At 44.3% G+C, this 72,089-nt stretch overlaps 1 protein-coding gene across 1 annotated transcript; it reads left to right on the top strand.

Moving 5' to 3' along the window:
- The first annotated feature begins 14,800 nt into the window (after nucleotides 1-14,800).
- creb3l3a (cAMP responsive element binding protein 3-like 3a) lies at nucleotides 14,801-61,398 on the top strand. The gene is made up of 10 exons (XM_034180250.1): nucleotides 14,801-14,984; nucleotides 18,152-18,268; nucleotides 18,437-18,680; nucleotides 23,911-24,041; nucleotides 46,189-46,299; nucleotides 46,385-46,491; nucleotides 48,545-48,613; nucleotides 53,143-53,227; nucleotides 55,488-55,581; nucleotides 60,713-61,398. The coding sequence occupies exons 1-10, from the start codon at nucleotides 14,964-14,966 to the stop codon at nucleotides 61,027-61,029; spliced, it is 1,296 nt and encodes a 431-aa protein (XP_034036141.1). The 5' UTR covers nucleotides 14,801-14,963; the 3' UTR covers nucleotides 61,030-61,398.
- Nucleotides 61,399-72,089: the final 10,691 nt, after the last annotated feature.

Raw genomic sequence — 72,089 nt, 5'->3', positions numbered from 1 at the left:
TCCATAGCTTCGTCAGTAGGGGGAGCTGTGGCCCCACGGAGCGCAGGGGCCGTGGAGCGTGGGGAAGGCGGAGCGCGGTCGGAACCGGAAGGGAGAGGGACGGCGCGTGCCCGGCCACGCCCTTCATCTCGTTCCCGCCGACGTTCTTCTAACCGGTTGTCTAACCGTATGACAAGATCGATGAGCCCATCTAAATCCCGCGGTTCGTCCTTAGCCACCAGGTGCTCCTTAAGAACCAAAGACAGTCCGTTTACAAAGGCGGCGCGGAGGGCAGCGCTATTCCAGCCGGATCTCGCAGCCGCAACGCGGAAGTCGACTGCATAGGCAGCTGCGCTCCGGCGCCCCTGTCTCATTGACAGTAGCACGGTTGAAGCGGTTTCGCCTCTATTAGGGTGATCGAACACGGTTCTGAGCTCCCTTACAAACCCATCGTATGTCAGAAGGAGCCGTGAAGTCTGCTCCCAGAGCGCTGTAGCCCAAGCGCGTGCCTCACCGCGAAGCAGGTTTATAACATAAGCTACTTTACTAGCATCGGTCGCGTACATAACGGGACGCTGTGCGAAGACGAGCGAACACTGCATCAGAAAATCCGCGCACGTCTCCACACAGCCTCCGTACGGCTCTGGGGGGCTTATGTATGCTTCCGGGGAAGGTGGGAGAGGTTGTTGAACAACCAGTGGAACGTCAACGCTACGCACAGGGTCTACGGGAGGGAGAGCCGCAGCGGCGCCCGGAGGGTGCGCTTCCACCTGCGCGGCGAGAGCCTCCACCCTGCGGTTCAGGAGGACGTTCTGCTCGGTCATCAAATCTAACCGAGTCGTGAAAGCGGTGAGGATCCGCTGCAACTCACCGATTATCCCTCCTGCGGACGCCTGCGCGTCCTGTTCTTCCATTGGCCGTTCAACAGCCGGTTGACGCCCCTCGGGATCCATGACGCTGGCCGAGATATCCTGTTGTGAAAGTGTAGGAACACGGACCCACAACAGGGGGCGACAATGAACGGACAATGGAGGAATCAAATAACACTGTTTTTACTGTTGTGAAAAAAAGGGCACAACAAATACAACTGATAACAATAGAGAGATTAAGTCTAATTCAAAGGTGTCGTGTGGGCAGGCTCGACGATAGGAGACGTCTGTCCAAGTCGAACCGGAACCAACCCAATCTCCTCCGCCACCGGACCCCGGGGATACTGGAGCCGCCAAGTCCCGAATTCCCAGGTGGCCACTGCCTCCGCTCGCCAGATCCGGTACTGCTGGCAGGAAACAGAAACAGTCAGGTGTGGATGCGGCTGCACCCAGCAACACGGAGGGTGGAGAGTCCACCTCCACCTCTCGTCAACAACAATCAAGAATGTGCAGAGTAAGCAGTTATCTCTCAGGGGGAAAAGGAGTGCAGTCCTAGCTCCCAGTCACCAGCTCCTGCGGTCCAGAGATTAAACAGGTACTCCTGCAAAAACACGTACAGAACAATACTCATGAACGGCTGAGAGTCGTTACCTCTTAGGTATGGCGATATCTCGGCAAATGAGGTGGAGATGCCGTCCTGCTGATATACCTCCGTATTGATTGGGATCAGCTGTCTCTAGAGATGGATGACAGCTGTCGTCCTGGCTGCTCCTGTGAGGCGGCAGCGCCCTCTGGTGCCTGGAGCCCGCACTCCAGGCAGGGCGCCCTCTAGTGGTGGTGGGCCAGCAGTACCTCCTCTTCAGCGGCCCACACAACAGTGATGTGTGAAATGAAATCATTTAGATTATGTGAAGTCAAATATATTAGATGTGATATCTGAACATCATTATTTTTTTTATTTTTTTTTTTTTAGCAGGGTTATACTTTTCACAGTGTACACTGCTGTTTCTGTGTAGGCTCTCAGTTGTCCAGGTGGTTTCCATAGTAGAAAAGCTTGAATCTTCGACTGGACTGGGTTGCTGACGCGAGGACGTTTCGCTTCAAATTGCAGAAGCTTTGTTATGTGGGCCGCTGAAGAGGAGGTACTGCTGGCCCACCACCACCAGAAGGCGCCCTGCTTGGAGTGCGGGCTCCAAGCACGAGAGGGCGCCAGACCCAGAAGAAGTGACAGCTGTCACTCATCGCACCAGCTGTCACTCATCTACACCACTATATAAGCCGGACTGCAACTCCACTTCCCCGCCAAGAAATCAACTACCGAAGAGATAATTTCTCTGCTGACTCAAACCGTTGAGTGATAATCTGAACTTCTTTTGCAGCCGTTATCCTGTGGTGTTCTGCCTTATCTGTGGGATTGGCGTTTGGTGTGATCAGTGACGGCTTCGCGTCACACCCCAAACCAAGATAAGTGGTTAAACAGGAGCTGCACGAGTGTGTGATTGGAGGTGGAGGTGCTCCCTCCTAACTGAGTGCAGACTGTGGATTACTGAGTGTGCGGATTCACACTCATTCATCTTGTCTTTGTTTTCTGCCAGCAGTACCAGGGTCAACAGACGAAGACAGAGGCCACCTGGGGACTCGGGACTTGGCGGCTCCGGTGTTCTTCAGGCCGTTGGTGGTGGAAGCCGTGTGGGACGCGGCTCTTCTCTCATCGGGGGTCTTCTATCTTCGAGCCTGCCCACACGTCACCTGGTGTTAATTGACTTTACTGATTTTGTGTGTTTAGTTGTGTGTTGTCACAACATTAAATTGTTACTTTTGGCTTATTCATTGTCCGTTCTTTAGCGTCCCCTGTTGTGGGTCCGTGCTACGACACCTTCCCAACAGGATTTCTCGGCCATTCGTCATGGATTCCGAGGGGCGTCAACCCGAGCTTGAACGGCCAATGGAAGAGCCAGGAGCGCAGGCGTCAGCGGGAGGCGTGTTGAGTGAGCTGCAGCAGATCTTAGATCGAGCCTTCACGGCTCGGCTGGAATTAGTGACCGAGCAGAATGTTCTCCTTAACCGGAGGGTGGAGGCTCTCACCGCCAGGGTGGAAGCGCGCGATCAGGGCGCTGCTGCAGCCACTCCTCTTGCTGGTCCTGGGCCCGTAACAGACGTTCCACTGGTCGTTCAACGACCCCCCCCCCCCCCACCGTCCCCTGAAGCATACATAAGCCCTCCGGAACCGTACCGGGGCTGTGTTGAGACGTGCGCAGACTTCCTCATGCAGTGTTCGCTCGTCTTTTCACAGCGTCCTGTCATGTACGAGTCAGACGCCAGCGGGGTGGCTTATGTTATTAATCTGCTTCGAGGAGAGGCACGCACCTGGGCTGCGGCGCTTTGGGAGCAGAATTCACGGCTCCTAACGTCTTATGCTGGGTTTGTACGGGAGTTCAAACAAGTTTTTGACCATCCCAACAGAGGCGAGACCGCTTCGAGGGTGCTGCTGTCAATGAGACAAGGGCGTCGCAGCGCAGCCGAGTATGCAGTCAACTTCCGCATCGCGGCAGCGAGGTCCGGCTGGAATAACGTTGCGCTCCGCGCCGCCTTCGTAAATGGACTGTCTCCGGTCCTGAAGGAGCACCTGCTGGCTAAGGAGGAACCGCGGGATTTTGCCGGGCTTGTCGATTTGGTTATACGCTTAGACAACCGTTTGAATGAGCATCGTCGGGAGCAGGCCGGGGGGCGTGACCGGGCACGAGCCGTCCCTCCCCCTTCCGGTTCTGAAAGGGTGACGTCGTCCCCACGCTTCACTGCCAGAGAGCTCTGTGTGGCTACAGCTCCCCCTGCTGAGGAGGCTATGGACACGAGCAGGGCCAAAGTAAAAACAAATGTCAGACAAAGGAGGCTGGCCCGCGGGGAGTGTTTTGTCTGTGGCTCTTGTGAGCATATGCAGAAGGACTGCCCCAAACGGTCAAAACTACAACGCCCGTCCTCAGAAACTGGGCTAAGGGTGGGTCATAACACGCACGCGGGGAAACCCTGCAAATCTGCACGAATCCCAGTAACGATCCTTTGTGGGGATCTAACCCTTCATGCCCCAGCACTGGTAGACATGGGGTCGGAAGGGAATCTGCTGGATAGCAGATGGGCAAAGGAAGTAGGGCTCCCCCTGGTGGCTCTGCCATCACCATTGCAGGTGCAAGCACTAGATGGCACCCTGCTTCCGTTAATCACACATCAGACACAGCCTGTGACCTTGGTTGTGTCTGGAAATCACAGGGAGGAGATCGTGTTCCATGTAACACCTTCTACCTCCCGAGTGATTTTGGGATTTCCATGGATGGTGAAGCACAATCCCTGGATAGATTGGCCGTCCGGGGTTGTGACGCAGTGGAGCGAAACCTGCCACCGGGAGTGTTTAGGATCCTCGGTTCCTCCCGGCATGACGGCTAATGAGGAGGTTAAAGTCCCCCCCAATCTATCGGCGGTGCCAAAAGAGTACCACGATCTCGCTGACGTCTTCAGCAAAGATCTGGCGCTCACTCTTCCCCCGCACCGACCGTACGATTGTGCCATCGATTTGGTCCCGGGCGCTGAGTACCCGTCCAGTAGGTTGTACAACCTCTCACGTCCGGAACGCAAATCAATGGAGACCTACATCCGGGACTCTTTAGCTGCCGGGCTGATCCGGAACTCCACCTCCCCGATGGGTGCTGGTTTCTTTTTTGTGGGCAAAAAGGACGGCGGACTCCGTCCATGCATTGATTACAGAGGGCTGAACGAAATCACGGTTCGCAACCGATACCCGTTACCTCTGTTGGATTCAGTGTTCATGCCCCTGCATGGAGCCCAAATTTTCACAAAATTGGATCTTAGAAACGCGTACCACCTGGTTCGGATCCGGAAGGGAGACGAGTGGAAGACGGCATTTAACACTCTGTTAGGTCACTTTGAGTACCTGGTCATGCCGTTCGGCCTCACTAACGCCCCCGCGACATTCCAAGCTTTGGTAAATGACGTCTTGCGGGACTTCCTGCATCGGTTCGTCTTCGTATATCTGGACGATATATTCATCTTTTCCCCGGACCCTGAGACCCATGTCCAGCATGTACGTCAGGTCCTACAGCGGTTGTTGGAGAACCGGCTGTTTGTGAAGGGCGAGAAGTGCGAGTTCTACCGCACTTCTTTGTCCTTCCTGGGGTTCATCATCTCCTCCAACTCCGTCGCCCCTGATCCGGCCAAGGTTGCGGCGGTGAGAGATTGGCCCCAACCAACAAGCCGCAGGAAACTACAGCAGTTCCTCGGCTTTACAAATTTCTACAGGAGGTTCATTAAAGGCTACAGTCAGGTAGTTAGCCCCCTGACTGCCCTGACCTCCACCAAGGTCCCCTTCACCTGGTCGGATCGGTGCGAAGCCGCGTTCAAGGAGTTGAAACGCCGGTTCTCGACTGCACCAGTTCTGGTGCAACCTGATCCTGATCGCCAGTACATAGTGGAAGTGGACGCCTCTGACTCAGGGATAGGAGCCGTGCTGTCCCAGAGCGTGGAGGCTGATAAGGTTCTCCATCCTTGTGCCTATTTTTCCCGCAGGTTGACCCCAGCTGAACGGAACTGTGACGTCGGCAATCGGGAGCTCCTCGCGGTGAAGGACGCTTTTGAAGAGTGGAGACACCTGCTGGAGGGGGCGTCGTTGCCTTTCAGGGTTTTCACGGACCATCGGAACCTGGAGTACATCCGGACCGCCAAGCGACTGAACCCCAGGCAAGCCCGCTGGTCTCTGTTCTTTGGGTGCTTTGACTTCCGGATCACGTACCGCCCCGGGACCAAAAACCAAAAATCGGATGCGTTGTCCCGGGTGCACGAAGAAGAAGCCAAGGCGGGGCTGTCGAACCCCACCGAGACCATCATCCCCGAGTCCACTGTCGTGGCCTCCCTCACCTGGGACGTGGAGAAGACCGTCCGGGAGACCCTGGCAAGGAGCCCGGACCCGGGGACCGGCCCCAAGAACAAAATGTACGTCCCACCAGAGGCCAGAGCTGCCGTATTGGACTTCTGTCACGGATCCAAGCTCTCCTGTCATCACGGAGTGCGTAGGACCGTGGCAGTGGTCCAGCAGCGCTTCTGGTGGGTGTCACTGGAAACCGACTTTCGGGACTACGTCCAGGCCTGTACCATCTGCGCCAGGGGCAAGGCAGACCATAGGAAGACCTCGGGACTCCTCCAACCCCTGCCGGTGCCTCACCGCCCCTAGTCTCACATCGGCCTGGACTTCATCACGGGCCTCCCGCCGTCCCAGGGCAACACCATCATTCTCACGATAGTGGACCGGTTCTCCAAGGCGGCCCACTTCGTGGCCCTCCCGAAGCTCCCGACGGCCCAGGAGACGGCAGACCTCCTGGTCCACCACGTCATGCGCCTGCATGGGATACCATCGGACATCGTATCAGATCGTGGTCCCCAGTTCTCTTTGCAAGTTTGGAGGAGTTTCTGTAAGGAGCTGGGGGCCACCGTGAGCCTCTCGTCCGGGTACCACCCCCAGACAAATGGCCAGGCAGAGCGGGCTAACCAGGAGTTAGAGCAGGCCCTTCGCTGTGTCACCTCCGCGCGCCCGGCGGACTGGAGTCACCATCTGGCCTGGATCGAGTATGCCCATAACAGCCAAGTCTCGTCTGCTACCGGCCTCTCCCCTTTTGAGGCATGTTTGGGGTACCAGCCCCCATTGTTCCCGCTGGTGGAGGGAGAGGTCGGTGTGCCCTCGGTCCAGGCCCACCTCAGGAGGTGCCGCCGGGTGTGGCGGACCGCCCGCTCTGCCCTGTTAAAGGCCCGGACGAGGACCAAGACCCATGCGGACCGCCGGCGTTCCCCGGCCCCCACATACCAGCCCGGGCAGGAGGTGTGGCTTTCGACAAAGGACATCCCCCTCTGTGTGGACTCCCCCAAGTTGAAAGACCGATACATTGGACCATTTAAAATCGTCAAAATCATCAACCCGGCCGCAGTGAAGCTCCAACTCCCAGCTTCACTGCGGATCCACCCTGTGTTCCATGTGTCCCGCCTCAAGCCACACCACACCTCGCCCCTCTGTGCACCTGGACCTACGCCGCCTCCTGCCCGGCTCATCGACGGGGAGCCTGCTTGGACGGTCCGCAGGCTCCTGGACGTCCGTCGTAAGGGCCGGGGGTTCCAATATCTGGTGGACCGGGAGGGGTATGGACCTGAAGAACGCTCCTGGGTGAAGAGGAGCTTCATCCTGGACCCGGCCCTCCTGGCCGATTTCTACAAGAGACACCCGGACAAGCCAGGTTGGGCGCCAGGAGGCGCCCGTTGAGGGGGGGGTCCTGTTATGTGGGCCGCTGAAGAGGAGGTACTGCTGGCCCACCACCACCAGAGGGCGCCCTGCTTGGAGTGCGGGCTCCAAGCACGAGAGGGCGCCAGACCCAGAAGAAGTGACAGCTGTCACTCATCGCACCAGCTGTCACTCATCTACACCACTATATAAGCCGGACTGCAACTCCACCTCCCCGCCGAGAAATCAACTACCGAAGAGATAATTTCTCTGCTGACTCAAACCATTGAGTGATAATCTGAACTTCTTTTGCAGCCGTTATCCTGTGGTGTTCTGCCTTATCTGTGGGATTGGCGTTTGGTGGGATCAGCGACGGCTTCGCCTCACACCCCAAACCAAGATAAGTGGTTAAACAGGAGCTGCACGAGTGTGTGATTGGAGGTGGAGGTGCTCCCTCCTAACTGAGTGCAGACTGTGGATTACTGACTGTGCGGATTCACACTCATTCATCTTGTCTTTGTTTTCTACCAGCAGTACCAGGGTCGACAGCTGAAGACAGAGGCCACCTGGGGACTCGGGACTTGGCGGCTCCGGTGTTCTTCAGGCCGTTGGTGGTGGAAGCCGTGTGGGACGCGGCTCTTCTCTCGTCGGGGGTCTTCTATCTTCGAGCCTGCCCACACGTCACCTGGTGGTAATTGACTTTACTGATTTTGTGTGTTTAGTTGTGTGTTGTCACAACATTAAATTGTTACTTTTTGGCTTATTCATTGTCCATTCTTTAGCGCCCCCTGTTGTGGGTCCGTGCTACGACACCTTCCCAACAAGCTTCCTCAGCTAAAATTCTTGCTCTGGTAGTTTGAATTCTGTCTTGACTCTTGTAGAGAAGAATAAACAGAAGCCACAAAAGCTGGAGTTTTAAACCTAACCAGACCCCTCCTACCAAGAGGCAGACTGCTATAGGCTAGTGACTAAACAATAGCTCTAATTAGCACCTATTATGCTCTAGTTAGCACCCTCCTAATGACAGGGCAGCTGTCCCTCCTAATGATGGGATGGACGCTTCTCCTGATGGCTCCCTTGACGACTCTCCTGATGATGTGAATGGCTCATTACCATGAACAAAAGACTGAAACTGCTTTGACCTGAGTACCCCATTGTAAACAGGGGATAAAGCATGTCTCAGACCCCGGTTAAGGCTGGGTTTCAACTGTTTCACATAGAATGCCTCCTTGACCCCTCTCTCAAACCATTTCTTCTCTCTGGCTAAGATTTTAACTTTCTTGTCCTCAAAAATGTGGTTAGTGCCTTTAAGGTGGAGATGAACTGCAGACTGAGGTCCACTGGTGCCCTCTCTGCGGTGCTGGTATAGCCTTTTGTGTAAAGGTTGCTTAGTCTCACCTATGTAGTGTTTGTTAGTTTTCCTGACATCTGATAGAATACACTACATTGCTCTGTTTGTAACTAGGGATCCTGTCCTTAGGGTGAACTAATTTCTGTCTCAAGGTGTTAACAGGTTTAAAGTAAACGGGGATGTTGTGCTGTCTGAAGATCCTCTGTAGTTTTTCTCCTACTCCTGCTAAATAAGAGAGAGACGCTCCTCTTCTTCTTGTCTCCGTCTCCTGTCTATCTGGTCTCTTTGTTCTCTGGGACTTCTGCACTTTGTCCAGGGACCATCGTGGGTACCCTCATACTGTGAGGGCTTTCCGGACAAGTTGTTGTTCTTTAGCCCTTCCCTCTGCAGTTTTGGGCACCTGTATGGCTCTGTGTTGAAGAGTCCTGATCATCCCGAACTTGTTCACAAAATCAAGATTTTGTGAACAAGATCAAGGACCTGCAGCTGGAGGCAGATCAAACTATGGTGTCATTTGATGTGACATCATTGTTCACCTGCATCCCCAATGCTGAGGCCGTCTCAGCTGTGAGACAGAGACTGCTGGAGGATGTGTCTCTACTTGAAAGGACCAAACTCACACCAGACCACATCTGCCAACTCTTGGAGATCTGTCTTAACACCACGTATTTCCTGTTTAGGGGGAATTACTACAGGCAGATCCATGGTTGTGCGATGGGGTCTCTGGTATCCCCCATTGTGGCCAATCTGTACATGAAGCGAGTGGAGAAGACAGCCTTGACGTCTTTCACGGGCATCCCTCCCAGTCACTGATTCAGATATGTAGATGATAGATGGGTAAAAATCAAGCAACAGGAGGTTGAGGACTTTACAGAACACATCAACATGGTGGACTCCAATATCAAGTTCACATGTGAGGATGCCAGAAACAACCATTTAGCCTTCTTGGACTGTGATGTTATGATTGGAGAGAACAGGCAGCTCCAGACAGGGATTTACAGAAAACCTTCTCACACTGACCAATATCTGCTCTTTGGCTCAATCCACGCCCTTGAACACAAGTTCGGGGTGATCAGGAATCTTCAACACAGAGCCATACAGGTGCCCAGAACTGCAGAGGGAAGGGCTAAAGAACAACAACTTGTCCGGAAAGCCCTCATAGTATGTGGGTACCCATGATCGTCCCTGGACAAAGTGCAGAAGTCCCAGAGAACAAAGAGACCAGATAGACAGGAGACGGGGACAAGAAGGAGTGTCTCTCCCTTATTTAGCAGGAGTAGGGGAAAAACTACAGAGGATCTTCAGACAGCACAACATCCCCGTTTACTTTAAACCTGTTAACACCTTGAGACAGAAATTAGTTCACCCTAAGGACAGGATCCCTAGTTACAAACAGAGCAATGTAGTGTATTCCATCAGATGTCAGGAAAACTGTAACGAACACTACATAGGTGACACTAAGCAACCTTTACACAAAAGGCTATACCAGCACCGCAGAGAGGGCGCCAGTGGACCTCAGTCTGCAGTTCATCTCCACCTTAAAGCCACTAACCACATGTTTGAGGACAAGGAAGTTAAAATCTTAGCCAGAGAGAAGAAATGGTTTGAGAGAGGGGTCAAGGAGGCATTCTATGTGAAACAGTTGAAACCCACTCTTAACCGGGGAGGGGGTCTGAGACACGCTTTGTCCCCTGTTTACAATGGGGTACTCAGGTCAAAGCAGTTTCAGTCTTTTGTTCATGGTAATGAGTCATTCACATCATCAGGAGAGTCGTCAAGGGAGCCATCAGGAAAGGCATCCGTCCCATGATTAGGAGGGACAGCTGCCCTGTCATTAGGAGGGTGCTAACTAGAGCACAATAGGTGCTAATTAGAGCTATTGTTTAGTCACTAGCCTATAGCAGTCTGCCTCTCGGTAGGAGGGGTCTGGTTAGGTTTAAAAGTCCAGCTTTTGTGGCTTCTGTTTATTCTTCTCCACAAGAGTCAAGACAGAAGTCAAACTACCAGAGCAAGAATTTTAGCTGAGGAAGCGAAACGTCTTCGCGTCAAGCAACCCAGTCCAGTCGAAGATTCAAGCTTCTCTACTATAGTGTACACTGCTCCACGAACATACATGTATACATGGGTATTCAGCCCAGTCTCACATTTTTTTTTGTGCCCGTGACGAAATGAGTCAAATTATCGTGACTTTTTTTTTTTTTACTCCTACCCCCAACCATGACCACTCCCGACCGATCCCCCCCCCCCCCCCCCGCTTCACTTTTAATTGCGTGTAGCCGTATATTTCATGCTGCGTTATCACGTCTTGCTGTGAGACTGCGTTGTGGATATTATGGTTTCATGCAGGCATGCACATGCGACATAACAGTACAAGATGTGAAAATGTTTGCCACTGTGTCACTTAGAGATGTTTTTCACTCGAGACATACGAGGTCTGTTAGAAAAGTATCGGACCTTTTTTTTTTTTTTTTCAAAAACCATATGGATTTGAATCACATGTGATTGCATCAGCCAAGCTTGAACCTTCGTGTGCATGCGTGAGTTTTTTCATGCCTGTCAGTTGCGTCATTCGCCTGTGAGCAGGCTTTGTGTGAGCAGTGGTCCACCCCTCTCGTCGGATTTTTATTGCAAATAAAATGTCTGAACGATTTGGAGCTTTGCTGCATCAATTTTTTCCAGAAACTGTGAGAGACCTCCAGGTGGACGCTTTCAGGGACGATTTTATGGGGATTACACAGATTAAGGAGTGCTCCAGCCGGTTTAAAGACCGCCCACAGCTGCTGAGAGCACGCCGCGCTCCGAGCGCCGATCGACAGGCTGAATCAACCAGATCATTTCCAATGTGAAAGCTTTGTTGATCCGGGACGTTGTCTGACTTACACAAAAATGGCAGAAGACGTGGACATCAGTACTTTTTCGGCATTTAAGACTGGAGTACACAGTGTGTATTTGCCAGAGACTCGACCGTGAGATCGTCGTCTCAAGAGCCATCTCATCATCAGTGGATGCAGAGAACGCCCAGGTTTGATGCATGGTCTGTGAAAGAGGAGGGGGTGAGGTCTCACGCTCGTCAGCACACTTCCTGAGGTACGTTAGATTTTGTGACTAACATTTATACAGTCAGTAAATGTGGTGTCCCTCACACCTTATTATATTGAGCTGTATGTTGGTCATTTAAATCAGCTTCCACTGCAGTGGAGTTTTGTGAACAGGGTGTTCTATGCCTGCAGGGTGGGAAGCTGATTTGCAATTAAGCCAGGAAGTGTTTGCTGTTTGTACACCTTTGAGTGGTCTCTCTGTGTGTTGAGTGTGGACTCACATAATGATTTCTTCTTTCACAGACTCGGTTTGTCGCGGCCACCTGGGGGGTGTCGGCGGGGTCCTTGGGTCCGAACTGGTTCTGGCTCCGGACCGTTAGCGCTGCTGGGAGCGCACCGCAATCCACCACGCCAGACCGCGCACTTTTATATTTTTCACATCACTGTTATGTTTATTAAACTCTGTTATCCTTTGTACCGTGCTCTGCTTATTTCATACTTCAAACGCTGGTCGGTTCTCCGGGCTGCGTCCGACTCATAACAAAACTGCTCCTTTAAAGACAGGACGACATCGAAACACCCATCTTCAAAATGTGCGCAGCACAACAAAGAATATGCGGTCGGTCTCCATAGCGTCCCCTTCGTCAGACCTGATCTTGTACGACAAACTTGCTGAAGCCACGTTTCGCGGAGATTTTCGTCCTGTGGAAACTTGAAACGGCTAAAACCTTTCGCCCTTGTGTTTGTGCAATATGCTGCGACACACTGGTCAGGCATATTGACAAACAATTCCCAAAGTTTCTGCCGCTGAAAAAAATATAGACAACGACCGCCAAGCCTGCAAGCCGATATGGTGTACAGGCAGTGACGTATTTCAGGTTTGGCACTCAGCGGGAAGCTGGTCACGGGGCGTGCACATTTTTCAGGGGCAGGACATTCAAATGTTGTATATAACGGGAGAACCACGCCTATTTTCCCAAAACGCTTAGGTTTTATTACATGTAACCTTTGTTACATGTAATAAGATTATGTTGTCTTTAAGTGTCATATCCACTTTAAGTCCCAGGCATCATCCAAAAAAAATTTTCCCCAGATTAGTAGCCAACATGAAAACCATTTCAAATTCAACTAGTTGAGGGGAAAAATAAATGTCTTTCAATGCTGAATTATCAGGGCTGCTGTCTTGCCGGCTGTGACAAACTTTATAGTGACATGTAACGAGATGACAAGTGACAGGTGAGGTGATTGTGATGAGACACAGCTGTGAAGGAACACCAAGTAACACGGCTATGCCTACAAACACAGAGACTGACAGAGACCATGTAAAACATCAAACCACAAAGAACCCTGAGGTGAGTAATGCCTAAAACAGGGGTGCCCAAGTTTGGTCCTCGAGATCTACCTTCCTGACACTCTTAGGAGTCTCCCTGTTCCAACACACCTGAATCAAATGAAAGACGCGTTAGCAGGCTTTTAATGAGCCTTTCATTGGATTCAGGTGTCTTGGAACAGGGAGACAACTAAGAGTGTCAGGAAGGTAGATCTCGAGGACTGATCTTGGGCAGCCCTGGCCTAAAACAAACCAGTTTCAATTTAATTTATTTTCATTTATATAGCACCAAATCAAAACAGAGTTGCCTCAAGGCGCTTCACACAAGTAAGGTCTAACCTTACTAACCCCCAGAGCAGCAGTGGTAAGGAAAAACTCCCTCTGAGGAAGAAACCTCAAGCAGACCAGACTCAAAGGGGTAACCCTCTGCTTGGACCATGCTACAGACATAAATTACCGAACAATTCACAAAACAAATATATAGGAAATGCTCTTGGTGCACAGGACAGGAGGATCTCCAGCACAGATACCACACCCACCTCTGGATGCAGCTGCACCTTAAACAGAGAAAAAACAGAATCAGACATCAGAAAGACAAGAAATACAGTATAATGCCAGCATTAAACAACAAGAAAAACAGGAAATACTAAGGTGATCGCCAGCCACTAGCCCTAAACTTCACTAAAAGACACAGAATTTAGGTAAAGTTGAGGCCGCGGCATGCTCCATTTCCTAATAAAATGAATTAAAAGAGTCAAAAGAGTAGAACTATACTATGCCAGTATGCTAGCCATACGAAAGGGAAAATAAGTGCGTCTTAAGTCTGGACTTGAAAGTGTCCACAGAATCTGACTGTTTTATTGACACAGGGAGATCATTCCACAGAACAGGGGCACAATAAGAGAAAGCCATAAATACCATAAACCATAAATAATTACCAACCAATCTAAAGGGGAACCAAAAACATGCTGACAACAAAACAAAGGGACAATGGCTGAAAACTCAAGTGGAAATCAAGAAAGGCCAAAGTGTGATATAAAGGGAAAACACAACAACTAACAGACAGGACATGGACAAGGACAGGGGACAGACAACAACAGTTCTCCTTGTGCTTGTGTGGGTTTTGGTGAATCTAAATTGTGAATGGGAGTGTGAATGTGTTTGTCTGTCTATATGTGTTGGTCCTGTGATGGCTGAGGTGAACCTCTACATCTTGACCTGTGACTGCTGGGACTGGATCCAGCCACCACCCGTCAGCTGTTGGACTATGTAGGTTAAGAAAATGAATGGCTGGAAGGACGGATTTTCGAAAGGTTTGAATTGAATTCAGTTGTGGCTCATCTTCTCATGGGGTTTCATATCAAAAGATCAGACATTTAAGTCAAATGCTAAATCTCATTTCAACTAAAAAGTGACATTTGAATATTGACATATTTTCCACTATCTGTGCAACTGCACCCTTTCAGATGGCTTTTTTTTCTACAAGTCCACATTTCCACACAGAAAATTAAATTGAAAAATGAAAATACGACACACAGAGAGAGAGAGAGAGAGAGAATATATGTTTTGGAATGCCACATTGTTTTATATGTGAAAAAATATCTGCTATTTAACTTCTTCCAATCCTTCAAAGACTTTCACATCCTCTTTCTTTTTTCCTTCAATTATTATTTCATATATTTATTTTAAAATGAATGACGCTGTCTTTTGATTTTCAGGACCTGCCATTCTGTGCTCATTGTTATAAATATATGCCAAAGGTCAAACCTGTTCTTTTGTCAATAAACTAGTGAACACAATAAAAAGGGAACTTTGACCTTCCTGATGTCATGCATCCCATGGAGACAGCATGTCCTCTGCTTCCAGTCACATTGACCTGTGTAGTTGTATAGTTTTGGCTGACAATCAGATTCTATCTTGTCATGTAGCCAATGGAGATGAAGTAGACTAGCTGGCTGGGTGTGTTGTGTTGGAGTTTAAACTTTGGACCTGAACAGAGCTCAGAGATACAACAGAGAGTCTTTAGTTTTGGGACAAAGCTCTTCCACAATACAGTGGATTGGATATTAGCTCGATCTGTGTTGTTTTGTGGGTGACGTTGTTGTGCCACCCAAACAAAGACACCATGGATCACTACTGGGATCAGGTAAATTATTCAATGTGTTGCCTTTTCTTTGAGTTATCCCAGGCTGTGCTTTGCCGACATTGACATTCTCAGCAGCCAGTGTTCAAAGTTACAGCAACTCTAACTTCTAATATATATAGATAGATAGATAGATAGATAGATAGATAGATAGATAGATAGATAGATAGATAGATAGATAGATAGATAGATAGATAGATAGATAGATAGATAGATAGATAGATAGATAGATAGATAGATAGATAGATAGATAGATATAGTAGTGTGTTGCCCGTGGGGATCCACTGGCTCGAGATTGGGTTGTATTTATAAAATAGACAGCTGATATTTTTCAAGGGTGGTAAATTACAGAATTGTAGAACCTTAGACCTCAACAGTTATTAGAACTCAACCCTTTTACTTCCTATTAATTACGGAATTTTTTTTAATTTACTGTCTTAATGTATTCATAAATGAGGTTCTTGTTATCATATACACACTATTATTTTATCATTATTGCTATTTTTATTATCAAAATTATTATTATTTTATTACTACTTCTATTTTGTCATATGATTTCTAAATGGACCACAATGGAAATAATTGTTTTCACTTTCTTGTGTCATCCATGTATTTTTAACATATTTACAATTGTACTATGCACTTACATTGAACTTACTAAATAAAATCACACACGCACACTTTTAATATATAGAGGATTTACCGCCCTCTGCTGGAATGGCGTGTGAGTCCAGAATGTTATTATCTATGTCCATTGTTCAATGTTGATAGCTAATATCTGTAATTTCTCCAAAAATATTAGATTATCAACGTTCTATTTTGATGGTGTTCATCTTTGACCCAAAATACATAAGCATACCAAACGGCAAATGTCAGCTCTCCACAGTTTGTCCGTAATCAGAGTTATACACACACAACCATGCACACATGCATGCACACAGAGCTTTTTGCCTTTTCTGCATTCTGCCACAAGCATCTTCTTTTACTTTTACACACCCACAAAACAGAGATGGTGGCAAAAGACGTCAAATGCACTACACTTCTCACTCATGGTAACAGCAACATGACACTTAACTAAACTGACTAAACCAATTGAACTACAAAAACAAATTAATAACACTAACAACACTGTTAAACTTACATGAACCACAATAATATTTCAAACCCCAAACTCCCATGTTGCACTGCAGCACAGCATTGCTCACTGTTGTTAAACAATATCGCTAATTTCTCAAACAAATATTAGTCCTATCAACTTTACATTTTCGCAGCATTCATCCTTGACCCATAATACACAATGCCAGTGCTCCCAGTTTCTCCGCGATCAAAGCCATAAGTATGCATGCATGCATATATGTACACAGAGGCCACTTAATTGGCTATTATTATACAACACCAATTCCAATGAAGTTGGGACGTTGTGTGAAATGTAAATAAAAACAGAATGCAATGATTTGCAAATCCTCTTCAACCTATATTCAATTGAATACACCACAAAGACAAGATATTTAATGTTCAAACTGATAAACTTTATTGTTTTTGTGCAAATATTTGCTCATTTTGAAGTGGATACCTGCAACATATTTCAAAAACCCTGGGACAGTGGTATGTTTGCCACTGTGTTACATCATTTTTCCTTCTAACAATACTCAATAAGCATTTTGGAACTGAGTACACTAATTGTGAGTGTCATAATTGGGTATAAAAGGAGCATCCCTAAAAATCTCAGCCGTTCACAAGCAAAGATGGGGCGAGGATCACCACTTGGTGAACAACTGTGTGAAAAAATAGTCCAACAGTTTAAGAACAATGCTTTTCAACATTCAATTGCAAGGAATTTAGGGATTCCATCATCTACAGTCTGTAATTTAATCAGAAGATTCAGAGAATATGGAGAACTTTCTACACGTAAGCGGCAAGGCCGAAAACCAACATTGAGTGCCCGTGACCTTCGATCCCCCAGGCAGCACTGCGTTAAAACCGACATCATTGTGTAAAGGATCTTACCGCATGGGCTCAGGAACACTTAGAAAACCATTGTCAGTTAACACAGTTCGTCGCTACATCTACAAGTGCAAGTTAAAACTCTACCATGCAAAGCGAAAGCCATACATCAACAACATCCAGAAACGCCGCTGCCTTCTCTGGGCCTGAGCTTATTTGAAATGGACAGACGCAAAGTGGAAAAGTGTGCTGTGGTCTGATGAGTCCACATTTCAAATTGTTTTTGGAAATCATGGACATCATGTCCTCTGGACAAAAGAGGAAAAGGACCATCCAGATTGTTACCAGCGCAAAGTTCAAAAGCCAGCATCTGTGATGGTATGGGGTGTGTTAGTGCCCATGGCATAGGCAACTTACACACCTGTGATGGTACCATCAATGCTGAAAGGTACATCCAGGTTTTGGAGAAACACATGCTGCCATCCAAGCAATGTCTTTTTCAGGGATGTCCCTGCTTATTTCAACAAGACAATGCCAAGCCACATTCTGCACTTGTTACAACAGCGTGGCTTCGTAGTAAAAGAGTGCTAGACTGGCCTGCCTGCAGTCCAGACCTGTCACCCATTGAAAATGTGTTGCACATTATGAAGCGCAAAATACAACAACAGAAACCCTGGACCATTGAACAACTGATATTGTACATCAAGCAAGAATTGGAAAGAATTCCATCTACAAAGCTTCAACAATTAGTGTCCTCAGTTCTCAAATGCTTATTGAGTGTTGTTAGAAGGAAAGGTGATGTAACACAGTGGTAAACATACCACTGTCCCAGCTATTTGAAATGTGTTGCAGGCATCCATTTCAAAATGAGCAAATATTTGCAAAAAACAATAAAGTTTATCAGTTTGAACGTTAAATATCTTGTCTTTGTATTCAATTGAATATAGGTTGAAGAGGATTTGCAAATCATTGTATTCTGTTTTTATATCCATTTTACACAAGGTCCCAACTTAATTGGAATTGGGGTTGTACATATATACGTAGTATATAAAACTACATAATAATTACAGTGATCCATGGTAGGTCATATTTTCAATATGTAAAATTGCAACTTGTTGGTAATAAAAAACCTGTATGCAGCTGTTGCACAGCATAAAAGCTTCACAATGATAATAATAATTTATTGTATAGCACTTTCTAACAGGCATTGCATGGCATTGTTTAAGGGATGTGATGGCACTGAGCTGCTTGACTGGTTGTTTGATCGAAATAATGGAAAGTTCCACCACGAGTTGACAGGACGCCATGGCAGTGATCACACATGGCCGACCCAGGAGCCAAATGCAAGTAACACTGTGGATTCTGCAATGACTCACATACCACAAAGAACTCTGTGCTTTATATCTACTATTGTGGCACTTTGACAGATGATGGACAGCTCTGTTTCTCAATGTGTGGTGTAGAACATAGTGGACAGACTAATTACAGCACTTTGGCTTTTCACCCAGCAGATGCTGCAAGCACCTGAACAACCAGATGATGATTTTCTCAATGTGCTCTTGAGTGGAAGGGATTCAGTGCCAGGTTCACCTCTGTGGTCCCCATCTCCCAGTGACAGTGGGATCAGCGAGGACCCTCCCTCAGACCAGATGGACAGCCCTCAGCGACCAGGGAGTCCACCTGCGGAGGCTCAGTACTTTGGTTCAAAGATGCAAACCAATGCATCCCTGCAAACCAATGTCTCTATGAACCACAGTAAGATTAAAATGAAAAGTAAAAATTCATGGACACCAAGGAGATTATGTTTTTATCCCAGTTCATCTGTCGGTTTGTCCACAGCAGTGTTTATGGAAATTTTGTGGAAAGAGTAGACTTGGTGAAGGTAACAGGGGATTAGATTTTGAAGCTGATGCAGATCAAGGGGTAAAGCTAGGCTTTAGTTTTTCTTCTGCCATTGCAAGATACGGCTGTTCTTGATATTTTTGTCAGTGTCAAAGAATCATGCTGTCTTAGGAAGACACAAAAACAAAACATAAAAGCAACAATGTGCATGCAGTTCCATCTCAACAAATGTGTGTAATTTGGTATGGAACCAGATAATGATCCAGATCAAACATAGCCAATGATTCTTGTACAAATCTTATATTTTGTGTAAAAAGAGCAAATGGACCACATGGAAACACTTTCTTGCAGTGATGTCATACCAATATGTAGCTGAGTTCAAGAGAAATCCATAAGAAACAAATCATTTTGTTGCAGTGATTCAACAGTCACAAATCATATTGAGTTTCACAGCAACACACAAAACCCATTTGCCACATCACTCCAAATGTGCAAGAAGTCAGTATTACCAAGAAATGGCACAGTATGCTACTCCCCAGTCGTAGAGACTTAGGTGTGTGAACACTGCAGGCTGACTGTCGGTCTTCCACGCTCAGGGCTTGTTTGTGTTATTTGGCTCTTCTTCCTCATCATCTCAGCTCTCTGCTGTGATAAGAATGATCAAAATTAATTTCTCCTAAAAAGCTTTATATGTGAAACATAACATTTTTACTCAAAAAGCTTAAACTACAGCTAATTTTTGATATATTTATTACACGAATCTTGAAACAATCATGAAGGCACAAGGTAGAATAAATAAATAAATAAACATACCCAATAGCGGTAGGCAGTATAATGGGTAAATGTACCCAGCTGAACTTTACATTCACAATTTCGTAGTTGTCATTTCTGTTCAGCACAGGAAACATGTGCTAGGCTAACAACAGGTGGCTTCTTCCTCTGGGCTTTTTCTATGCTGCAATTTCTGCTACTCCATGTGTTGCTTCAGAGGTAGCACAATAGCAAAAGCCTGAAGAAGGTCCTCGGTTTTTCATGAAATACATCAGGTAAAGTAATTATTTAACTCATCATCATTTTTCTCAGCAAATATTTTTCTAAAGGTGCTATTGGCATGAAATTTCCAATGTCAGTAACAGCTCAAGTAACCCACACATATAAAGAAAACAAAACAAATAAATACAGAATTTTAGTTATGAGTAATAACGTGAAATGGCACAGGAAAAAGAATTGAACACGTGAAGAAAGGGAGGTGCAACGAGGCATGGAAAGCCAAAACACCAGTTGAAATCTATCATTAATTAGAAAGCAGTGCTGCTCCTTGTCAGTGCAAATTAATATTGCCATCTCATGATGGGATAAAGCAAAGCGCTCTTTCAATATATGTGCAACCTTATTGTTGCAAAACATGTTGCTGGCATTAGTTCCAGAAGGATTTCTAAACTTCAGAATGAGAGCACTTTATGGGCCTAATCCCGAAGTCGAAGTACATCATTTCACCATACACCAGCCATGACCAGGTGCTCCTTGCAAGATTTCTGACAGAGGAGTTGAAAGAATTATTAGAAGAGTTGTCCAAGAGCCAAGGAGCACTTGTGGAGAGCAACTGGACAATGGTTTCAAAGAAAAACAAGAGCAATCAAATTTTTTTGATGTCCGCCAATCCAGATCCGGATTCAGTGGAGTCTTCCATGCCCTAATATCTATCTGTGGTGCAAATTTGGTGAAAATCTGCGAAGTAGTTTTGACGTAATCCTTCAAAGCCATCTTGATCCAGATTCTGGATCCGAATCCAGATGTAATGTACTAGGATGATAAAGATGAAAGGAGGGTGGACATTTCTGGGCAAATAGACTTGTTGAATTCTGGAATTCTTTAGATAGTAATGTTGTTAGCTGCTTTACTTTTAAGATGTTTAAAAATGCTCTAAACAAAGTTACATTTTAATGTAGGGGGAGTTACATTTTATATACACCCCTGTTTTTATGTACCATTTTATTTAGTTATTATGGTGGTGAATAAAGTCTGAATTTCACCAAGACAATGATCACAAACACACAGCCCAGGAAACTTTCAACTGGTTTCAGAGAATGAAAATAAAGCGGCTAGAATGGTCCAGCCAATCACATGATGTGAATCCAACAGAAAATCTATGAAAAGAACTAAGAATCAGAGGTCACAGAAGAGGTCCACAGAACCTTCAAGATTTGAAGACTGTTTGTGTGGAAGAATGGACTAAAATCACACCTGAACAGTGCATGAGACTAGTTTTTCCATACAAGAGACATCTTGAAGCTTCTTTATCAACAAAGGCTTTTGTACTAAGTATTAAGTAAATTTCAGTAAGCGTGTTCAATATTTTTTCCTCTGTATCATTTCACATAATTTCTGTACTCATTTGTTTTGTTTTGTTTTGTTTTTTGCATGTGTGGATTACTTGGGTTGTTACCAACATCTGGTGAAAATGTTACGTTGGTAGCAACAGTGGTGGGCACAGATAACCAAAAAATTACCTTCGATAACAGATAATCAGATAACTGAAAAGTTATCTTTGATAAAGATAAAATAATAAAGCACCCAAAAATTTATCAGAAGTTACAGATAACCGATACATTCCAGCAATGTCTCTGGTATAGTTGCAACTACTAACATACTGATTTTGACCTTTAACACCGGGATTGCTTCTGGAAACATCAAAAGCAACAACAGACCCAAAGGAGTCAGCACTTCTGTCTTTCAGCATCCTGCCCCCTGCTGGAAGCTCCAGTTTACTACATGGCTTCCAGCACAGACACAACTGAGAAGAGCGCGTGCGCATAAAAAAAAAAAAAAAAAAAAACTCAACTCTACCCAATCACAGCTCTGCCATCAGGCCAAGGTCTTGGAAAATAAAGCCCTCCTGAGTTATGGTTTGGTGTATAAATAAAATTAATACTAATAGAATAACTCAATTAATGTCAATTCTGTCATTTGTGCAAAGTTAAGATATAGCATATATCTTTTAATGTTGAATAATGCACTAATTCTGAAGTTTTGTAACAAACAGACAGATGGCATTCTGGGTAAAATGTGCCTCTGCTACACTGATTGGTTGATTAATTCTATTCTACGTTAATGTGAGGTGTGTCATGTGTTGGTGTTAACAGATAAATGTGCTTTTGTAAAATATGCCATTTTTTATTTGTAAAAAAAAAAAAGGCATTTTCAAAAAAAAAAAAAGCCAAGTTGTAATTAGATAACTGTCTGATATAACCGGTATCAAAATAAATAGGACACTGCCAACTACTGGTGCCAGTTTGAGTTTTGGCCCTTTTCCAGCTGATTTTTCATTCGTGTGACAATTTTTTGGATCGTACCGAGTTTCAGGTTAATCGCACGTCCTGCATCGTTTAGTATACATGGAGTAACAAGCTGCGTTTAACATCTCACGACCACCTCCTGATCGGTGATCGTATGGTCAGATGAAAATCAAACCTGTTTGATATTCTTGTGCCTGTGCAAACACTGCAGAGCTGTCTTGTAATTTTTTGTTTGTTTGTTTGTTTTGTTGTGTTTTGTTTTTTAAACTTTGATGTCTCCCATCGAGAGTTTTTGTAAATTAAGTTTGAAAAAGCTTCTGTTTACATTTACGTCGAGTCTGACATGTGGTTTTTGAACATACAATGTGTGTGAGAACATAAATGGGGCACTCTGAACTTTTACACCGTGTGGTTCTGTGGTACAGTGTCTGCTCAGCGTCTGAGCATTACTGGCCAGTAGATGGCAGTAGAGACCTTGAAAACTTGCCAAAACAAAATTCCAAATAATCTGTGTTGCTACTTGCTATGTTTAAGATGCGTGGAATTTAATAAAAGCAAACACAACAAAAAACGTCTATAAACCCAGAGAATATATTCACAAGAGTTTTAGGCACTAGAGTTTAATGCTGTTGTCCTGATCAGAGTGTCTCAAATGCATTCTCCTGTCGTGAACGTACTGAGATTACCGTACTGAGATTACCCTATCCTACCCATAATGCACTGCTGGGCACAGCATGCCCACACTAAAACCTTAAAAATTAGCGCATTACTTTAAAACTAAAACATATATCTGATATTTTCACTTTATAAAACTTCAGATGTGACGTTAATTTAAATAACTTGTCCAAAATAAGTTTAGTTAAAATTTAAACCATAAGTTAAAAATGTATGCCTCTGGATGACTTGGGTGATATTGGCCAAGTTTCAGTATGATGTTAAAAGAAATTTTTTTTTTTTTTTTTTTTAGTGACCAGTTCTCTTTTGCCTGCAGATGATAGAGTGGTTTCTTATAGAAACAGCTCTCGACTGTTTGCAGAGAGTAGTACTGCACGTGTTCACCTTTGTTTACCATGTTAATGGTCTAAAAAATTTTGGACAAAAATTCATCGGAAGATAATTGTTTTCAAAGTTACTTGAAAAGATAACCCAATAATGAAAACTTTATCTTTGATGGTTATTGGAAGTGTGCCCACCACTGGGTAGCACCTTTAGAAATATATTTACTGAGAAAAATGGTGACGTGTCCGGTACTTAGCTTAACCACTGTATGTATTTGAAGATAAGTAATTCCACTTTTGGCTTATTCTAAATTATTATGGAAAACAAATGTTCACATTAAAGAAAGAACTGCTGCTGATTGCATCGTATCGGGTAGAATTGAATAGTTCCATAATAATAATAATAATTGTATTATTGTCTGTGCTTCTAGATGCAGTATATATCTTATTGTTTTACCAAGGGGAGATGCACACCGTTCGTTTCAGTGTAAACAGAAAAATCACTGACAAAAGAGGATGGAACATATATCTGAGTTTCAGTAGCATTTACTTTGGTGTACATCTTGCATGATTTCTTGTATTAAAGAAGATACAATTGGGGTGGGGGTGGGGAAACACATTTTTCATGGTATTTCAAAAGCTTTCAAAGAATAAAAAACACTGCATGAATAAATACTATATTATATGAATAATACAAATGTCAAGGCTAAGACTTCAACATTTTTTCTCAGTGCTATGAAACAAATATTATTTCAACCTTCTAATAATTTTCAGAATCCAAATGTTAACATTATTGAGTCAAATTAATGATTTGTATGTGTATTTTTGTGTCTGTGTGTGTGTGTGCAGATGGCTGGAAACCTGGCCCCCAAGCAGGAAGGATGAAGATGACACATCCTTCTGACGAACACGGTTCACAGCTGTCCTCTGGCTTCCCTCTGACTGTCAAGGATCTGCTTCTGTCTGGAACATCAGAGCCAGTAAGACTGTGCAGGTGGTGGTGGCGGCGAGTGGTTTTACAGACTGTGCACAACGAGGGTGCCATGCAGTTTCAGAAAGACAAATGTTGGAGATCACTTTGGAAGTGAATGGATGGCTGATGTAGCGGATATTGTTGAAACAATATTTAATTAAGTCTGAAATTTCATTAAATATCTTGAAAGGGGCACCAACTGCTTAGAAGCGTATAATGTTAAGTTCAATATTAATCAGCCTTTGATATGAAAGACATAAGTTCTGCAGATGACTGATTAAACATCTGTCTTCAATTGTACACAAGACAACACAACCGGCATAATATTTACACATTTATTTACATATGTACAGGTACAAACACATGTGACTGAGACTTTGAGAATATGACTAATGATTCATAGTTTAATTGTTGATGAGATGTGAAAAGGAAAGGACAAAGCAGTAAATATAGAAATTAATAAGAATAAACCTGGTTAGAATTTAGAGGTGAAATTTGGGTTTGAAGATGAAGAAAATTAAACAAAGAAAGCCACTTTTCATCACTGGCAGCAAAGACTATCAGAACACTTGAAGGTTCACTTACCTAGGTCCCTTGGATTGGGTGGAGTAAAGAGGTTCGGTGCAATCCGGTCCAGTTTCCTGATCAGCCGAGTGCTGGCCTCCTTTATTAAAGAATTTTTGTGAAGTGTTAAGCTTTTGAAACCGCAAATGAGAAAAAACTGAAATAGATTGCAAAAGGTGGTACACCTTAAATGGACAGGCCGACTAAGGTGCAGACATATTGGTGTCCACTCCTACAGAGCCTGCAACTGGGGGTCTGAGGATAAAATTAAATAAATAAATAAAGATTAGAACATGAAATGCCAGATCCTGAATGGTAGACAGTCGGCCCACATAAACACCCAATAATAATGTCTCTAAAACAGGGTGTTATTTTGTATTTCAGTTCCCTGTGTAAGCCTGGCAACTTGGCACAGTGCAGATATTTAACATGTGCACATTAATTAATTAAATGTGGGAAATAGTTGTATGTTCTGCACACACAGTAGTATTTTCGGTGCTCAATAAAACATGGACTCCTTACATATTTATTTCCCTGCACTCTGGAGTTCTGTATGGGCCACAGATGGGAAAACCTGCACAGTGAGGTTCAGGTCCCATTCCTGTTTTGCTGCATGGAAAGAGGCCACACTGCAATGGGTATGCTGTGCTCTATGGTTTGTTTGCAATACGCTGTTTTTTTGTTTGTTTTTTCAAGATGGCGCTGTTGAAGCAGCAGTCTGTTACTTCAGCTCTGCTCCCTCTTTTCCTACTTTTACTATTTTTAATACTTTTTAATGGTGCTTATTTGTTTTTATTTGCAGTGGGTGGTACCCTGTGCAAGTATGCACATGGGAAACCCACTTTTGTTACTCTTGTGATTATTTTGATGATGATTTCTGAACTTTTCGAGGCAACGCGGGGAAATCCCTTTGTTTCCTTTGTTTCCTCTGAATGTCCCATTGTTTATAGCCGGGATCAGCTGCTTGGACTAAGAGACTCAATGTACAGTGGGTCGGGTCCCCGCTATGCTGAGCACCCGGACGTACCTGCAGACATTCAGAAGAAACGTAGGGGCTGCAGGGGCGGCCAGACAAAGCGAAGAAGGACTTATATTCCGTCTGTGGTCATAGGGAATGTAAGATCTCTCCGCAACAAGACGGAGGAGCTAGCAGCGCTAATCCATTTCCAGAGGCTGTATAAAAACTGCAGTCTCATGTGCATCACGGAGATGTGGTTGGATGAACATGTACCGGACTCTTTAATCAACATGGACAGCTTCACACTTATCCGCACGGACAGGACACTGGCGTAGAGCGGTAAAAAGAGAGGAGGGGGGCTCGCCGTTTATGTGAATGAGAAATGGTGCAGCAGGTCTCATATTCACGTGAATGATCAGATCTGCTCCTCGGACATGGAGCTACTCGTGGTGAGCATGAGGCCGTATTATCTCCCACACGAGTTTGGAAGTGTGATTACACTCTGCGCGTATATTCCTCCCTCTGCAGACGCTGCCTATGAGCAGATTCACAGCACAGTCACACGGCTGCTGATGCAACACCCATGCTTTCTTCCTCATCACCAGAGACTTTAATCACACCTCCCTCTCCACCACCCTCCCCATGTTCACCCAGTATGTCACGTGTAAAACCAGGGACAATAGAATACTGGACCTTTTTTACGCTAATGTGGAGGACGCTTACACCTCCACCCCCCTCCCCCCACTGGGATGCTCTAATCACAATCTTGTCTATCTGCTCCCCCAATACACCCCCAGGGTGAGAAGAGAACCAATACACAAAAGGTCAGTGAAACTTTGATCTGAAGAGGCCACTGAGAGGCTGAGGGACTGCTTCAGAACCACAGACTGCAGCATGTTTCAAAACTCTTATGGTGAAGACATCAACAGCCTGACCCAGTGTGTCACTGACTACGTTAACTTCTGTGTGGAGAGCACTGTGCCCACCCGGAGTGTACGGTGCTTCCCCAACAACCACCCCTGGGTTACCCCCGAGCTGAAGACCCTGATGAACCAGAAGAAGAGGGCCTTCAATTCGGGAGACAGAGAGGAGCAGCATAGAGTCCAACAGGAGCTCCAGTGGAAGATCCGTGCAGCCAAGAAGGTGTATGGAGAGAAGATGGAGGAGCAGCTGGCCTGGAACAATGTCAGAGACGTGTGGAGATGCCTCAAGAACGCCTCCGGATTTGGGCAGGGTGCCAGCAGGACTGCAGATGGGGATTCTCGGTTCGCAGAGGAGCTAAACAGCTACTTTAACCATTTTGGCTCCTCCACGCCTGCTCCCGGCCACTCACATGTCTCCAGCAGCCGGCCCTCCAGTCCCTCTGACCCACCACCTTCTACCCCCCCGGTCACCTTCACTGCACCCTAGCCCTCGTCCCCCCCCTGCAACTGTATTCAGCACCAGCCCACCTCAGCTCACACCCCAGCTCCCCCCCCCCTCACTGTAACTCCAAGTGAGGTGAGAGACCAGCTCCTGCGGCTGAAGCAGAGGAAAGCAGCAGGACCTGATGGGATCTCCCCGAGGCTGCTGAGGACCTGTGCAGATGAGCTCTGTGAGATCCACAGCCACATCTTCAACATGAGCCTCAGCCTGGGGGTGGTCCCCACCCTGTGGAAGACCTCCTGTGTGGTCCCGGTTCCCAAAACACCGCACGTAGAGGAACCGACCCACTACAGACCAGTTGCCCTGACCTCCCACCTCATGAAGACCATGGAACAGCTCGTCCTGTCTCACCTCCGCACCGTGGTGAGCGACACCTGGTACCCACTGCAGTTTGCCTACAGGCTCAACATCGGGGTAGATGACGCTGTCATCTAACTACTGCAGCGAGTGCTCACCCACCTGGAGACCACTGGGAGCGCTGTGAGAGTCATGTTCTTTGATTTCTCCAGCGCTTTTAACACTATCAGACCGGCACTGCTGAGGGGGAAACTGGAGGATGCAGGTGTGGATGGACACCTCGCTGCCTGGACCATTGACTACCTCAATGACCGCCTGCAGTACGTGCGGCTTCGTGGCTGTCAGTCTGAGGTGGTAGGGTGCACCACCGGGGCCCCCCAGGGCACCGTCCTCTCGCCTTTCCTCTTCACCCTCTACACCTCGGACTTCACCTACAACATGGACAGCTGCCACCTCCAGAGGTTCTCTGATGACTCCGTCATTGTGGGTCATGTGTCTGAGGGGAATGAGCTGGAGTACCGGTCGGTCATCACAGACTTTGTGGACTGGTGTGAACGCAACCACTTGTGTCTCAACACCAGTAAGACGAAGGAGATGGTGATCAACTTCAGGAGGAAACCACCACCTCATCCACCGGTGAACATCCAGGGGGAGGACATAAAGACTGTGGACACTATACAAATATTGACTGGTGATTTCGGGTAACAGTCATTTTGTCACCCGAGGGAGGTTGCTGTAGCCCAAAGCCGAAGGCTGAGGTCAACATTTGGTCAACATGAGGTCCCTACCCCGTTGATTCTCTAATAGACTAAAAATTTGCAGACTGGGCTTTTATAGGGCACCTTTATAATAAAAATTATTGGTTCAATAAAAAAAACATAGTTGTGTAGTTTTATTTCATTAGGCCAGAACACATTTATACCATAAACTAGAACACATTTATACCATAAACGTAACATATGTACTCTTATTTTAACTGTGAACATTGATTAAAGTCTATTTCTTATTTTGGAACTGATATGGAGCTACAACATTTAGCTCCATGCTTGGATTAAAGTCTTGAAAACACATTAGTCCTTAACAACAATATTGACCACACAATCTTTAATATTGATGATCTTGGAGCAGAGTACCTGTTCCACCTGTGTCACTGGCGACATAGGTTTATAGCTGGACGGCACAGCTTGTACTAGGTCTTGTAGTCCAGGTGAGTGCGTAACAGTGCTGGACGATGCTAGTGTGCTCAGAGCATCACCCATCTGTTTTCTTTTTTCACTTCCAACTTGGCAATAATGTTTCAGGCTTGATTCCTGTTTGTGACCAGTGACACCGATTATATGTCTTGATTCAAATCCTTGCCAATCCAGTGTTGTTATAGTGGTAGCCCGGAGACAGTGATTGGTGTAGGTCATGTGCAAACCGGCCTCTTTTGACAGCAATTTCATTTTTTCACCAAGAGTGTTTTTCCCCAACGGTGCATTCTCATACCAGACAGCATCAGTTGCCTTAGATGCCCTCTTTGGGCACTGAAAAAAACAGGGCACTCTGGATTGAGACGTTTCATATACTCCACTGAGCTGACTGGACACAGGGGCGTGCCAGTCGCATACATCCTCCCACCAGTACTTTCTCCATCATCTTGTAGAGATCCAGGGTGGTTTTTAGTCTTTTTGTCTTTCATCTGAACATACTTTTCTCCATTTTCATCTGCTGTAATCGTGAAGTCATCCTTCTGCATTTCTCATAAATTTTCTCTTCCTCTGTTACCAAAGAAGATCATGATGTCAATAAACACGCGATTTTGCAGAGTTGCAGGTGTATCGGGTGACAGACATGCTGATGTGTACAGTTTATGCATCTCATCTTTTGGAATCGCTGCTTTGTGTTTCATGACTGCTTTACCCTCATTTTTCAGTTTTACAACAACAGCTTTAAAAATGTCATTGGCTTCTATAAAATTACTGTCATGCATAATGTCCACATCATAGGCGACTTGCATATGTTTTTGCAGACCGTAACGCAACGACGAGAGATTTCTTCGAATACAGTTGTCCATTCACCTGAAAGCACAGAAAATTTACTATTTAATGTATGTAATTTAATTTTCATAGTTGTTTATGCCTATAGAATAACTGTCACCTGTGTTCACCACATATTAATAAGCCTACCTGGCGAACTTCTGCGTAGAATCGTTTCAGTGTTTCATCAAGGAGACTGGTGAGGTCATCAGCAGCTGCTAAATTAATATTTCTGGCACTGCAGTAGACATCGAAGGCCTTCTTTGCTCCTTTCACAATTTTTTTAGTGTTTTTGGAATACTTTTCTTCCAGCAGATTGTTTAAATCATCGTCTGTCATCAGTTGAAACCTTGGATTACCCGAATGATCCATATCGACGTGTGTTTACAAACAACTCACTCGCAGAAAGAAGCAGCGTCAAACTGGTTGCAACCAGTCGTGCTTGTTCTACTTTGACACAGGCTAGGATAGTGCTGCATCCTGATTGGTTGATATGCAGGGCTACAGTGCGGGAAATTTAAGAACTGTTGCCCTCCTGACAGGGCAACAGTCACTCTGTATCATGTCATGTGATATCTTCTCAGCCAATGAGAAGACATTATCACAAGTAGGGGTAGAATAATGACAGACTGAGGCACCCTCAGTGCAAGAAGGAACGATACCGCAGGTCGTTCCTCCCTGCTGCTGTCAGACTGTACAATAACACTGTGAAATAACCACATGCAATAATATGTCCACAAATCACGTGCAATATTATTAATATGTCCACATATCATGTGCAATAACAACTCGTTTACAAATCCCTGCACTAATGTCACCTTATCACATCTAAACTCCATTTCACATATCGTAAAGAAGATGCTCCTATCTCTTTTTCAATCCCAATCATGTTTATATATATGCATATATATATGTGTATAGGTATGTGTGTGCATATGGGTATGCTTGTATGGGTATGTATATATATATATATATATATATATATATATATATATATATATATATATATATAATGGTTTCCTTGTCCGTCAGAAGGGTGGAGCCGTCTGAGGAGCACAGGGGTGCTTGCACTTGATGTGCTGGCCCATGGATGGTCTTAAGGGCTTCATAAAAGGAGCACATGTCTCCGGCATCGGCATATATATATGCATCGGCATATATATATATATATATGCCGATGCCGGAGACATGTGCTCCTTTTATGAAGCCCTTAAGACCATCCATGGGCCAGCACATCAAGTGCAAGCACCCCTGTGCTCCTCAGACGGCTCCACCCTTCTGACGGACAAGGAAACCATTATGCAGCATTGGTCAGAACACTTTGAAAATCTCTTCAGTGACAAGCGCACTGTGCAAGAGTCATCAATCGAGAAGATTCCCCAGGTGGAGGTGAAATGGGAACTTGATGACCCCCCAACACTTGAAGAGATCCGAAAGGCCACCACGCAGCTGAATCCAGGGAAGTCTCCTGGCATAGATGGCATCCCAGCAGAGGTGTACCAAAATGGAGGTGAGGCAGTCCTCGACAAGCTTCAGATTCTCTTCTTCAGTTGCTGGGAAAAGGAAATGGTTCCACATGACCTTTGGGATGCGGTCATTGTCTCCCTGTACAAGAACAAGGGCGACAAGTCCAACTGTTCTAATTACCGGGGCATCACTCTCCTCTCAATAGCAGGTAAGATTTTGACTCAACAGGCTTACCCCTACCATAGCGCATGAAAATACTCCCGAGAGTCAGTGCGGATTTCGGGCCAACAGGGGAACCACCGACATGATCTTCATCCAGAGACAGATCCAGGAGAAGTGCAGAGACCAGAACATGGTCCTTTATGCAGCCTTCATAGACCTAACCAAGGCTTTTGACACGGCCAATAGTGAGGGCTTGTGGAAGATTCTTGCACGCCTTCGCTGCCCTCCAAAGCTCCTCACCATCATCCGCCAGCTGCATGAAGGCCAGATGGGACAAGTGAAGTACAACGGGACTCTGTCCGGCAGCTTCCCCATCTCAAATGGCGTCAAACAAGGTTGCATCCTCGCGCCCACTCTGTTCTCCATCTTCTTCAGCATGATGCTTCGTGAGGCCAAAGAAGACTTGACAGACGGCATCTATATCCGCTTCAGAACCGACGGAAGTCTGTTTAACTTGCGGCGCCTTCTGTCCCACACTAAGATCACAGAACAGCTAATCATGGAGCTGCTCTTCACAGATGACTGCGCCCTCGTCGCCCATATGGAGCAAGCCTTGCAGCACATTGTCAACTGTTTTGCTGAAGCAGCAAGAGCCTTTGGCCTCACCATCAGCCTGAGAAAGACAGAAGTGCTATATCAACCGGTCCCCCATACAGCATATACCCCACCCCAAATCAACATCGAGGGTACCAGCCTGAATGCAGTAGAGCACTTCACGTATCTCAGTAGTGTTATTTCAAATGACGCATCTGTTGCCAAGTGTTGGGTATTTTCTCCTCCAAACATTCTTAAAACCTTTAACAAGACAAACAGAGTCAAGAAACACCAGTGAGACAGAAAGTCAAATTTAGCTCGCGAGGAGTGCAAACAGTCCGTACACGTAGTACCACTGAAAGCACTAAGGACTGTTGCGCATGCTCACTCTTTTTATTAGAACAAAGCCCTACCCACATTGTGAAACTTGTCCTAAGGGGGGGGGGGGGGGGGGGGGAGCGCGAGACAAGTTTCTTCCCGTAAAACAAACACATACGTCAATAAGTGCAGCTGCGTGGAAAAACAGTTCCTTTGTTTAATCATATCTTTGAAGGTCAGCACATCTCGTTCTTGCAGGCTCCTCTGTTTGCACTTATCATCTGTTCTGCAAAAGCTTGGAGTGTCCTGTTTAAAACAGTAAGCATTTGTACAGCATAAGGTCAAAATAACCTCCATCTCTTCACTCCCAGTCGTTAGTGGCTACAGAAACAAAGGTTGTGCTGTCAGTGTAATAATAACAAGTACATTCTCAGGGTTACGTTAAGACAGGTGCAAAACAGCTCAATAACATTTCATCAGAACAAAAGACAAAGGAACAAATGTTTAACAGTGATAAAAATATATATATATAAAATCTTTAACATTTCCCTCCTGTTATCGCTTGTTAAACATATAGTAGGCATCACCTAGCTTAGCACTTCTTTTGAGATTTTCACTAAGAGGTTCATCATGGTATGTTCTACAGGCCTACACCCCAGAGGTTATGTCATCATTGTCATCATCATCGGTGTCTGGGTCATCATACTTCCATTGGTCTGAGTACAGGTCATGAGAGCCCTCTTCCTCCTCGTCATCGTTTTGCCCCAGGAGTGGATACGAAGCTGGTCCCCCTCCTGGTCCTGGACCTATTGCTGTGGTTATCATTCTATTTGCAAGGCCTCGAAGACATGGAATACAACAACATCCACACAATGTTAGAATTGCAGCAAATACTGCTATAGACACTAATAGTGAAGAAATCAAAGACCTCCATTTTCCCATCCCTTCCAGCCACCAATCCCAGCCTTCGGTGTTTACTCCACTGTGCTCTTTCATCTTCCTGTTCAACGTCCTCAGCCCGTCGATGGCTTGAGTGAGGCTGCCATCTGCAGCTGTGTTGTTGGGAATGAATGTGCAGCATTGTTCTCCGAACATGGCACAAACACCTCCTTTCTCTGCCAACAACATATCCAGAGCAATACAGTTCTGGAAGGCCATAAGGGACGTGGCTTCTAACTGTGAATGGACAGCCTTAAATTCTTCCTCAGTCCAATTTCCTCATTTCTGCACATTGTAGTGGATGTAGTTTATTCTGTCTACGTTCTTATTAATTGAACACCACCAACAGATGGAGGATTCGAATCCAGCTGCTATTTGATCAACCAGTTTATACTCGTCAGGCACTCCTCTGGGGACTCCTATTGCATCAATATATGTTGGATCTTCCACTCCTTTCCAATCTCTTTTTACTCTATGTCTGGCTATGCCTTTCTGCCAGTCTTCAGGAATAAGAGAGGCTGCATACGCCATAACGTCTTCAGGGGTCATGGGTATAGCTTTAACTGGTAACAATAATGATATTAATGCACAATAACCTGACACATTTCTTGGCAGTCTGTCAAAGATTCTGTTATCACCACACCACCACCATACATCACTCCTACTGACAGGTTTGAATGTGGAATTACTATGGACCACATCCTTACACCAGGCAGTGTGGTTTAAGCTACCCAAAGTCTTACTTGTCCCTGTCAAGTTTACACATGTATGGTTAGCATGCCCAACTTTGCTTGAAAATAAAGGTTTAATCTTAGTCAATTTGGTCAATGGATAGATCTTGTCCCACTTAGAACAATTGTTGTTTGCTGCAATGTATGTCTGTGTCATTACAGTCAGCAGACAGTCTTTGGGTAATGCTGCCGGTATTACCTGTAATATAGGTCTGGGTCCCATACATACAACACAGTCCTTCTTTGTAGCTAGTCCTGCCTGTTCTGCCATTAAAAGCCAATTATTATTTTGTCCACTAATTCCTGTAGTTACTAGGAACCAGTCATCTGTTTTCATGTCTTTTGTATTTCTTATGGATGCACCCTTTGTCCTGCTGAGATCAGTCATAACTGGTTGCTTTAATGTCTTGTTAGCTGTAGCCATGATATTATCTTCACACAATATCAGGGAGAAGTAGGGGTCAGACCCTGTTTTGTGGACCCACAACAAAAACAACCAACATTCTGGATCCGGTGTTCCTGGTGGGATTATGGATTTGTTTTTTTGTATCCACTGCAATCAGCAAGCTATCCTCTGTTTGATACATTTTGAGGAATTGGCTTTGGTACTTAGCCCACCCGGTTTGAGCCCAACTAGGCGTCCATCTGTCATACCTATCTGCCACCAAGGTCTCCCATCTCTTATCCTGTTGATCATTTGTCATATACCAATCATAGCCACTATACCATGATCCCTGTTGATCATCCTGTGTCCGTGTCAAGGATGTAAAAGGGACTTTGATTACTACTGAAGCATTTCGGGGAAAGCAGGCCTGTACACCAAATTGATATGCTCTTTGTTTACTACATCGATGCCCTACAGGTATAAGTGGATTGGGGCCTCTGTCCTCTCTTTTTGGCCTATTTAGTTTGTTGATGTGTCCTGTATTGTCGTGTCCGACACTTATGGCTTTCACTAATAAGCCTAATCCAAAAAAGAAAAGTAGCATAATAAGGACTGTCCATGGGGTCCAGGGACCCTCGTTCTTTTTGTTTTTTACTTTTGTCATTTCTACACACTACAGCACACCTATGTTCAGAACAGTGGTTTCTTAAAGTCTTCTGCTAGCTTTCGTGTCTAACCTGGATCTTAACACCAAGCTCACACACTATTACTAGTCTTATCCTACTGTTCTTACTGTTTGCCTGTGTCTGCAGAAATGACTTTCTTACAGTGAGTTAAATGAATCCATGTACTTCTTTCCCCAATTTTCAAAGCTGTGGGTGTTGTGAGTAGTACTTGATGGGGCCCTTCCCACTTACGTGAATGCCAGTGTTTTCTCTTGATGCTTCTTATCAACACCCAGTCTCCAGGTACCACTTTAGGGTCATCCTGTGGAGAAATGGGATCATCAGTGTTTGAAACTCTCCCTCGTTGTCTTTCTAACATCTTCCTCATGTAATCTGCCAAATTGGCTTCCTCAGGTACATCCCAAATTTGCCCATAATATGGCAATTGGTATTTTCTGCCAAACAATGTTTCATACGGTGTCAACCCCATGGTACTAGTTATGTTTATATACATTTTTACCAAATCTATACAATGTGTCCATGGTCTGCCTGTTTCCTCCATTGTCTTTCTAAGTCTGTTTTTTACTGTCCCATTCATCCTTTCCACTAATCCGGCACTTTGTGGATGATAAGCACAATGATTTTTGAGATTAATCTGTAGCGCTTCTCCTACGTATTGCACTATTGTATTAACAAAATGCGCTCCATTATCTGAATAGACTGTTTCTGGTATTCCAAATCGTGGAATGATGTCTTTGCACAGTGCTTTAGCCACTGTAAGTGCATCTGCATGTTTTGTGGGGAACAATTCTACCCATTTTGAGAAGGCATCAATTATGACTAAACAAAATTCCTTCCCTTCATGTTTACTCAGCTGTATATAATCCATATGAATCACTTGAAAGGGATATTGTGGTGTTGGAAATTTGCCTCTTTGGGGTCTCAAATTGCCTTGTGAGTTGTGTTTTGCACATGTCATGCATGCTCTACAATGCTGTTTTGCATATGCATCGAACCCATAAAGACAAAAAATAGATTGCAATTGCGATATCATACCCCCTGATGAGACATGCGTCACGCCATGGCTCATGATAGCTGCCCATTTAAACATATTTTTTGGCAATATGGGTTTCTTTTGTGGTCATAAGTACAAATCATTTGCATATGTAGCTCCTTTATTTAACCACATTTGTTTTTCTTTTTCAGTTGCCTGCTGTTGCATGTCAGCAAGCAGTGTATGACCTAAATGCAAATCTGGAGAGGTTTCGTGTAGGAGAAAAATAGGAAAAGCTGCTGCTGCCTTTGCGGTTTTGTCAGCGAAATCATTTCCTTTTGAAACACTGTCAGAGCCTTTGGTGTGAGCCGCACATTTGCATATAGCAATTTGTTTAGGCAATTTCACAGCTTTCAGTAGTGCAGTTAGGAGTGTGGCATGAGTCACTGGTTTTCCAGATGATGTCACCATTCCACGCTCTTCCCACAGTTTTGCAAACACATGCACTGTGCTGAAAGCGTACTGGCTGTCTGTATAGATTGTTACAGCCTTTCCTTTAAATAAATGACAAGCTGCAGTTAGAGCTACTAATTCAGCTGCTTGCGCTGAGAATGATGATGGCAACGAAGTAGAATCCAATACTTCTGAAGTTGTGACAACAGCATATCCAGATTGTGTTTGTCCATAAGCATTTTTAGTGGAGGATCCATCCACATACACAATTGTACTGTGTGGGATGGGCGTATCCAAAAGATCAACATGGGCCTTCATACAGACAGTTGCTACATCAAGACAATTGTGCGGCTCACCATCCTCAGGTAAAGGTATCAATGTGGATGGATTCAATGTTGTACATCGCTCTACCGTAAGGTGTGGTTGTGATAATAGCAAGGACATGCACGAAAGATGTCTTGCTGGGGACAAAAAGCTCATGTTTGTCTGCAACAGAAGTGCAGAAACTGCATGTGGAACTTTCAATGTCAGCTGATGGAATAGAACAACATTACTGCTACTTTGAACAGCCATAGAGGCTGCAACAACAGCTTGTACGCATGGTGGTAGAGCACTTGCCACTGCATCCAATTTAGATGAGTAGTAGGCAACTGGCCTTAATTTTGAGCCATACACTTGTACCAAAACACTAGTCATGAACTTATTCTTACAATCAACTGTTTGAATGAATGGTTTACTATAATCTGGTAGTGCCAAAACTGTGGATGACACTAATGTTTGTTTGACTTTTACAAAAGCTTCCTCAGCATCTTTGTTCCATTCCAACACGGTTGACATTGAAATATCATCTTTGTACATCAAATCAGAAAGTGGACTAGTCAATTCTGCATAGCAGGGAATCCATGCCCTGCAGTAATTTGTCAGTCCAAGAAATGACATCATCTGTTTTTTAGTTTGTGGTTTCGGAGCATGTAAAATCGCTTCCTTTCTGTCAGACAGGATCGTGCGCCCTGTGGCTGATAATTCATGTCCTAAATATTTTACTTTATCCCTACACAACTGAACTTTGCTTTTACTCACTTTGTGGCCATTATCAAATAAGAAACACAATAATGCTACTGTGTCAGTTATGCAGTTTTCTCGTGTGTCACAGGCAATCAAAATGTCATCAACATACACTAATAGTTGGCTATCTGCCGGTGGAACGAAATTGGCTAAACATGCTGACATGACTTGAGAATAAATAGTTGGACTCTCTGCGTAACCCTGCGGTAATCTGGTAAATGTATATCGTTGTCCTTTAAAGGTAAAAGCAAACCAGAATTGACTATCTGGGTCCACTGGTACAGAGAAAAATGCATTACTGATATCTATTACAGAAAAACAACTAGAATTTGATCTCAATGAGTTTAACAGTGTGTGCGGATCTGGAACACATGGAGCTCTTTTTACTACAGCAGCATTTACAGCTTGGAGATCCTGTATCATTCTCCATCCTACTGAGGGCGGAGCCTTTTTTACAGGAAATATGGGTGTGTTACATGGTGAATCTGGACATGGTACTATAACTCCTGCTGTTAACAAATCCTCTATTACTGGTCTGATTCCTTCAATTGCATCAGGTTTCAATGGATATTGTCTTACACATGGTCTGTATTCTGTTTTTGGTCTTATAACTACAGGTTGTGCATTTTTAATCAGTCCTACGTTTGAAGGACCTGTTGTCCACAATCCTGATGGTACTGAAGAAAGAAGATCATTTTCTTCAGGACTCAACTGAAACACTCAGGATTGTGAAGTGGACACATCAATATGTGTTCCAGCTGTCAGCACTAATGAGACATTAACTGGCACTTTATACAATTTAGTTGATGGACTGAACTCCGTTCGTGGTCCAATTCTGCTCCAATCAGTTCCTGACAAAGCTGTTATGACTGTCAGTCCCAAATCTTGCCATTCTGTCAAATATGGTTTACAAAGTGACACATGTAATGGCATACCTGTGAATCTCAATTTTAAAACATCTTCAGTGGCACCTGTCATTGTTATGACAGCTGTGTTCCTCCATGGGAGGAGCTGTAGGCACTTTTGTTTGACTGCGTGTTTGTGGCTTTTCTTGTTTTTCACTTTTTACTTTAGGTCGCACCGCCATATCATACTGCGGTGGCGGCACATCATCATCCTCTGGTAGAGGAGGGTACAAATGCGTTGTTGCCGGCGGTCCAGCCGTCGGTGGTTTCTGAGGTTGTTCAGGTTCTCTGTGCTGAATTATCACATCTTCTTCTGCCTTACCTACAGCTTTCTTTTTCCTTGCTTTCTCTAATCGTCGCTTCTCTGCTCCCTTCCGTCTGTTCTCTGCTTCCTCCTCCCAAAATGCCACTAAATCTGCCCCTATTTTCTGCTTCTTTTTCTCATCACCTTTATGTTCCTCTTCTAACCTTTCCTTCAACTTCTGAATACTAGTCAGGTTCAGTCGTCTGTCAAAGTCATGTTTATTTATCCAGGTCTCCAATTTCTTTGTTGCTTTTGGATTTTTTGCTTCCATAAATTTCCAGTCGTCAGTTGATAAATTTTCCTTATTTTTAGACGTCTTTCCCCCCATTTTTATTATTCCTTGTTATAATTTGGACTTCAGACGGGGGCACACCTAGGGTGTTCTAAATCTGAAGTTTTCACTTTCTTTGGACGTGACAATTAATTTGCCGTCGTGTGGTTGATTCCTTTCACCTCCCCGTAGGAAGCGGAATCACTTGCCTCTGCATCCACACACACGGTTGTCACTTACGTTGTCCAAAGTATTACACTTTCACACTTTTATTCTCAAAAACCGGTATTACTTCGTATTAAAACAGAGGAGTCCGTACCCTCCTTCCGGAATTTAACTACGTGCGTCCCTCGCAACCGTAGAGGAGTCCGCCCTCCTCGCGGAGTTTAACTGCTTTACATTAACAGACGATTCCACGCCATCGCTTACGGAGTTTAACTGTTTATGTGATCACACTTTTATTCCCTACCGGTACGCGTATATAAACAGAGGAGTCCGCACCCTCCTTCGGAATTTAACTACGTGCGTTCCTCGCCATCGTAGAGGAGTCCGACCTCCTTACAGAGTTTAACTGTGTTTCATTAACAGACGATTCTGTATCATCGCTTGCGGAATTTAACTGTTTATGCGATCTGATCACCATTCACTCAGTACTGTTACAAAGAAATTCTACTCACTGACTCGACTTCCTGTCTGTCTTCTTCGGGAAAATCTCGTCAACCAGACGATGCCACCGGCGGTCGACAATTGCAGACACGATCAATCGATCGGACCTTGGCCAAGGATTTACGTCTGGACTTGGCGACCCCCGCCGGACACCTCCGGTATTGTTGAGATCCCGGACGTAGCCCCCAGTCAATGTTGGGTATTTTCTCCTCCAAACATTCTTAAAACCTTTAACAAGACAAACAGAGTCAAGAAACACCAGTGAGACAGAAAGTCAAATTTAGCTCGCGAGGAGTGCAAACAGTCCGTACACGTAGTACCACTGAAAGCACTAAGGACTGTTGCGCATGCTCACTCTTTTTATTAGAACAAAGCCCTACCCACATTGTGAAACTTGTCCTAAGGGGGGGGGGGAGCGCGAGACAAGTTTCTTCCCGTAAAACAAACACATACATCAATAAGTGCAGCTGCGTGGAAAAACAGTTCCTTTGTTTAATCATATCTTTGAAGGTCAGCACATCTCGTTCTTGCAGGCTCCTCTGTTTGCACTTATCATCTGTTCTGCAAAAGCTTGGAGTGTCCTGTTTAAAACAGTAAGCATTTGTACAGCATAAGGTCAAAATAACCTCCATCTCTTCACTCCCAGTCGTTAGTGGCTACAGAAACAAAGGTTGTGCTGTCAGTGTAATAATAACAAGTACATTCTCAGGGTTACGTTAAGACAGGTGCAAAACAGCTCAATAACATTTCATCAGAACAAAAGACAAAGGAACAAATGTTTAACAGTGATAAAAATATATATATATAAAATCTTTAACACCAAGGACCTAGACAGTCGCCTTGCCAAGGCCAGCAGTTCTTTTGGTCGACTCTCAAAGAAAGTCTGGCAGAATCATGCACTGCACCTTTCCACAAAAGTGCAGGTCTACAGAGCCATTGTGGTCCCTACCCTCCTGTATGGAGCTGAAACCTGGGTTCTGTATCGCCAGCAGATCAGATTACTGGAACGCTTTCATCAGCGTTGTCTTTGAAAAATCTTCGGGATCAAGTGGCAGGACTATGTCTCAAATGAGGACATCCTTACCAGAGCCAAATTGCCCAGCATGGAGTCTATTACAACAGCTTCGTTGGGCAGGCCACGTAGCCAGGATGGACGATACACGCATGCCGAAATTAATTCTCTTTGGCGAGCTCAAGGAAGGGAGACGAAACCAAGGGGCCCCCAAAAAGTGCTATAAGGACCAGCTGAAGAAACAGCTCTCCTTTGCAGGCATTCAGCATCAGTCATGGCAGCATCTAGCTACAGATAGACTCAGCTGGCGTTACAGCATCAAATCCGCCAGTCTGAAGTTTGAGGCAGAAAGAAGTGAGGCCACACGCCAGAAGCGTCAAAGACAGAAAGAGCGGGCAGCAGCACAAGCCCAGCCTACTCAAGTGTTCATTTGCCCCAAGTGCATCGGTCTTTTCAGACACCAGAGGGCTTGTAGAAAATAAACTAAAAAAGGCCTTCCCACTATCCTCGCAAGTGAGGAAACTGCCAACAGCAACAACTATATATATATATATATATATATATATATATATAAGTGAGGAAACTGCCAACAGCAACAACTATATATATATATATATATATATATATATATATAGTTGTTGCTGTTGGCAGTTTCCTCACTTGCGAGGATAGTGGGAAGGCCTTTTTTAGTTTATTTTCTACAAGCCCTCTGGTGTCTGAAAAGACATATGTATATATATATATATATATATATATATATATATATGGGTGTGTATGTATATGTGTATATGTGTGGATGTATATATATATACGAGGTCTATTAGATAATAAACCAACCCTTTTTTTTTTTAACTATATGGATTTGAATGACATGCGATTACACCAATCATGCTTGAACCCTCGTGCGCATGTGTGAGTTTTTTCACGCGTGTCGGTGACGTCATTTCCCTGTGGGCAGGCCTTGAGTGTGATGTGGTCCCACCCTCTCGGCTGAATTCCTTTGTTTCACACGCTGCTCGAGACGGCGCGTGTTGCTTTATCAACATTTTTCTGGACCTGTGAGGAATATCCGAGTGGACACTATTCGAGAAATTAAGCTGGTTTTCGGTGAAAAGTTTAACGGCTGATGAGAGATTATGGGGTGTTTCTGTCACAGTAAGGACTTCCCACAGAGCAGGACATTGTGCAGAGCTTCCAGGCGCCGTCGTCGGCCTGTTTCAACCTGAAAACATCCTAATTTAAGGCTTAATTCACCCAGGACGTCGTGAGAGAACAGAGAAGATTCAGAAGAGGCCAGCATGAGGACTTTATGCGGACATTCCACTGTTTAAGGACATTTTTTAACGAAAGACGTGCGCGCAAATTCGCCGAGTCGTTTCCGTGACGACTCGGCAAATCTGTGTGCACCGCGACAGGAAAAACACCTCCGTGTTGAAAACCATTTGTAAAATTCAGGCGGCTTTTGATGGCTTTCAACAAGTGAGTAACTGAGAAATTGTTTAACAGCTTGGGCATGTTCCAACTTGGTTTTAGAAAAAAATAATAAGGTCGGATACTTTTCTAATAGACCTCGTATATATATATATATACGAGGTCTATTAGAAAAGAAACCGACAGTTTTATTTTTTTTTAAAAACTATATGGATTTGAATCACGTGTGATTACATCAGCCAAGCTTGAACCCTCGTGCGCATGCGTGAGTTTTTTCACGCCTGTCGGTGACATCATTCGCCTGTGAGCACGCCTTGTGGAAGGAGTGGTCCAGGCCCTCGTCAGATTTTCCTTGTCTGAGAAGTTGCTGAGAGACTGGCGCTGTGCTTGATCAAAATTTTTTCAAGAACTGTGAGGCACATCCGAGTGGAGACCATTTGAGAAATTCAGCTGGTTTTCGGTGTAAATTTTAACGGCTGATGAGAGATTTTGGATTGTTTCTATCGCTGTAAGGACTTCCCACGGAGCAGGACGTCGCGCAGCGCTCCGAGGTGACGTCGTCATCTTGTTTCAAGCTGAAAACCTCCAAATTTAAGCCTCTGTTGACCCAGGACGTCATGAGAGAACAGAGAACTTTCAGAAGAGGTCAGAATCAGCAGTTTATCCGGACATTCCACTGTTAAAGGAGATTTTTTTAATGAAAGACGTGCGGACGGATTGGCGCGTCAGCTCGCAGCCGGTGCAGCGCACCCGCCACAGGAAAAACACCTCCGTGTTGATAACCATTTGTAAAATCCAGGCGGCTTTTGGTGGCTTTCAGTTGAGTGAGTATCTGAGAAATTGTTTAACAGCAGGGCATGTTCCAACTTGTCCTTAAGGCTTCCAACGGAGGTGTTTTTCCTGTGGCGGGCGCGCCGCGCCGGCTGCGAGCTGACGCGCCAATCCGTCCGCACGTCTTTCATTAAAAAAATCTCCTTTAACAGTGGAATGTCCAGATAAACTGCTGATTCCAACCTCTTCTGAAAGTTCTCTGTTCTCTCATGACGTCCTGGGTCAACAGAGGCTTAAATTTGGAGGTTTTCAGCTTGAAACAGGATGACGACGTCGCCTCGGCGCGCGATGTCCCGCTCCGTGGGAAGTCCTTAAAGCGATAGAAACAATCCAAAATCTCTCATCAGCCGTTAAAATTTTCACCTAAAACCAGCTGAATTTCTCGAATGGTGTCTACTCGGATGTGCCTCACAGTTTTTGAAAACTTTGATCAAGCACAGTGCCAGTCTCTCAGCAACTTCTCAGACAAAGGAATTCCGACGAAGGGGCTGGACCACTCCTTCCACAAGGCGTGCTCACAGGCGAATGACGTCACCGACAGGCGTGAAAAAACTCTCGCATGCCCACGAGGGTTCAAGCTTGGCTGATGTAATCACACGTGATTCAAATCCATATGGTTTTTAAAAAAAATAATAAGGTCAGATACTTTTCTCACAGACCTCGTATATATATATATATATATATATATATATATATATATATATATATATATATATATATATATATATATATATATTCTATTTCTACCTCATTTCTTATGTCTTGTACTGTTACAAGTATTATTATTATTGCTTATCCTTGCACAAGCTGTTCGATGAACATTTTCCTCTACTTGCACCCACCTTGTGTGTTTTCTTAAGAGCTGACATAACATGTGAATTTCTCCTCTGTGAGATCAATAAAGTTTATCTATCTATCTATCTTATGCATTTTGCTGGTACACGGTTCATCCAGAAAGTATTCACAGCACTTCAGTTTTTCTACATTTTGTTATATTACAGCCTGATTCCCAAATAGAGTAACTTTTTTCCCTCAAAATTTTACTCACAACACCCCATAATGATAACATGAAAAAAGTTTTTTGGAAATTTTTGCAAATTTTCAGATATTTTCAGATCTCTCCAGAGATGTTCAGTTGGATTCAGGTCTGGGCTCTGACTGGGTAAATCAAGGACATTCACAGAGTTGTCCTGAAGCCACTCCTTTGATATCTTGGTCGTGTGCTTAGGGTCATTGTCCTGCTGAAAGATGAACCGTCGCCCCAGTCTGAGGTCAAGAGTGCTCTGGAGCAGGTTTTTATCCAGGATGTCTCTGTACATTGCTGCATTCATCTTTCCCTCAATCCTGCGTAGTCTCCCAGTTCCTGTTGCTGAAAAACATCCCCACAGCATGATGCTGCCACCACCATGCTTCACTGTAGGGATGGTACCTGGTTTCCTCCAAACATGATGCCAAAGAGTTCAATCTTTGTCTCATCAGACCAGAGAATTTTATTTCTCCTGGTTTGAGAGCCCTTCAGGTGCCTTTTGTCAAACTCCAAGTGGGCTGTCATGTGTCTTTTACTAAGGAGTGGCTTCCATCTGGACACTCCAACATACAGGCCTGTTTGGTGGATTGCTACTGAGATGGTTGTTCTTCTGGAAGATTCTCCTCTCTCCACAAAGGAATGCTGGAGCTCTGACAGAGTGATCATCAGGTTCTTGATCACCTCCCTGACTAAGGCCCTTCACAGAGTTGTCCTGAAGCCACTCCTTTGATATCTTGGCTGACCCGTCACCCCAGTCTGAGGTCAAAAGCGCTCTGGAGCAGGTTTTCATCCAGGATGTCTCTGTACATTGCTGCATTCATGACATTTAGCTAAACTGACTAAACCAGTTGAACTACAAAAACACAATATATCAATAACACTTACAACTGTTGGGAAGGTGTCGTAACACGGACCCGCAACAGGGGGCGCAAATGAACGGACAATGGATAAGACAAAGAGTAACAATTTAATGTTGTGAAACGCACAACTGGATACAGACAAAAATATACAATGCCAATTAAACACAAGGTGACGTGCGGGCAGGCTCGAAGATAGGAGACCTCTGGCGATCGAAGAGCCGGGACCCACACAGCTTCCACCACCAACGGCCTGAAGAACACCGGAGCCGCCAAGTCCTGAGTCCCCAGGTGGTCACCGTCTTCTGTTGCAGACCCTGGTACTGCTGGCAGAAGATGAAAACAGTTAATGGTGAGTGTGTATCCACACACCCAGTAATCCTTCACCCACAGGTCTTCAGGGAGGGAAAACCTCCACCTCCGATACAGAATCACCCGTGCAGCTCCTGACAGTTGCTCCTTGGATGGAGTGAGAGGCGAAGACGTCGCAGACTCTCACTGCACGCCAATCCAATTATTACAGACTTCAGGAATACGGCTGCACACAGAACAATAATTAGTCTCAGAAAGTATGAATTGCAGAGAATTACCTTAACGGTAGCTGATTTCTCGGCGAGGAGGTGGAGTAATAATCCGGCTTTTGTAGGGAAGGTGGTGATAGCTGGTGTAAATGAGTGACAGCTGTCACTCTCTGTTGTCTCGGTGCCCTCTCATGCTTGAAGCCCGCACTCCAAGCAGGGCGCCGACTAGTGGTGGTGGGCCAGCAGTACCTCCTCTTCAGCGGCCCACACAACAACAACACTGTAAAACTAACATGAACTTACAGCATTTAAATCCCCAAAACCCAGAACTCCCATGGTGCACTGCAGCCCAAATTCCATTGTTTCCTGGTTAACTAAAATTGCTAATTTCTCCAAATGCTTTTGGCCTATCAACTTTCTGACTTCAGAGCGCTCACCCTTGACCTAAAATACATAAGCATACCAAACGGCAAATGTCAGCTCACCCCAGTTTCTCCATGATGGAAGCCATACACACGCACACACACAGATGTTGCTTGGCTATTATAAGATAGATCTGGCGTGCCCAACCAGTCAGTCATGATTGAAATCCGGTGCTTTGTGCCACAACAAGAAATTTAAGTCACAGCGACTCATTCATTCACATAATCATTTACCAGACATCCACTTAGCTATTTATAACATAGAATTCATCTTAAATGTGATTACATTTGATTTTAATTTAAGTGAAAATGTCTAATTCAGACACCATCAGCATTTATTTTCAATTTATATCCCTCCATCCAGATTAACTTATTGCCCTTCAAATTAAATAATGTAGGCACCTCTCCTCTCAACATTTCATTTTCCTTGAAATGTGCTCATTAGTTTCTTTCACTTCCAAACTCCAGGTAGTTTTCCTTTAGATCTGCAGTGTGCACATTTCCATTGAAAACTAAAAACATAATTGTATGGCCAGACATATGGCCAGAGTCGTGTCAGTTTCCCTGTGAAAATTAATGTGCATTTTTTTGGGGGGGGGAACACGCACATCAAGCCTCAGGTATTGTTCCCGTGTCTCAGCGAGCACATTCTAAGATGAAGCATGTGTTAGAATACAGCTTCAGTCCTCATGCTGTAATTGCTTTGAAGTAACCATGAAATGAAAGTGATGACGGTCTGCTCTCATTTAACTGTGAGGTTCCGGAGAGGGAGGAGTGTGGGAAGGGCAACAAGAGGTGTGAGTGCAGAGAAAAATGTTAATGAAAAAGCAGAGATCATCATTTAAATGTCTGTATTCATATCTCTCCACCAGCTCCCACATTCATCCCATCACTCCAGTCAAGAGCTGATTCTCAATGAAGACGAGAAAAAGCTATTAGCGAAGGAGGGTGTGACTCTGCCGAGCCACCTACCTCTCACTAAGGTAACCCGAAACAAATATTACTTCAGCGAGAGTTTGTTCTGTGAAGGACGGAAACTGAATGTTTACCCACTTGTGTTGTAATCAGTGTGAGGAAAGAATTCTGAAGAAAATACGCAGAAAGATTCGTAATAAGCAGTCAGCCCAAGAAAGCAGAAAGAAGAAGAAGGAGTACATTGATGGGCTTGAAAGCAGGTAAGACATTTATCAGTATAAAACACACAAAACATAAAGAAGAATGTTGGACTTGTCTGTGAGTTCTTAAACTTAAATATAAATGGGTGCCAAATTATTATAGTTTACCTCAATCTATCCATGTGTGTACAGAATAACTGGTGCTTTGAACCAATTTGGACCAAACGTGGTGGAATAATTGAGGGTCATCTAAAGATCAAGTCATTTGATTCTGAGATATCAAAGGACTTTTTCTAGGAGGGACATGGAGTGGAGGCACGTCTTCTTTGCATCAATCAGAATCAGAATCACCTCTATTGTCATTGCACAGTAAACCAGCACAATGAAATTTGCTTGGGCATCCTCAAAAAAACAAAAGGCATCAAAAGGCATGTGGTGAGGATGCCCTCTGGCCACCTCACTAGGAATGTCTTTCATGCATGGCCAAATCAGAAGAGGCCCTGGGAAGACCCAGGACACCCTGGAGGGATTATAGTATGCAGCTGGCTTTGAAGCACCTCGTGATCCCCCAGGAACTGATCCAATGAGTGCTGGAGGTAGTAGGGCATTGGCCAAGGATAAAGTCTTTCTGTTGGTCATTGTTGAATCTTTGAATTTAAAGGTCAAACTTATTTAATCAAGTCAAATTTGGGAGCATGAGCTGATGTTGCATTTCATCACATCCTTCACCACCACAGAAGCGTCTTGGGTCCTGGATGGTAACCATTCAGGTACATTACCGGTCAACTCCCACAGACAAGTGAAATGTGAACAACCATCAGCCCTCTCCAACCGCTGGAGTCTTTAACAGTCAGGCACCTGTGTTTTGAATCATGCACAGAGAAACACCCTACATGTATGAACTGTCAAAGCTGACATTCCCTTAAAATGTAAGTGATACCCCTCATCTGAGTCTCCATAAGCAACTCGTCATTTGACCCAAAGCTATTCGATTGGTACCCAAGGATAGTCCTAATGGTACCAAAGACATACAGTCATTGCCTTGAGTCAGTGGTTAGTATCCAAGTCTCACAAACATACAGCAAATCACCAGAACCCTAAAGACTTGGACCTTTATTGCCCTGCAATCTCCAAATACCTCCGTCCAGGGACCTCATGAGGTATTCCGAGGCATCCCTCAATCTCACAGGCCAGGTACCTGAAGACATGAATATCACTGTTGAGTGTCTCTACTGTCCCCACATACAGGTACACTCCTGATGGCAACGTCCAGTAAGCCATTTAAACCCTGGATCTTAGTCTTGATCCAGGACAATCTTAAACCCAGACACTCTCCCAGCATCTCCAGTGCTGCAATCAGGGTATCCATTAATTGCGTAACGATCACAGTATTAAGTCAAGGTCAGTAAACCTTTCCTCAGCAGCAAAAGTATCTAATTTGCTGGTTTCCACAACCCAACCCAACACCCAGTCCATGAAAGCATGTAATTGGCTCCGATATGAGCCACCAAATAATCACTTACTCACTCATCTTCAGGACCGGGTTGCAGGCCCACCAAATAATTCATTGTGTTAATATGTGTTCCTTGGATAACATCAAGCCATTACCCAGTAAGTGATTTTATTCCATAGTTTCATCTTGCAGTTGTATGATTACAGTATATGTGGTATTACCTCAACACTGACAATCAGTAGCTGCAACACCAACCTTCCAGCCAATTCCACGTAGATAAAGTAAGCAAATAAAATTTTACCACTGGAAAATCGCACTCACTCATCTCTAATGTGAGTGAAAGCACTCGAGGAATATTGTTGAAAAAGAAAACAGCAGAAAATAAAAAGGACTCAGGTTTCTGTCATTCCACACGTGTTCATTTGTTTAACAACAACTTTTTGTACAGCACTTTTATCCATTTATTAATTTATTTATTTAATTACTTGTTTTTAAATCTAATGAATCATCTCCAGTTTAATGACTGTTTGGAGTCACTGCCAAAGTATTTCTCATTGTTTAGTTGAGCTTTAATGTTTGACTTTTTTTCTTTACTCCATTAAAGATATTTCTTCTTCACTGTGTCATGCTCCTTCAATTTGTGCTCATTATCCTCTCTAGGATGGTTGCCTGCAGTGCACACAATCAGGAGCTGCAGAGGAAGGTCTCTCAGCTGGAAAAATGTAACATGTAAGGCATATTAAAATCTTTCACTCCTCAAAGCCAAATTAATTGTTTTGTGACTTTATGACTGTGTTATAATGAAATTTTCCACTAATAAAATGTCTTTAGTGTTTTGTTCCCCGCACTGATACAGCATTGGGTTTATACAGCAAAATGTAGGTGAGTGGGTGTGTGAGTGGTTGAGATGATCCAGGGGTCTTCAACCCTGCTCCTGGATGTCTTTACCTAGTCAAGGCCCTGTAACACCTTGGCGATTCAGCCAGCGTATGCTGACTTATGCAAATATGCTGGATACATTGAATAAGTTATGCAGCTGTCACACCATGACAATTTTGCCAGCGTATGCCAACAGTCCCATTTCCACCAAGCGGTCCGGGTTGGTTTGGTACGGGTTGGAACAGTTAAGTCTGGCTTGGTTTGCGTTTCCACCCTTTTGTTTGGCAGGCAGCGCAAGTGGATATTGAGAAGCACGTCATCGAGCACGCGTACACTGTCGCACTGCCTCTCGCCTCTACACGCAGGCCAAACAGAGTAATTTAATGTTTTTTTAATTAGATTTTATTTTTGTCTTGGTGGCTCATGTCTGTGGTAAACGCTGATGTGAATGAATAAGGCACTGTGACTCTTTCAACTTTTAATAAAAATAAGTTAATTTTCTTGTTGTGGCACAAAGCACCGGATTTCGATCGCAATCAACTAATTGGTCACCTCACATCTATATTAAAATAGCCAAGCAATGTCTGTGTGTGCGTGTGTATGGCATTGATTATGACAAAACTAGGGAGAGCTGACATTTGCTGTTTGATATGCTTATGCATTTTGGGATGAACACTGCAAAAACAGAAAGGTGATAGGACAAATATTTTTTGAGAAATTACTGATTTTAGCAAACCAGTAAACAATGGACATTGTGCTGCAATGCACCATGGGAGTTCAGAGTTTTTGGGTTTTAAATCTTATTGAGGTTCATGCTAATTTAACAGTGTTGTTACTGTTGTTGATTTATTGTGTTTTTGTAGTTCAAATGGTTTAGTCAGCTTAGTTAAGTGTTATGTTGCAGTTACCATGAGTGACCTAAGTGTCACGCTCCCAGTACCATAAGTGAAAAGTGTAGTGCTTTTAATGCTTTCCACCACAGTCTTTCTTTGTCAAATTAACAGCATCTTCTTACAGCACATTGCAGAATAGATAAAAAGCTGTGCGTGCGTGCGTGCGTGCGTGCGTGCGTGCGTGCGTGCGTGCGTGCGTGCGTGCGTGCGTTCGTTCAAGTTTGATCATGCACATGCTGTGGAGAGCTGGCATTTGCTGTTTGCTATGCTTATGTATTTTGGATCAAGGATGAATGCCACCAAAACTGAATGTTGATAAGACTAATATTTTTTATTTTTATTTTTAGTGAAGCTACATATATTTGATAACAACACTGAACAATGGACATTGATATTTACATACATTCTGGACTCACATGCCATTCCAGCAGGGGGCAGTAAATCATGTACAGTGATTCAAACAAGTATTTGATCCACTCAATTTTGCAACTTTTCCCACCTACAAAGAATGAAGAGGTCTGTAATTTTATCACAGGTACACTTCAACTGTGAGAGACAGAATCTAAAAAAAAAAAAAAATCAGAAAATCACATTGTATGATTTTGAAATACAGTGGTCCCTCGCTATAACGCGGTTCACCTTTCATGACCTCACAGTTTCGCAGATTTTTTTAGTGCAGTTTTGCATGCTTTTTTTTAACAGCGCGTTGTGTTCTGCGTCCTTATCAGGCAGGCCAGTTTCAGCACCGGTCGGCATCACCGCAATTGCTCTCACTGCGTCCGATGCGCTTTCTGCGGGCTCTGTAAACACAGCAGTGGGCCACTCACACCACCCTCCTGTCTGCTGTGTGGAACTGCGGCAAGTCTGGCAACAGGTCCAGAGACTATGCTTGCTGTTTTGATGCGGATGTTGACCGCAGCCGCAGAGCTCTGTGGCCACCGAGAGAGGACTTGGATTCTTTGCGGGTCCTGAATCCGTACCCCCGGAGGCAGTGAGTGAAGGGAGAGCACGCGCATTGTGTTCTGCGTGTGTCTGTTTATAATCTTCTCGCACAGAAGAAAAAAGAGAGTGTTTACACAGGAGAGAAAAGTGAGAAAATGTTAAGCCTGTTTGAGAAAAGTGTACTTATAAAGTGTGTAGTGAGGGGTTTTACAGCCTTAAAACATCTATAATAATTGTAAAAAATAGCGCTGACTACTTTGCTTATCGCGGGTTATTTTTAGAACGTAACTCCCGCGATAAACGAGGGACCACTGTAATTAATTTGCATTTTATTGCATGAAATAGAAAACAGACCTTAATATTTGGTACAGAAAACCTTTGTTTGCAGTTACAGAGCTCAGATGTTTCCTGTAGTTTTTGACCAAGTTTGCACACTGCAGCAGGGATTTTGGTCCACTCCTCCATACAGATCATGTCCAGATCTTTCAGGTTTGGAGTTTCATCTCCCTCCAAAGATTTTCTATTGAGTTCAGGTCTGGAGACTGGCTCGGCCACTCCAGGACCTTGAAATGCTTCTTACGGAGCCCCTCCTTAGTTGCCCTGGCTGTGTGTTTGGGGTCATTCTCATGCTGAAGACCCAGCCATGACCCATCTTCAATGCTCTTACTGAGGGAAGGAGGTTGTTTGCTAAATTCTCATGATGCATGTCCCCATCCATCCTCTCTTCAATTCAGTGCAGTCGTCCTGTCCCCTTTGCAGAAAAGCACCCCCAGAGTATGATGTTTCCACCCCATGCTTCACGGTTGGGATGGTGTTCTTGGGGTTGTTCTCATCCTCCAAACACGGCGAGTGGAGTTGATGCCAAAAAGCTTGATTTTGGTCTCATCTGACCACATGACCTTCTCCCATGCCTCCAGATGATCACTGGTGAACTTCAGACGGGCCTGGACATGTGCTAGCATGAGCAGGGGGACCTTGCTGCCCTGCAGGATTTTAAACCATAACGGCATTGTGTGTTACTAATGTAATCTTTGTGACTGTGGTCCCAGCTCTCTTCAGGTCATTGACCAGGTCCTCCTGTGTTGTTCTGGGCTTTCTCAGAATCATTCTTACCCCTCGAGGAGCTATCTTACATGGAGCCCCAGACTGAGGAAGATTGACAGTCATCTTATGTTTTTTCCATTTTGTAATAATTACTTCAACAGTTTTTGTCTTTTCATCAAGCTCCTTGCCTGTTGTCCTGTAGTCCATCCCAGCCTTGTGCAGGTCTACAGTTTTGTCCCTGGTGTCCTTAGACAGCTCTTTGGTCTTGGCTATGGTGGACAGGTTAGAGTGTGATTGATTGAGTGTGTGAACAGGTGTCTTTTATACAGGTAACAAGTTCAAACAGGTGCAATTAATCCAGGTAAAGAGTGCAGAATAAGAGGGCTTCTTAAAGAAAAATTAACACGTCTGTGAGAGCCAGAATTCTTGCTGGTTGGTAGGGGGTCAAATACTTATTTCATGCAATAAAATGTAGATTAATTATTTAAAAGTCATACAATGTGATTTTATGAATTTTCATTTTAGATTCTGTCTCTCACAGTTGAAGTGTACCTACGATAAAAATTACAGACCTCTGCATTCTTTGTAGGTGGGAAAACTTGAAAAATTGACAGTGGATCAAATACTTTTTTGCCTCACTGTATATATTAAATGTGTGTGTGTGTGTGTGTGTGTGTGTGTGTGTGTGTGTGTGTGTGTGTGTGTGTGTGTGTGTGTGTGTGTGTGTGTGTGTGTGTGATTTTAATCAGTAAGTTTAATGTAAGTAAATAATAGAATTGAAAATACATTAAAATACATAGTTGACACAATAAAGTGAAACTTCTTTCCATTGTGGTCCATTTAAAAATGAAATGACAAAACAGAAGTAACATTAATAATAGTAATAATAATAATAATAATAATAATAATAGTGTGTATGTGATAACAGAACCTAAACTATTTGTAAATACATTAAGACAGTCTATTAACATTAGAAAATGATGTAATTATCAGGAAATAAAAGGGTTGAGTGCTTCTTCTAAAAACTGTTGAGGTCTAAGGTTTTTAAAAACATTCTGGACTCACACACCATTCCAACTCATTGGAGAAACTTTGCATAATTTATTACCACGCTTGAAAAATGTCAACTACCTATTTTATAAACACAACCCAATCTAGAGCCCATGGATCTGTGTTGCGTTGTCTATACATACTAGTTATACTCACTTATACTTTGTTTGTACGAAATGTGTTTCACACCAGCATTTTTGCATTTACCAGAAAACATGGCATTATACTTTATACACTTTATATACTTTGGTAACGTTTCTTTAATGAAAATATTTTTTTCTTCTTTTTTATTTACTACTCTACGACTTTGTGTTGCTGCAACAAGTGATTTTCCCCGTTGTGGGATCTTATCTTGTGTTATTGTCTGTATCCCTCATTAACTGTTTTTCTCCTGTCCTACTTTAGAATTTTTCTGTCATTTTCTCCGTCATTTTCTGGTTCAATGTACAGGTCACTAATGGAACAGCTGCGCAGGCTTCAGGCTCTGGTCATGAATACCTCTAATAAGCCAGTCCAGGCCGGGACATGTGCAATGGTATGGTGTGTGTGTGTGTGTGTGTGTGTGTGTGTGTGTGTGTGTGTGTGTGTGTGTGTGTGTGTGTGTGTGTGTGTGTGTGTGTGTGTGTGTGTGTGTGTGTGTGTGTGTGTGTGTGAGTGAGAGAGAGAGAGACAGGCAGAAAGACCGATTAACCAGGTATATCATCTGACAAAAAAGTTCATAGCAAGCTAGATTGATACTTTAAATAATTCAGCAGTGAGACTTTTTTGTAATATTGTTCAGTACCCCCACTGCAATAGAGTTAAAAAACAAACAGTTAAAATGAAACAATCAAAATGTGCTTGTAGTGTATACTTTAATTTTTAATTCTATAGGTGTAGCCAAAATTCTTGCATTAACTTTTTCGTAATACAAATGGACAAAGGTTTACATAGTACCTTCATTTTCACAGGTCAAAAGTAACTAGACAAAGTAAATATACAAATTACCACTTGAACAGCCTGTTTTTACCCAAGGCCAAAATATAGCCATCGGGTATTGCGAGGACTTTGCGTCCATCAATCATCCGGTCTGTCCATCTGTCTCTCCGTCTGTCTTTGCTCAGCATTCCTATTACTGTCAGGGCCTTCAAATTCACCAGGACCATTCTTGGGACACAGATCTTGGACAAGTTCAAAGATGGCTAACCTTGACCTATTCTAAGGGGTCAAAAGGTCACATTTTTTTACTTCACACACTTTCATTCATTACATCCATTCTCTCTGTTGTCACAACGTTACATTTACCGGGTGTAATCTCAAGATAATGAACTTTCAGGACATTGAAGCTAGCTGACCTCAGCCTACTTTCAGGATCAAAAGGTCACATTTTATGCTGGGGTTTGTCCACCAGAGCAGTATTTTGGCACTATACTGCATGATTTGGCCAAGTGAAACTATATGTTGCATTTCCTATTTTTATGCTCATATGGCTGAGGATACTTCAACATTGCGTTCTGTATTCTTCATAAGTCAGGGGATGGACACACAAATATTTCCAAGTCACTGAATATGTTTAGTCTTTATTTACATACATTCATGCATACTGCACATACATAGAGTGTGGTACTGTATGGTAAACCGATCTCAGGTAGGCAGTTTTCAAAATTTGAGAAAAAGGAGACTCGTGAAGATGCGTAGCTTACTGTGTGCCGTGATTTCCTTGGACCTCCAGACTTTGAGCATGTTAAATGCTGCCCTTGCCTTGCCAATTCTTGCGCCTACATCTACATCTGTACCTCCTTCCTTGTCAATAACACTGCCAAGGTATGTGAACGTATAATATATAATGTGTACAACTGGTGATGAAACAGACAAAATGTTTTGCAATACACTGTTTCTCCATTAAACAGCACAGAAGCCTATAACTCCTTCAGAGTTGTCATAGGTGTCTTGGTGGCTTTCCTCACTAGTCTATTAATTAATTTATTTCACACTGACTCAGTTCTTGAGAACTGCCTGCTGTACTACAATTTACCAGATTTGTATTTCTTAGTGGTTGATGTAAACTGCATCAAAAACAAATTCTGTGACTTGGAAATGTTTGTGATTCCAGCCTCTGCCTTGTTTGAAGAAAGTTGCCTGTTATAGCAATCATTTGTCTTGAAAATAATCATCATATTTACTTTGCCCAATCACTTATTGGCTTATTGTGTATACATGGAGCCATAATCCTGAAATGATGAACGTGATATTTTTGTTAAATCACTAAAAGCAAATAATCTAGACTAAAAGCACATCTTGATTGTTTCCTTTCCACTCTAATGTGGTGGTGTAGTGACGTAGAATTCCAAAAATTGTGTCAATGTCCAAATACGTATGGACCTGGCCGTATTCACACAGTGGATAAGTGAGCAAACAAAGATGCAGTCTGCATGAAGAAACCTCCATGTGAACATAAGCCTTTGATCACTCCAGTGGAGTGAAGTCCTCAGGGTAGGAGAGGAGCAGAGTTTCAACAATGGAGCTTGAAATCCAAATAGGAATAAGCCTTATAGAACTTCAGAATTGGCATTGCAGGAAATGTGATGATTTTGCTCAGAAAATTCACATCTGAAAGCAGAAACAATATCCAGCAGCAGTCTGGAAGTTCAAGTCAAGAAATGTTCCTTTGACAGACTCAGCATCTTTCTGGCTATCTATTGAACACTGTTACCTTCTCTCTCTCTCTCTCTCTCTCTCTCTCTCTCTCTCTCTCTCTCTCTCTCTCTCTCTCTCTCTCTCTCTCTTTCTCCCACTCTCTTGTATTTGTGTTTTAGGTGCTTGTTCTGTCCTTCGCTCTCATCCTGTTCCCCAGCCTCAAGCTTTGCTCGGACACCAAGGTCAGCCAAGAAGATTTCAGGCCCGTCAGAAGTGAGTAGACTTCACACTCACATCATTAGCGCACACAGATAATCCGCCGCCGCTCTGTCACAGCCCAAGAGTTTCACCCGCTGATGTAAAGGTGCTCACCCGCAGAGCCACACAGTCAGTTCAGTCTGGCGATTTGATTTGGACTTTGAAGTGATAAAAATTATATTCAGTACACAGAGAATCAAATCCGCAGAGGGGTGATGGCAATAGTTACCTCCACCAACGAAAATGGAGGAGGTTTTGTTTGTTTATTTGTGAAAAGCCTGGAGCCCACAATTTTTCACATATCATTATGACATTTTTACTGAAGATTCATATCCTTATAGATAAGAACTGATTCAGTTTTCAAGGTCACAGGTCAAAGGCCAAAGACAGGAAAAATCTTGGAAAATTGGACAAATCCCTATCTTTGAAGGAATTTAAAAAAATTCCAAAAAAGATCAAATTTATTTCATATTCGACAGTGTTTTGTAGGATGGTATCATTTATCAACTGACAAAGTTTGATCCAGATCTGATCCAGATTACAGATTTTGTGACCATTTAAATTGAACATTGAAAACCCCATTTTATGTATATTTTATGTTATATCTTAATCAAACATGCCCCAATCACACTCATACACTCAACAAAAATATAAACGCTTTTGGTTTTGCTCCCATTTTGTATGAGATGAATTCAAAGATCTAAAACTTTTTCCACATACCAGTCAGTATCTGGTGTGACCACCATTTGCCTCATGCAGTGCAACACATCTCCTTCGCATAGAGTTGATCAGGTTGTCAATTGTGGCCTGTGGAATGTTGGTCCACTCCTCTTCAATGGCTGTGCGAAGTTGCTGGATATTGGCAGGTACTGGTACACGCTGTCGTATACGCCGGTCCAGAGCATCCCAAACATGCTCAATGGGTGACATGTCTGGTGAGTATGCCAGCCATGCAAGAACTGGGACATTTTCAGCTTCCAAGAATTGTGTACAGATCCTTGCAACATGGGGCCGTGCATTATCCTGCTGCAACATGAGGTGATGTTCTTGGATGGCACAACAATGGGCCTCAGGATCTCATCACGGTATCTCTGTGCATTCAAAATGCCATCAATAAAACGCACCTGTGTTCTTCATCCATAACAGACGCCTGTCCATACCAAAACCCCACCGCCACCATGGGCCACTCGATCCACAACACTGACATCAGAAAACCGCTCACCCACACGACGCCACACACGCTGTCTGCCATCTGCCCTGAACAGTGTGAACCGGGATTCATCCGTGAAGAGAACACCTCTCCAATGTGCCAAACACCAGCGAATGTGAGCATTTGCCCACTCAAGTCGGTTACGACAACGAACTGGAGTCAGGTCGAGACCCCGATGAGGACGACGAGCATGCAGATGAGCTTCCCTAAGACGGTTTCTGACAGTTTGTGCAGAAATTCTTTGGTTATGCAAACCGATTGTTTCAGCAGCTGTCCGAGTGGCTGGTCTCAGACGATCTTGGAGGTGAACATGCTGGATGTGGAGGTCCTGGGCTGGTGTGGTTACACGTGGTCTGCGGTTATGAGGCTGGTTGGATGTACTGCCAAATTCTCTGAAACGCCTTTGGAGACGGCTTATGGTAGAAAAATGAACATTCAATACACGAGCAACAGCTCTGGTTGACATTCCTGCTGTCAGCATGCCAATTGCACGTTCCCTCAAATCTTGCGACATCTGTGGCATTGTGCTGTGTGATAAAACTGCACCTTTCAGAGTGGCCTTTTATTGTGGGCAGTCTAAGGCACACCTGTGCACTAATCATGGTGTCTAATCAGCATCTTGATATGGCACACCTGTGAGGTGGGATGGATTATCTCAGCAAAGAAGAAGTGCTCACTATTACAGATTTAGACTGGTTTGTGAACAATATTTGAGGGAAATGGTGATATTGTGTATGTGGAAAAAGTTTTAGATCTTTGAGTTCATCTCATACAAAATGGGAGCAAAACCAAAAGTGTTGCGTTTATATTTTTGTTGAGTGTATTTGAAAGTGACGTGCAGACTGGCACCAGACTGGAATCTATCAAGAGACAATCTTCCTCACCACTGAGAGTTTGACACGATGGCTAAAAATTAATAATTTACAATTCAGTAATTTGGTGTGCAACTTTCCATTTATTTCAAGTTTTCTGAAATAAATACAGGGTCAAAATTATATGTACAGCGAGTAAGATTATTATGAATGAATGAAGGAATGAATTTATTCGGCACACACAGATCCAGAACACCAAAAAACTTACAAAGAAAGAAAGAAAGAAAATAATCCAACAAATCGCCCATGTGCCTAAAAGGGTGTAGACAGAAGCAAAAGCTTGTAAATGCCTAGCCCTTTATCCAAAATAAAAATTATACATACGAGGTCTATTAGGTAATAAACCGACCCTTTTATTTATTTATTTTTTAACTATATGGATTTGAATGACGTGAGATTACACCAATGATGCTTGAACCCTCGTGCGCATGCGTGAGTTTTTTCACGCGTGTCGGTGACGTCATTTCCCTGTGGGCAGGCCTTGAGTGAGATGTGGTCCTGCCCTCTCGGCTGAATTCCTTTGTTTCACACGCTACTCGAGACAGCGCGTGTTGCTTTATCAAAATTTTTTCTGGACCTGTGAGGAATATCCGAGTGGACACTATTCGAGAAATTAAGCTGGTTTTCGGTGAAAGGTTTAACGGCTGATGAGAGATTATGGGTGTTTCTGTCGGTGTAAGGACTTCCCATGGACCGGGACGTCGTGCAGCGCTTCCAGGCGCCGTCGTCGGCCTGTTTCGACCTGAAAACATCCTAATTTAAGGCTTAATTCACCCAGGACGTCGTGAGAGAACAGAGAAGATTCAGAAGAGGCCGGCATGAGGACTTTATGCGGACATTCCACTGTTTAAGGACATTTTGTAATGAAAGACATGCGCGCAAATTCGCCGAGTCATTTCCGTGATGACTCGGCGAATCTGTGTGCGCCGCGACAGGAAAAACACCTCCGTGTTGAAAACCATTTGTAAAATTCAGGCGGCTTTTGATGGCTTTCAACAAGTGAGTAACTGAGAAATTGTTTAACAGCTTGGGCATGTTCCAACAAGGTTTCCAACGGAGGTGTTTTTCCTGTCGCGACCCCCCGCGGTCGGGTCCGGCCTGACATGCGACTCTGCCCGCACGTTCTTTCATTACAAAATGTCTGTTAACAATGGAATGTCCGAATAAACTCCTCATGCCGACTTCTTCTGAAAGTTCTCTGTTCTCTGACGACTTACTGGGTCAACAGAGCCTGAAATGTGGAAGTTTTCAACTTGAAACGGTGAGACGCTGCCGCCTCGAAGCGCAGATCGCCATCAGGCGCAGTGGGCCGTCCTTACGGCAACACTACCAGACCAAAATCTCTCATCAGCCGTTAAAAGTTTTACCGAAAACCAGCTGAATTTATCAAATGGTGTCCACTCAGTTGTGCCTTACAGTTTTGAAAAAATTTTGATCAAACAAAGCAGCAGTCTCTGAGCCATTCCTAAACAATGAAAAAATCGACGAGAGGGTGGGCCACTCCTCACTCAAAGACTGCCCACAGGCGAATGACGTAACCGACAGGCGTGAAAAAACTCTCGCATGCCCACGGGGGTTCAAGCATGTCTGATGTAATCACATGTGATTCAAATCCATATGGTTTTTGAAAAAAATAATAAGGTCGGATACTTTTCTAATAGGCCTCGTATGTATATAAAATTATACATATACCCATCATAACTAATACAAAATATAAATGAATCCCTGAACTAAAATTTAAAAAACACAAACATGCAAGCAGCAGTGCACCAAAAACAAACAAAATCACTAAACCTAATTCAAATCATTTTTGTAGAGCCTTTTAAAGCCAACCAAAGTACCAAGTGATTTTATGTTATCCGGGCAGTTATTCCAAATATTAACACCTTTAACAGAAACACATGACTTTTTTATGGTAGTTTGAATCTTTTATTTCTGAAATAATAATGTTCCTCATAGATTATAACTGGAGTCCCTCATTTTAAACAGATCAGTTTTAAACAGTTGATTTTTTTATTTTACAATCAATCAAGTCCCAAAATTTCAAAATATGCAAACAGACAAACAATGGCTTTGTTGGCTCATGATATGGTTTCTTACTAATAATTCTTATAGCTTTCATTTGAAATAAAAATATAGGATTTGTATTTTTTTTTTTTTGTAGGTGGTTCCCCAAACTTCAATACAGTAGGTCATGTATGGAAGCAAGTAATGAGTGATGTAAGGTAACTAATGAATGTTGGGGGAGGAGGTTTTAGATTTAACATAATTTATATGTTTTTCAACTTAGATTATCGTCAATAAAGACCCCAAGAATTAATTCAATAATGCTAAAGTTTGCAAAGTGCTTTTGTAGCTTTATTTGGAAAATAATAATTTGGTGTGCAAGTTTTAATTTATTTAGAGTTTTCTGAAATAAGCACAGTCTCAAAATTTATACATCTGGTAACATTATTAATCCAGTGGTGATGAAAGTTTCAATGTGTCTTTAAACTTACAGAGGCTGATTAACTTTGTATTAGTGATCATGGCTGACTGCAGCTGGCAGTGTTTCTGTGCCAGGAATTCAGTCAGTGCAGATCTGAGAAAGAGAAGTTACACAAATCAGGAATGTGCCTTGAAGACCAAGAACAAAAACATTCAATGTCAGCTGAGAGCATTCTGGTTTAGATGATCAGAAACCATCAAAGCACAAATGACCCCAGTCTTTCTCCAGTGGTGAGGTTTAAAGATTTTGCTTTGTTTTATGTCTCACACCATCTGTTTAATGGTTTAACTATTTGTTTGATACCAACTTTACTGCATTTGTAATTCAGTGACTTAATTTGTGATTTTCACACAACCTCAGTAGATTGAAACTGCTGTTTCTCGCCGAGGACAATAAAGGCCAAGTTATTCAAAACACTCAATTGTCGTAATTTTGGGATTTCATTTTCTGGAAACTATTTGAAATGAGAGTGCATGTGTGCACAGATGCACCAACATCACAGTGTCTGCACACAATAATAAGTGGAGCAGCCAAAAACTTTTTTTTTTTTTTTCTTGCTGTGTTATTGTCACGCAGTCCAGTCACGGTCCCTGCAGAACCTCCAGGCTTCTCGTGTGCTGCATATCGCTGACCACCCGTTCTCTGCTGATGATGAAGCCGACACCCTGCATCAGCATTTGGCAGGAGATGTGAGCCTGGAAGATATTACTACACTGATGGGGAAGCTGGAAGTGAACCAAGCACATTCCACTTTGATGCCCCCATCTCTGAACAGCAGTCAAGAAGAAGGAATCCACCATTTCCACGTTGACCCAATTACCGGTTACATAGCTGCTGTAACCTTGAATCCACGCCACCCGGCCAGGCTGCAACCTCATGCTGACGAGATGTAAAACAAAACAAACAAAAAACGGATCCATATTCTTTTTCTCACAATGTTAGTGCAGAGATTTTTCTAGTTTGTGCTATACACACAAACGCAAATAGTTTTAATCATGTTTTTGGCATTCACTGTCTTTGCATTAAATTTTGTTTCTTTGTTACTTTGTTTTGTATCCGTCTGTGAATTTGAACCTTAACGTGAAACTGTCAAGATGAACAATGCATTCTTTTTCTTCTGGATTTCTGAATGAATCAAGCTTTGGGAGGTAAAAACTGGGTAAATAAAGGTATAATATTCTGTACAGCGTTTGATCACAATGGGTAATTTTCAGCAATTTTGATAATTGGAGAAGCAGTCTTCCTGTGATATTGATTTGAGAGAGTGTGATTCTGAAATAAAAGATGTCAAACTAAGGTGTGGGCTCAGAGTCAATGTGTGCTTTATTTGCTTTTATTGTGTGCTTGAGGAAATTTGTTGGAAATATTTCACTTGATTTTTCTGTCTGAAAATGTTTCAGCATCATCACAGTATGAACAAAGCAAATCTGATTTAAGTATCATTCAAACACAGTTTTTCCCCAGCTTAATACATTTATACCCCCATCACACATAGCCAGAATGAGGCCCACATCCAAAAAGTGAAAATCTGAGCAACATCTGACCACAATTTACATAACTCTGATGGTGGCAAAACAGGATCCGAAACAATTTCAGCGCATATGAGGGAACCTCGAGATGGATCTGGCACGGCAAAGCCTGCTGGTATGACCTGCATGTGCCATGTATAATAATGTCCACCTCCAATGCACACACACACACACCCCGAGCGCAAAGGAACTGTTGATATGTATGTGACACACAGTGAATGTGAACAGCGGCTATCAAACTGAAAGCAATGTGCGCTACTGTGCGCATGCCGCCGCAAATCTGAACAGATTGTTATATCCACAACAGACCTGATAGTACAGATATTTGTCCATTCCTTCCCATGGGCGATAAATAAGTTGAACGATTGTCTCCATCATATCTCTATAGACCACCAGCAGCTCCACCTTTCTGTTGTCCCATGTGCAGTAACGTATCATTGCACGTGCCAGGCTCGGAGCTGATTGGATCTCACCGCTGTAATATATGATCACCTTCTAACTCTGTAGGAGATATAACATGGAACTGTTGTGCCATGTCATGACAGCATTAATAAACATGAATCTCACCTCCAATAATGGCCGAGGAGTGATTCCCAGCACAGTGTGGACATGGAGCCAACACCACAGCCTGTGGCTAAAATCCTCTCACCTGGCTTCTGTGTGCTGGAATCAACCATGAAAAAAATAAATCTCATGTGATAATCCAACCATCACGGTGTCCAGAGTTGCATTGTGCTGCTGAAGTGAGCCAAAACACAAAACAAAAAAGAAAGTTTCCTGGAAAGGCTGCGTCTGACACATGGGACAGCATGGCTCACTGCCAGCAGTGTCCAGTAGCTGGCAACAGCATGCACGTGTGCCGCGTGCACACATAGCTGCTCATTCAGCCATCGTGACCACACACACACAGACACACACACACATACACTCAGCGATCATGTCATCAGTCCACCACCTCTGTTCTACGCACACACGCACATGAGGTCAGTAGCTCTGAGAAGTGGAGGACGAGCGCAAATGTGATTGCATGAGTGAGTGAACAACACTGCAACATGCCTGCTTTGACACATATGCCGTGAGTCTGGTCCATACATTGGTTGTACGCCAATGTTCAGTATCGGCAAGGAGTGTGCAAAGGGAGGAGCACAGCATTCCGTCAGGGTGTGACGATTTACCCAAACTGACCCAGACTGACCCAAACTGACTGGAACATTTTACCCAAATTGACCCAAGCTGACTCCAACAATTTACCCAAACTGACTCCAAATATGACTAAATGAAGTACATTTATTCATTTTCAGAAATGCGCTCCATTCACAAAACGGTACATAAAGTGCTCTCCCTGCCTCTGTCTCACTGTCTGTTTAGAATGCTGAAACAATAAACAAGGGATGTTTAATACGCTTGTGAGTAAGGCCCTATAACCAGCTGATGACTTCTTCAAGCTCAGAACACACAACAAACCCACATCCCGAGAACAGAGAGCACGACCAAGTGCATGTGGTGAATGTAAATCAACCAAATACAAGGGTGCCAGTCCAGGAAGATCTTTATATGTTAATATTATTCTTTATTTTTATGGTATAAGGGGAGGGTATTTACAAGCTTTGCTTCTGCCTTCACCTTTTGGCCACACGGGCTCATTGTGCGTTGTTCTTTTGTTCTTTCTTATGAGTTTTGTTATTTTCTGTTTTATTATTTGGTGTGCCGAATAAATTAATTCATTCATTCATAACAAAACCTCAAAGTCAGACTGCACATGGACAGGAAGCCAGTAAAGGGAAACCAGAACTGGAGTAACACCTAGAGCGTTGCCTGTGAGGATCCATGGGCTCTAGATTGGGTAGCGTTTATCAAATAGGTTGTTGACATTTTTTAAGGGTGCTAATAAATTATGCAGTTAGCTAATACCTGACGTTACTCTAAAAATATTAGTCCTATCAACGTTTCATCTTCCATCCAGGTACTAACCAGGACCCAGTCTGCTTAGCTTCTGAGAACTGACAGAATAAGGCTTACACAGAGTAGACCAGCTGTATTAGTATTAATAAGGGACTGGTTAGCTGTAATTACGTACCTTTTTGGAATTTTCTGGAATCTTTCCTACTGTTTAAAGAGGCTTTATACTTGGTGTATGAAAACCTTTTGCCTGCCCAAAATTTAAAATAGCAAATAAAAACTGACACAAATATCTCAACACATTTTTTAAATTTAAATAGAAATAAAGACATTATAATTGACTTAGCACACATAGTGTTTGATAACATGAAATGTGTGGACTTGGGCAAGACTATATGTAACCAATTTAGTCAATAAGTGTGTCCCTTCAGTTTCTCCCTTGTTGCACTCGGGGTTGATTTGGCACAAATTTTATACAGGATGCCCTTCCTGAATCAATTCCACCTTACAGGGAGAATGGAAAGGGGTGATCTTGAACCGGAAACCTTCAGCACGTAACTATTGTAGTCAGTGTGCATGTTAATTTATGGCCTACACTGGGTGCAGTAAGGGTAGCAGTCCAAACTCGGTCAAAGGTAAGACATATCTCATGACTGATATGTCTTACCCAATACTTGATAGGCTGATCTGTTGACTCAATGAACCAGGCTGATACTCATCATGTTTCTTTACAATGAGGTGATGACATTCTCCTTCAGCCCACAGCCACGTGCAGGTGACATTAACTCTGACCGTTAATTACCTCTGACAGTTAAGTGAGCTTTGCACAAACAGACTCTTTCTTTGTCTTTCTTGTTTTCTCTGTTTCAGCAAAAGAGAAAAGCAGTACAAGTAACCACTGGGGGAAAAAGAATGTATAAAATTAATGTCCCATTTCAGAAACAAGGCTTCAAACACATATCTCTTAGACAGACTGCATATGTTTGAGGTTTAATTACTCAGCGCAGTGGGGAAGTGGTGAAGCAGGGTATAGCAGCGTATTTTAATCAGACCTGTGTCTGTCTGAACAAGATTACAAAGAAAATTACCAGCTAGATGGATTTTCTTTTGATGCCCTCGCTTGGACACATCATCAGTGTTGTTTCCTGGGGTCATTGAGTGTTTCACCCTCATTCAGGAGACCCAACCGAGGCTGATCAGACCTAAGCCTGTGCCCAAGTGGTGACTACTTTTTTTCTTCTTCTTCTTTTTTTCCCTGTCTGCATATACGAGGTCTGTGAGAAAAGTAACGGACCTTTTTATTTTTTCAAAAACTATATGGATTTGAATCACGTGCGATTACATCAGACAAGCTTGAACCCTCGTGGGCATGCGAGAGTTTTTTCACGCCTGTCGGTTACGTCATTCGCCTGTGGGCAGGATTTGAGTGAGGAGTGGTCCACCCCTCCCATCGGAATCCCTTTGTCTGACAACTTCCTGAGAGACTGGCGCTTTGCTTGATCAAAATTTTGAGGAACATCGAAGTGGACACCATTCAAGAAATTCAGCTGATTTTTGGTGAAAATTTTAACGGCTGATGAGAGATTATGGAGTGTTACTGTCGCTTTAAGGACTTCCCATGGAGCGGGACGTCGCACCGCGCTCTGAGCCGCCGTCGCCAGCCTGTTTCAAGCTGGAAACCTCCAAATTTAAGCCTCTGTTGACCCAGGACATCGTGAGAGAACAGAGAACTTTCAGAAGAGGTCGGGATCAGCAGTTTATCCGGACATTCCACTGTTAAAGGAGATTTTGTAATGAAAGACGTGCGGACGGATTGGCGCGTTGGCAGACAGCCGGCGCAGTGCGCTGCCACAGGAAAAACACCTCCGTTGGAAGCCTTAAGGACAAGTTGGAACATGTCCAGCTGTTAAGCAATTTCTCAGATACTCACTCAACTGAAAGCCATCAACAGCCGCCTGGTTTTTACAAATGGTTATCAACACGGAGGTGTTTCTCCTGTGGCAGTGCGCCGCGCCGGCTGCCTGCCGACGTGCGAATCCGTCCCAACGTCTTTCATTACAAAATCTCCTTTTCCAGTGGAATGTCCGGATAAACTGCTGATCCCGACCTCTTCTGAAAGTTCTCTGTTCTCTCACGACGTCCTGGGTCTACAGAGGCTTAAATTTGGAGGTTTTCAGCTCGAAACAGGCTGACGATGGTGCCTCGGAGCGCGGCGCGACGTCCCGCTCCGTGGGAAGTCCTTAAAGTGACAGTAACACTCCATAATCTCTCACCAGCCTTAAAATTTTCACCGAATACCAGCTGAATTTCTGGAATGGTGTCCACTTCGATGTGCCTCACAGGTTCTGAAAAAATTTTGATAAAGCAAAGCGCCAGTCTCTCAGGAAGTTGTCAGACAAAGGGATTCCGATGGGAGGGGTGGACCACTCCTCACTCAAAGCCTGCCCACAGGTGAATGATGTAACCGACAGGCGTGAAAAAACTCACACATGCGCACGAGGGTTCAAGGTTGGCTGATGTAATCGCACGTGATTCAAATCCATATAGTTTTTGAAAAAATAAAAAGGTCCGCTTATTTTCTCACAGACCTCGTACAGTAATGGTAAGAGCCACACTGGCAGAACCATTTATGAACATTAATACACATATATGCAATTTATTCTTGCAAGACAGAAGGTATGTAGTGCGTGAGTGAATGTAGTGTGTGTGTGTGTGTGTGTGTGTGTGTGTGTGTGTGTGTGTGTGTGTGTGTGTGTGTGTGTGTGTGTGTGTGTGTGTGTGTGTGTGTGTGTGTGTGTGTGTGTATGTGTATGTGTGTGGGTGGGTGGGTGACCCACATCCTCCCTTCCTGATCACCCTTCAGCATCCTACTCAAAGCCAACCGACAACTTCTATCACGAAGGGCCGACCACCAAAACAACACGAAGACAGACAAGAATGAACGACAAGTGGTGAAGGCAATAACTGTGAAGTGAGACACCGAGGAGACAGGGTCTCAACCATACAACCTACCAGGACAAACAACCACACATGAATAAACAGTGACAGCAACAGTCTGTTGTCTAATTAGTGAGCATCCATACCCTAATCTAGGACACAAGAGTGTTAATCCCCTTGAGAGCACCCAAAACCGAACTGTGGTGACGGCCACAAACATGCAACCATCCACACACAGAGACCCAGATCACAGCTAAATATCCGATCACGACTGTGGCTGGTGTGCTGGGCCAAGACGGGGACCACAGCAGAACCAGTGAGGCAGATCCCCACCCCAGAGACCCAGACATCCACAACCATTAGAGGCCAACCCCACATGCCACAATCACCCTACCTACCAACCCCATCATAGTTGTTATAATTAATTTCCCTTGCTTTGTGTGACCCCTAAGTGAGCAAAGTTAAAGTGTGCACCACAGCCTGCACTGCAAACCCACCACCGTCTAGTGACTCCTACTCTAAATTAGTGAAGGTGTTTACTAAATGTGTAGAAAGAAAGTGTGTGCATTAAAATTGCAGGGAAGGAGTGGTGGATGGAGATCGCAGTGGAAGGCTGCAGCGCACAGCTGTGCCACAGACTGCCCAGCAAACCCATCCCCAACACCTGACCGCAAAACTCTATGAACCCTATAATGTGCTACCTACAACCCAATATGATGTGCATACAGGTACTAACTTGGTGAAGTGCATTAAAAGGGTGTGACATGTGAGGCCCAACCCCAAGCAGGAGGCGGAAGGAGAGGCACAGCGCAGGAAGTAGGCCACATACGCCGGCTTCCCCAGGCCCCCAGCCCAACCCCAGATCTAACGGAGGCGCCAGGGAAACCATGAGATGGTCGGAGGCAGGTAGCCCCAGAGGTGCACCGGAGGCCCAGGGAGGAACAAGCCAACAGGGGGTACAGGGGGCCAGGGAGCCGCAGATGGATGGGCCACACCGCCCAGAGGTCCCCGAACCAGGGAAGGCGCGAGATGGGACCCCCAAGCGGCAGGGGCAGCTGAGGAGCCAAGGGGAGACAGGCGGGCCCCACAAACCCGGAGGGAGAGGCCAGGGCATGGGGTGCCACATACACCCGAGCCCTGGGGAGAGGCACCACCCCCCGCCCAGGTACCAGACCCCAACCCACCAACGGCAGAGCAGACAGAACCAACTGAAAAGGAACGATGGCCACCCAATTCTTCCCCCATCCCCGCCACCCCCACTGCCAATAGGACCAGAAGATCTACGGCACAGCACCGGGGCCCCCATCGGTGGGCTGGCCAGCTACCCAGCTCCCCCAGGCACAGAGGCGCACCCATGACCTGCAAGGGAGGAGCCAAAGAGAGTGCGGGCCAGCACCCTACCCAACCCCCCTGGAAGCCCGCGGAGCCAATAGGCAGCACTGGAAAGCAAACCCCCCAGATCCCCAAAGCCTCACCCCCAACCCCAAATCCCCCAGCAAGTCCAGGACCCCAAACCTAGACACCAGACCATCCCTGCATGCCCTGGCCGCACAGCCCTGCCACACCCGAGGGGCCAACCAAGTGGTGACTACTAACTCCACTGCTCCTCCCCCCTCCCCTGAGCCATAGCCACCTGGAAGCTTTCTCTGCCACCTCCACATTGTTACCAATGGCTCCTCTTCTGCTGAGGCCAGTTATGCCCAGGGTACTATAGGCCCTGTTCAAAGATTTGCCAGAAAATCCCAGACTGCCCAGTTCCACTGGCATACATCTCATCTTCCATCAGTTCCTCTGATGACCCTCCACCAACTTGATATTTCTGCCTCTTCCTTTCTTGAGCCTTCTCCATCCTCTCTGCACCATTAGCTCCAGCAGGATCAGCTGCCTTCTAGTCTCTGGGACTAGAGTGATGTCAGGTTTCAGTGTGGTTTGGATGATGTGTGGTGGCATACTTAACCGCCTCTCCAAGTCTACAGTCTTCAGCCAGTCTTTGGCCATGGAGAGCAAACAAGCAAAGCAGCTCATTGCTGTTTTGTTTGGTGTCTGCCTCTCCTTGACAACGTGGATGGCCTTGTCTGTAGCATGAAGGTGTTAGCTATCTTTGATTCTCTTGCTGATTACCTCAGCAATGGATCTGGTCCTGTCGTCAGTGAGTGTCTGGGAGTAGCTGGGCTTGGTAGAACATCGCAGACCCCCTGTGACCCCCCTGATTTTCACCAAATCTGGTGTGAATATTACTTTTTCCCCTGTCTGCATATATAGTAATGGTAAGTGCCACACTGGCAGATCCATTTATGAACATTAATACGCATATATGCAATTTATTCTTGCAAGACAGAAGGTATGTAGTGCATAAGTGAATGTGGTGTGTGTGACCCACATCCGCCCTTCCCGATCATCATACAACATCCTACTCAAAGCCAACAGACAATTTCTATCAGGAAGGGCATCCACCAAAACAACACAAAGACAGACAAGAACGAGAGACAAGTGGTGAAGACAATAACTGTGACGTGAGACACCGAGGAGACGGGGCCCCAACCATACAACATACCATGACAAACAACCACACATGAACAAACAGTGACAGCAACAGTCCGTTGGCTAATTAGTGAGAATCCATATCCTAATCTAGAACACCATAGTGTTAATCCTCTTAAGAGCACCTAAAAACCGAATTGTGGTGACAGCCACAAACACGCGACCATCCACACACAGAGACCCAGATCACAGCTAAATATTCAATCACTACTGTGGCTGGTGTGTTGGGCCAAGACAAGAGTACAGAACCTTACCATATGACATGGACCACTCCGGAACGTCAGAAGCCACGCGGCCTGCCGCGAGCACCAACGGAAGTGGGTCCAGGACGCAGGGCCCTGGACCCACTTCAGGGGTCCAGGGCCCTGCGTGTCCTTTCGCTTCCCCAGGAGAAAAGGGGAAGCGAAAGGACATGGGGGCCAGGAAAGGCAGCACCCAGAGCCACCGGGCAGCACAGCAAACCAACAGGGGAGCAGCTTGACAGTGCCGGAACGCACCCCCGACAGCCCCCCCAATGAAGGCACAGGGAGCCACCCCAAACCCAAGGGAAGCACACAGGGTGCCAGTATAGGCCCACCAATAGGGGGAGCCCCAGAACCACACCAGCAGGGCCACGGCCCCCAAGGGCGGGAGCGAGCGGCGGCATGGACGGGGAGCAAAGGAGCCACTGCAACTGAATCTAAAGCACACATCTAAAGCCCCACATGAGGGTGGGGCCCAGACCCCAGACAAGAGCTGAGGCCCAACCCCAGAGCCAGGAAGAGCACAAGGCCCCCTGATGCTAGGCCCCCCAGTGCAGCCAGCAAATAAATGTTTTAAAAGTATGCAGTGTCTGTGATTTGTATGGTTTACAGAGGTACTGGATCTTGACCTGCAGAACTTCCAATCGGAAGATCAGAGACTGATTTAATATTTCCTTTTGACTGACCCTAAAATTATTGATATTATAACCTTCTTATAATGTCATTCAGTCATAGGTGACGCCCCATTATTCAAGGCAAAATTACCCACAAGTGTTAATCTCTACACATCCTAAAAACACATCTTTCCACTACATGTTTATTGGTGCCCCGTGTGAGGCGCACTTATCAGGTCTGAACCTCTGTGTAATCATATAAAACACAGTCATTTAAGTTGGAAGCATTATACAGCAACTTAATCTCTCCCTTCTTCTGAACTCTGTGTGTGTGTAAAAATAAAAATAAAAGCGCTGCGTTCTTAACGCATGAGAAATTCATGTTTAATGTGAAGCCTTGGTGACTGTTAAATTCTGCGAGTTTCCAGGTTTAAACTGTTCACCGGAATACATATTGCATAATTTGCGAGATTCCAAATCGTGTGATCACTGTGTTCGTGACTCCAAGGGACTTGGTTCAAATTAGCGGCCAGTCACAACCTTGGGAGTCAGTTAGCATGTTGTGTTTTGATTTTTCAGCCACTATTTGTGTGAGCTGAGGTTTTGATGTTACACTGAGCCTGTATTCCAGACAAGGATTGCCAGCGATTTTTCTGATCAGGAAACACCCTGGTCAAAGCTTGTTTGAGAGAAAAAAGGAGGGCGGACCCCCGTGTCCACCATCTTGTGTTTTAAAGTGCTGCATTGTTCAAAAGAATCACCATGTCCTCCATTTTGAGAGAAGCAAGCACGTTTTAAGAATTTATTGTTGTTGAAGTGGAAAGTTTGAAGAGGAGATGTCGCCTGCTCCGAACCCCCTCTGTGTGCAATTTACGTCACGACGCTCCAACGTCACAAAGCTATCAGCAGCGCAACATGCTGACCTCAACACGCGCCACATCATATGCTCGACGTAAACAGTCGCCATCTTGGTTCGCCCGCTCAGAGTTGTGTAACAAGTCATAAGCTGTGTTGAAAATTATCATGATTTTTCTTTTTAAGCATTACTTGGTGAACCACGCTGCTTATAATGGTCATTAACTGCATGAAACCTGCATTCCATGTAATTCTGTTCAATCGATCTCAGCTAACACGCGCTAGCTTCTACAGCCGTGCTAATGGACTTTAACCCATATATTGAACATGAATCAGCTATCGGAAAGCCAGAAGCAATAGCGTGCTAACAGGCCGTTAGCTACTTTCAACAGCCAAGGCTCCAACCATCGAATTAATCCAGGTGCTAATCACCGCAGCTAAAGTTCACAGAAATTCACTGCCCCCCCGCAACAGAAATTCACCAAATTTTTTTTTTTTGTTATTTTAATAAATCACCAACAAATTGTAAATAGTATAGTTTTTCACAAGTTACAAATAGTGAAGTTACAAACACATGAATTTTTCACCATTTCAATAAATCAACAACAAATTGTGAACAGTTACATTTTTTTATTTCACACGTTATAAAAAGTGAAGTTAGAAGAAGTTACAAATAGATGAGTGTCATCATTTTCATAAATCAACAACAAATTGTGATTTGTGTTTCTTAAGTTGCTGTAAGTTTCTGTTCTTTTTAACAGAGAGTGCAAGGTAATTGTCAATTAACTTAAAAAAAACAAACCAAAACAAAAACCTTTAAACTTGAATTTTTAGCCATTGTGTAAGGGACGTCTCCACACTATCTGTTTCCGGGCCTTAGCTTGTGCAAATGCACTGACCATGTCCTCAAGATCCAATGACCTTCACACCCTGTGTTCAATGGAGATGAGTGCTAGAGCAGAAAGCCTTTCTTGAGACATGGTTGATCAGAGATATGTCTTGATTAATTTGAGAGATGAAAAGCTTCTCTCTCCAGAAGCTACTGTTACTGGTAGAGTTAAGAGGAGGCAAAGAGCGATGCTCAGGTTGCATACAGATCCAGAAAATCTTCCTTACGAGGTCTGTTAGAAAAGTATCGGAACTTTTCATTTTTTACAATAACCTTATGGATTTGAATCACGTGTGATTGCATCAGCCAAGCTTGAACCTTCGTGCGCATGCGTGAGTTTTTTTATGCCTGTCAGTTGCGTCATTCGCCTGTGAGCACACTTTGTGGGAGGAGTGGTCCAGCCCCCTCGGTGGATTTTTATTGTCAGGAAAATGGCCGAGCGACTGC

Source organism: Thalassophryne amazonica, chromosome 10, assembly GCF_902500255.1.
Source record: "Thalassophryne amazonica chromosome 10, fThaAma1.1, whole genome shotgun sequence".
Lineage (NCBI taxonomy): Eukaryota > Metazoa > Chordata > Actinopteri > Batrachoidiformes > Batrachoididae > Thalassophryne > Thalassophryne amazonica.
The sequence above is the reverse complement of the archived record's forward strand: the minus strand, read 5'-3'. Positions and strand labels throughout refer to the sequence as shown.

Excerpts from the sequence above, each read along its gene's own strand:
- creb3l3a (XM_034180250.1), top strand. The coding sequence starts at position 14,964 with ATGGATCACTACTGGGATCAG. Across the intron at positions 14,985-18,151 it reads TGGATCACTACTGGGATCAG|GGATGTGATGGCACTGAGCT; the intron begins GTAAATTATTCA and ends GCATTGTTTAAG. Across the intron at positions 18,681-23,910 it reads CAATGTCTCTATGAACCACA|ATGGCTGGAAACCTGGCCCC; the intron begins GTAAGATTAAAA and ends GTGTGTGTGCAG.